The sequence below is a fragment of the Vigna umbellata genome, chromosome 3, assembly GCF_029865625.1.
Source record: "Vigna umbellata cultivar VRB3 chromosome 3, Vumbellata_1.0, whole genome shotgun sequence".
NCBI lineage: Eukaryota > Viridiplantae > Streptophyta > Magnoliopsida > Fabales > Fabaceae > Vigna > Vigna umbellata.
Window position 1 is genome coordinate 2920373 of NC_142167.1, and position 60948 is coordinate 2981320.

Genomic DNA, 60948 nt, shown 5'->3' on the forward strand with positions numbered 1-60948 from the left:
TCTTTCTTCCTACATCATGATTAGCTTCATGTACTCCTACATGTTCAAGATCCACACTTTCTTTCCTAACTTTTTCCCGAATAAAATGAAAATAGACATTAATATACTTACTCCTTTCGTGGTTAATCAAGTGTTTTGCTAATGTGTGTTGTTGTGTATTGTCTAATGTTCTTGTAATTATTATGTCTACCTTTTGTCTAGTGCTTTTACGTTGTATCGTCTAATGCTCTTATTTTAGTTGTGTAATGTTTTTTTTTTGTTCTTATCTAATGTATTCATTTTTCAGCTTTCATTTACATGATTTCATTTGCACAACCCTCTTTTACTTTTCATTGCGTTAACTTTGAACTTTTATTGTTTTCTATTTTTGTACTTAAAATCTTCAATTCTTCATTTTAGCTCATTTAGTTTTCTTAGTGGAAGTACTTGCAAATATACTATAATGCTAAGTTGATGATTGGACCGGTACGAGTCTAATATCACAAGTATGGTTCAATTGAGAGAATAAACTAACAATTTATTTAGTATTTATTTTGGTACATTCAATGATCCCACATCGTCTAAGGGTTGAGGCTAAGGGTAATTTAAATACACTTTTCACGTTTGACCCTTCGAGACACTTTGTAAGGAAAGTCATGAAAGAGTTCCAAGCTTCAAGATGGTCAATACCTTAAACACGGGGATTGACCTTAATGAATTTATTTCAATAGACTTGAGGTCATAACATTAGCGTCATCTTTGGGGATGGAAACTGATGAAAACCATCCTGAGAGCTTGATCGAGATCCATCTAGAGAGCTACAACTTAAGCTAGGACTATGAGAATAAAAGAAGAAGAAGGACTTTAAGGATTTTTACTCTTGTGGAAGATGGTGTTTTCAAGCTTGTTCTTGCTTTCTCTTAGGCATTGTAAATATGTACATAAGTCTTTGTTTTGGGCCTTGTATTTTGGCCAAGACATCTTGTCATTTCTAGACTTGTTGTCACGTCAAAGACTTTTGAAGTTCAACTGCAACTAGTTCCGAGGTCCAAAAGATAAATGCTTATAATCAATGGAAAGTTATTTGAGTATAGTTTCTAAAAAGAAGAATAATATCATTTGGAGCTCTATGGAAAAAGTTATGGGTAAAAAACTCAAATAAGATCAGAGTTGACAAGATTATGTTTGGGCTTGTTTCTTGAGTTGGGCTTGCATGGGACGTGATTCAACATGTTTTTGGCTTGCTTAAAGCCTTACGGTACTTGGAGAAAGGCTCCCTTGCCTGTGATTGGCCGAAAAAGAGGCAAGTTGTGATTGGATGAAAAGGAGACAAAAGACTCTCATCCATCCCCCTTTGGCCAAAGAAGCTTTTAGGCTATTTTCAAATGCATGTACTCTAGCTCTCTCCTTCAACTATAAAAGGAGAAGCACCCTTCTTGTATTTTCTTAGAACTTGAATGATATTAGTAAAACTTTGTCAAAATTGCAAGACTCACTTTTCTTAGTTCTCAACTGGAGTTGTTTCTTTTCTAGACTTCTTCTTCCTTTTTCTTTAAGGTTGGTCCAACCTTCTTCTAGGATGCATATCACACCACCACCATCAAGCCACTGAACCTTCAATCTTCATGTTTTCACGCCTTCATCTACTTCATCAAGGAGTTTTCATCAACATTGTTGAAGGAGCTTCCATATGAAACTCCCTTAGTCCTTGACTAGGAACTTGTTCTAGTACTCTAATAGTCTTACATCACTTAAGAGTTTAGACCAGGTGGTAGTGACAATGTGACGTGACAATGACATTATCAGTGTTATGTGTGATTGTTAACACCTGTCATTGTCTTAATTTCCATTTAATTACTATATTTATTATTTTGATTTAATTGAATCCCATTTTTTTTAAATGGAGTAGTTTTGTCTTTTTACAACTTAAACCAAATTTAATTTTTATATAAATATTATACTAATATTTTTATTAAGTATTTTTGAAATTATTTTTAAACCAACACTAACATAAATTATTAAATGTTATATTGATATTTATTATTTATAAATTTATATAATATTTTTTAAATATAAATTCAAATAAAAAAATATTAAAGTATGATTAATAATATATATGTAGAAATAAATTTAAAAATTTAAAGCAAAATTTAAATAAAATTCAATAATGTAAAACATAAATTTAAATAAACTTAATTTAGTTAAAAATACTTTTAAAGTTAAAAATAAATTTGAAAATATTTTATAAAAATAATAGTATAACATTTATATAAAAATTAAATTCGTTCCAATTTGAAAAGTATGAAATTGTTTTATTTTGAAATGAATTGAAATTAAGATAATAAAACCTGAAAGTATCATGTAATACAATATTTACTTGACATATGAATATTAAAAAATAAATAAAAAAAATAAAAAATAAAAAACAAAAAACCACAAATGATATGTGATATATCTCTAAGGATATCTTTAACATTATTGGTATTATAAAAAGCCAAATTACATCAATTATTTAAAAATTAAGATCTAATGGAGAATAATAATAATAATTAGAAAACACTTTTAAATCCTCAAATAAAAACGGGGGAGAAAAATGTATTCAAACCAAAATTTTATTTCTTTATCAAACTATTCTCGAACTCTGCGGTATCATATATGATAAATTGCTTTGTTAAAAATTAACATATTGGTTTTCTTATTAGATAAACGTTACATCGGATAAAATTTTTATATCCCAAAGTTTGTAAAAGGATGAAGTCCACCAATTAAGTGGAAATTAAATTTCTCTCCTCAGTTTGGTATTAAAAATAAAACAAAATCCACTCATAATAATTCTAGAGTTTTATATTTGACATTGCTTTTACTTATTCTATTTAATAAGTATATTAAATAATACGGTTTAATAGATTATTTTTAAGTATTTTTTATTATAGATAAGTTCAATTTATATTTATTTAAATTACATTTATTTATAATAATTAAATTTTAATAATTTGATATATTAATTATCATTTATTATTATGTAATTTTTATTACATTTTCTAATTAAATATTATTTTAATAAAAACATAAGTCTATTATATATATTAGTTATAATTAGTATTTTTAAAAAATACATATTTCATAAACCATCATTGTAAGGACTTGGATTTGAGTCAGCAAAAAGGGGATGACAAGTGGCAAAAGATGAGAGGTTGAGTACTTTAAAATAAAATTACATTAGTTTTGAAACATTGATTTTTAACTCATTTCTCTTGTCTGAGAAACCATTCCTCTTCCTGCAAGCTCTCTCCTCCTCCTATATCTTCTCCCTTTCCATTCTTCACACTGAACCATTGAATTCTCGATTAGGTGCTGCCCCAACGATCACAAAGTAGCGGGTGTTGCTCTTAGTCGATCAATTTTCTCTAATCTGAACCGGTAAGAAAACCCCCTTTCTCATGTGCCCTAGGGTTGTAAGCATGTGATTGAACTTGTTGCATGCAACCCATTTCGTTTTCTTCCATAATCTAGCTTCTATGTGGTGCTAAGATTCGTTTTCTATCATCAATTGATGATTTATAGGTGATTCTAACATTTTGAAAGTGCAAGCAAGTGGTCTAGGGTTCCTACTTGAGCTTGGTTGTCTACACTTAAGGTAAGGGGAGCTAGTTCTTCTTTTTCGATTTAGTTGGATGACGTGAATGCATGATGATTTTCAAATTGGTATGTTGTTGGAAGCATAATTTTGATTTTGCTAACTTGAAATGCATGTATGGAAGTGTGAGTGTTATGTGAATTTGGTGATTGATGGATATGAACTGTTTGGGATGATTTTGAGTGATGAATTATGTATGTTGGAACTGCTTTGGTGTGGAAAATTTGTTGTGGTGTTGATTGGAAGGAAAATAAAGTGTCTTAGGGTCACTTTTTGGTCATTTTAGAGGAAGTGAGGTAGTGATTTTGAGCAAATGAGGTTGGTCATGTTTTTGGACTGTGGGGACAGTTTCACCCACTGTATTGTGACTTGTTTGAGTCACTAAATTGGTCAAGATAGGTGCAAAGTGATAAGATTAGGTTTTGGGTTGAGCAAATGAGGTTGGTCATGTTTTTGGACTGTGGGGACAGTTTCACCCACTGTATTGTGACTTGTTTGAGTCACTAAATTGGTCAAGATAGGTGCAAAGTGATAAGATTAGGTTTTGGGTCCCTAAGTTGTTGAAGTTAGTGTTTTGGGGCTGAGAGTGAACTTTAATCACTTAAAAATGGTAGTGGAAATGTTTAGAATCATTTGGATAAGTTTAATTAAGCCTAAAACGAGAATTAAGAGTCTAAGAAGTTGAGAAAAGTGGTTAAAAATGGTCAAGGGAGATTCTGATACAGTCTGCAGGATTCTGAGAATTCTGCAGAATTAAATTCTGCAGAATGCGCAAACTGAGCGTTCGTCCATGTCGGAGTTGAACGCTCGGTCATGCCATGTGCTGAGTAGCGTTCGGTCATAATCATGCTTTGGTTTAGGCAATTAGCGTTCGTCCTTGTCTGGAGAGCGTTCGGTTTTAGGGGATGATATTAATGGCGTTCGGTCATTGGTTTAAGTAACGATCGCTCAAGTTATGGTTTAGGAACGATCGTTCAGGTGTTGGTTAGTAGCGTTCGTTCATTCGCTGGTTTAGTAGCGTTCGGTCAGTTGAAGGTTTAGTAGCGTTCGGTCAGTTGAAGGTTTAGTTAGCGTTCGGTCTGGATCATGTGTTAAGTGATAATAGCGTTCGGTCTTATACTCTCAGGTAGCAAGTGTTAGCGTTCGGTCATGATGAGGCTTGGTATTGAAGCGTTCGTCCTAGTTATATTAGCGTTCGTTCTCGATGAGGTTCGTCCTTGGGACTGGTCATGGGTAGCGTTCGGTCATGATGAGGCTTGATATTGAGGCGTTCGTCCAAATAGGGTTCGTCCAAGTGCTTTTGACGTTCGTCCAAGTAGTTCGTCCAATGGGTTAGGACGTTCGTCCAAACAGTGTCCGCCCAAGGGCTTTTGGCGCTCGTCCAATTAGTGTTCGTCCAGAGATGATATTTTCTGTTATGTTTTCTCTTATTCCAGTAAGTGATGCTATTTAAATATTTCGGTTACAATTTATGAATGCATCTTCATGTGATTCAGATTGGTTGAAAGTGTATGGTTATAAGTGGCTTATGATGTACATTGTTGATCCAAAAGGAATATTATGAGATTTAAAATGGTCGGATTGAATCGGAAATTTAGATCCCTCGGTGGGATCAGTTATTGTATTGAATGAATGTAAGAGGCTTCCATATGGGGGGTTATCCCTAACACTCCAACGGTCTTTCATTCTCACTTAGAGAGGATTGACGCGTGTGCTGGGAGTAGTGGGAGGTCCTAGGGTAGACGCTATCACTGGAGGTCTATTCCGCGGTAACGGATTAGCCTTGTGTATGGTCGGGTGGAACCCCTCGGCAATGGCTTTGCAAAGCAGTAGAGGCCATCACAAGTGCACAACCCGCCCCAGCTCTACATATATTCTATGTCCGGACGTGTCTAGAGTCTTAACATGATAGGATGCTTGTCTTGATGAGTTTTATGAAATAAATGCTTATGTTTATGATGACTTATGTGTATGGATATTCTGGTAAATGCTAGATTGGTTGAAAATGAATTGTATGATTGTTTGAGACCTAGCTCACCCTTGCATTTGTATGTGTTGCATGTGTTTGCTTTCCCCCTTGCGATGATCATCCAATCCTTTGGATGTGAGCAGTAGGTGATGATGTACCTTTGGAGCAAGCTTTGGAAGTTGAGGAAGACCCAGCACCTAGTGCTTAGGATTTCTACCAGCTCTTATGTTATATAGCTTTTCATTTTGAAAGACTTCTAGACTTCATTTTATCATGATCCGTCATTTCGGGAAACTTTTTAGGTCTCTTTAAAATTTCATTAGTCTTGTATTTTGGAGAATTATGAACTTGTACTTAAGTTTTAAAGTTTTCCAGCCAGACTTGGATAATTGTACTCCTTAATTCCACCTATTGTGTACCCTTAACTGCTTTCTATTATTATAATCGATGCATTCTACGTATATACATTGCTATATATTTTGGGATGTCACAATCATCCTCGTTTTATTCTAAAAATTAAAGTTCTCTTATAGACTTATTTTTTAAAAGAAATAAATACATTATCAATACAATTTTTGTTAAAAATCCGAAATAAACTAAAAATAAAACTAATTCATAATTTATAAGTAGAGACAAATCTTATTTTACAAGTGAATTTTATGAAATTGAATTACTCTAACCACTTATTTATAAATTCAAATTCAAAATTCGAGTATCAACATTACTTTCTTAAAACATAACAGTATTTTATTTGTATGACACTAATTTTAGTGTGACGTGACACTAGTTTTCATACATCTTAATTTTTAATCTGAAAAAACAGGGTTCCGCTCGTGCCTAGTTGTTAATTAATCATTAAATAGAAACGTTGTTAATAAGTCACTACTACTACAACAGAGAAATCCACACTGTTCTTGGATGATTCTTTGTCAGACACGTGACAATTTGGTTTAGAGATTTCGTCCATTCATTCATACACAAATTACCCAAAACCAATTAAATTAATATTAAGAAGGAAAATTTAAGTTTAGTTTAATTTTACAAAAATCAATTTATAAAATAAGATTTACATTTATTTATGTATTCTAAATTAACTTTTTAGTTGATATAAGACTTTTAACCATTGATTAATTTAGTCCATGGTATTAAATTATGATTATTATTATTACAATTATTTGAATTGTTGTGAGTTTTGAAATGAAAGTGTGGAGGAGGTAACGTTGGAAGAAAACAAGAGGAAAATGTTAAAAAAGTGGGAAAGGTTTTGAATTGTGGAGAAAGTGACAAAAAGACAAGAGCTGTTGTGTAAGTTAGATTTCCGAGAGGGCAAAACTCACAACATTAGACATTAATTATTGGAAACATTTTCCCCAAAATAACCCTTTGTTTTGTACTCTTCCTCCTTCCCCCAGCCAGTTTGAAAGTTGCACACTCATAAATACACACCACCCAGTGTCACGTTTCATAACAGCTTTAATTCAAACTTTCAAACCCCATTTTTCCTCTCTTCTTCTGCCTTTCTACGGCTTTTCTGCTTCTGGGGTATGTCTTTTTCACTTCATTACATCTTCTCACTTTTTTCTTTTCAAATATATATGCATATCCAAATCACTTCATCAACTTTTTCTGTTTAGTCTTTGTTGAGAGGCTTTTCTCTCTTCCCGTTTCTGGTGGAAGTTCACTCTCTCATCCTGAGATGCTTTCAGATCCTTCAACAGTGTTAGCTGATTCAAACCGTTGTTCTTCTCTAATTCCAAATATTTTCATCATCAAAGGTGAGCTTTTTCACTCTGCTAGAATCTAGAAACAGTATTGCACATTTGTGTCATGTTTATACACACACATTTCCTCAATGCTTTTTTTAAAAATAAAAATACAAATGAAAATCTATAGTGAAATTTGTTCTTTTTCACTCTTTTGCCTTCAACAAACATCAGCAATTTTCGCCTCAGCAACTGCACAGTTGTGGTGTGTAATTTTTGTTCACTTTTTTTCCCTCAAAGGTTTTAATTTTCTATAGTTTTCTAGTGTTTTCTTCCCTACCAAACACTTAAATGAACGCACATTCGGAGAATCTTCACCATGCTGTCAAGATCTTATCCCTTGAACTGTTCCTCTGCACTGTGCAGTGGTTATTGACCCTTGTCTTTTGAATGTTTTTCTTTATAGCATTAGTCTTTTATCGGTCAAATCACTTCATTGGTATATCCTTTAAAGAAAGCTTTTATGATGACTAATAAATAATACTTTTAAATCTTTAGTTATTACTACATGGTGCCTTTTAAACTCGAATAAATACAGTAATTTATTATACTTAATAAATGTTACTTTAAATATTTAATTAGTACATGCTTCCTATTAAACTTCAAAACGGAAACAATAATTTAATAATCATTGATACTAGGTGGAAAAAAAGCATCATAAGTATTTTTCAGATCTTTATGTCTGCTGGTGGGGTAATTTTTTTTCACATACGATATTTTACTATATTGAGTAACATTATTGAAGTTTATATTGCATTTTGCAGTATTGTGTTTGTGCACCATTAACTGTTTTTCAAGTTGGATTCACTTTTCTACCATTTTCTTTATTAAATTTTGTATGACATTAGCTAAATTTGGTATATTCGGTAGTCTCACATTTCAAGCACAAGTAAGTGCGTGATAATTAAATCCGTGTGATTTGTCTTATGTTATGTTTGATAGCATGAATTTCTTTTTCTCTGTAAACCCATTTGCCGAGCATGGCGGTAGAGAATTTGTGTTGTGTTGGAGGGATTTGAGAAGAAAAGTAAAGAAAATGTGATTTGTATTAAGGACATTGAAGATCGTCTTGCTCTTTGGAGGAACCAAAACTTCCAAACAAATTGCTTTTATCTATGTATTATTCCCTTGGATGTGTTGTTACTTTCTTCGTCTGAATATGTGCCATGGACATTATATGTTTGTGAAAAGGGCATATTCTACTATACTCATTATAATGTTATCTATTTGTTCTTATGCAAGATTTATAAGTTTAACAAAAAGGTTACTTTATGCTGTCTTTTGTAACTTTTGCTAAATTTGTGAAAAGGAACAACTGATAAAAATTGATGCTATGTGAATTTCTTTAATACATTAATTTTTTTAAAAAATAAGCTCTTGCTTAGAACTCAACATTTAAGAAGTACAAATGTTTTAATGAAATATTGGCGTTATACATCCATTGTGAAAGAATAGTTGGTCATAAGAATTCACAGTCTTCACTTGCATTGGTTCCAAAAGAAGTTGTAGTTGGCATATTATATTTTAAGGCTAAAGGTAAATGAACTTTCACTTGTGATACAAGTTCAGTACTAGATTACAAGGATTTGAATCTCTCTCTTCATATGCATCTGTATCCACCATGGGGTAGTGGTGCCATTCCTTTTTATAATGTGGGGTCTTGATGGGTTCGGTTTCCTAAAAGGGAGAGACAGTTTCAGAGAGAAAGGATATTCTACCATCTGATTATAATTTTCATTATTGTGAAGTGTCCTTTGAAGCAAAAATAATGAAAAAAATAGTTAAACAGAAGATTTTTATCAAATAACCGTGGGCTCCAACATTTCTTGCTTTTCTTTTTTCTGGTTTTGTGATGGTCAGTCCCCACAGTTTTCAGAATGACACAAGATCTTGATACTGATTTTCCTTCAATAATTGTTTTACCTACGCTATCTACTTGCCCTTTCACCAACACTTTTTTCAATAAGTTACATGGACTGTGTAACTTCTCAACTATTAATTTCTTTCTTAACAAGGTTGTTTTTGAATTACAGTTATCCATCTTTCTTTTTGATGATGAAATAACCTTTGATGCTGCTGCTATTAGGCTCTCATCATTGCTAAGCTCCTGATTCAAAAAGAGACCCATGAACAACAAACCACTTTAGACTGCATCTCAGAAGCCAAGGTAAAAAGCATTGATATGACTGCTATTTGAGTTGCACCTCTTTCAACTCCATTATACAACCACTTGAATGTGTGGTGGGCCTGGTGCAATTATTGGGAAAGTGAAATAGTTACTTCTTTGTTAGGAGTATCAGGTTGCTTATATACATGGGGTCACATAAATTCTTTTTTGCCTTTCTTGGGGTGGTGGTTTTGTATTTGTCTCCGAATTTTAAACTGTGGACCATTCTCTGTATTAGGTTGCATTTACTCCCTTTGTGTTAAACATGCAACATTTACACATGCAGTATTTACAGCACTTGCTCGCTTTTAAACAAAGCAAAAGGCACTGAATAAAGTAGGCTCTGACCCTGCATGCATTCCTGCTCTCGGGGTGGTATTCAAGGCATACTTTTTTAGCATGTCATTGTTTGAACACAGGACCAGTGTGCAATGAGGGGGCTGCCATTAGTCTTTTTTTTTTTTTTTTTTTTTCTCTTTTTAAATCTCCTCATGATATTTCCGTAAGGGTCATCTACCGTCCTAGTTTCTAGTGGAAGATAAATTTTGGTATCTTAGGTTTAAATCAACTGCCTTTTAGTTTAATTGTCACGGTTGTAGTGAGTTGGCTCCTTTATGATAACGTGGGTCAAGGCCATAAATGTGCATGGCCCTTGTGATTTTCTTTGTCTTTGTATTTCTCTTACCTAATTATGGTTTGGAGGAGGATAAAAGCCTAACTGCTATTAAACTTGAAAGTGCTCCATTTACTTTTAGTGCTTTAAACTTTCAGCTTAAGTGAAATCTCAACGAATGTTTTCTCATTGGCATTTCTCTGCTGTTTAATATTTTACTAAAAAGGTTCCATGCTCCTACTCCTTTACCCCTTTCTTTAATTATAAAAGGTGCATTGTTTTATATTGTAGCAGTTTATTTATCTACATGGGCAGGTTCTGCCCACTTTCTTTGCAAATATAATTATGTATACTTCATCTTTGTGGTGTTTCTGGAGTGGATGTAGTTCTCTGGATCATTTGAACTTGCATTTCTGGTTAGCAGGAGAGACTTTTTGAGCAAAGAAAACTTTCATTGTTCCATCATTTGCCGTCTTCAAGCATATCAAATGCCAAGATCAAGGTGTGATAATCTAATGCAGTAGTAAAATAGTCCACTGCTTCCATATACTAGTTTCTCTACATTCACATTTTCCGATTGCTATAAACTTAATTTTATGTATTCTTTCTCTTTTTCTTGTTCATCAACCAAACAATGCACCTCACTCTTTGTGCTTCTTATAGTGGTGCGTTTGACAAAGTCATATGTGGTTTTTCTAAGGTTTCAATTTTATTGATCTATCTATACATTATAACAACTCACCATCTTCTCTTAAGAATAAAATCTTTATGATTAATGGAAATATATCATCTGAAGGATGAAATTACTTCTGAGCCTTCACTTATCAGCTAAAGTCAAATTGGTCAATAAATTTTTTTGAGCCCCCGATTGATTCTTGCCACACTGATATTCAGAAATTTGCCCATGCCATTCATGTTAGATACAATTATTCTTTATTACCTGACCTCACAACCGAAGTTTTTAAGTAGAAACTTTATAGACAATGTCTGACATGATCAATGTATGGATGAAGGCTAAAATTCATTGTGAAGATTGTTGAAACATGTGACTTGTTTTATATAGAATGTTGTCATTTGATTATGTTACTAATGTGCTGCATAATGAGACAGGCCAGAAAATTACATACCAATTCTTTAGTTAAATTGTAGTTTCTTTCTCTATATAGTTTTTTTTTATGAAGTTTTGTTTCCTACCAGGGGATCTGATTTGCCTCAAAGGCAGTCTCCACGAGGTCCTCATCAACATCGGACATCAAATTCTGATTCCGATCCATTGCATCAACGGCTGATTGCTGACCGAAGTCCGAAGTTAGGAGACCGGCGCTCACCAAGAGGTACTCAATCTGAGGCACTAAATCAAAAGAAGCTAGGAACTCGCATCGCAGATTTGGAATCTCAGCTTGGTCAGGCACAAGAAGAGTTAAAAGTTTTGAAGGATCAGCTAGTTTCTGCTGAAGCTGCAAAGAAAGAAGCTCAAGATGAGCTAGTGAAGAAAGCTGTGCAATCAGTAGTTCCTGTGGTTGAGAAGTTCCAAGAGAAGTGCACTTCCAAGAATGATCAAGAGTCCAACAGAACTGAAACCATACCCCAAGATATTGTACTGGGTGACAACCAACACGAGACTGATGTGTTTGAAGTTCCAATTGAGAAGTTGACAATTAAATTCGACAAACATGCAGATCAATCAGAAAAGGAAGATCTACCGTTTGAAGACTCAAATGCACCAGCAATATCAATGCCGGAAAAGCCTTCTGTGGACAAACATGAACTGTCACTGAAGATTGATGAAATTGCATTGTTGAAATCCAGTTTGGAAGAGAAAGGCAAGGAGTTAGAGTCCATTACTAGTGAGAAAGAAAATCTGAAGAACAAACTGGATGAAGCAGTTTCAAAAGTGTCAACTGCTCAATCCAAGGAAGAAGGAATGTCCTTGCTGTTGGACCGACTGAGAGAAGAGTTGGAAACAAGTAAAGCCAATACAGAGAAGTTGAATGGGAAGTTAAAATCTGTGGAAGCAGAAAAAGAAGGATTAGAAGCAGAGATGAAGAAGCTAAGGGTGCAAACTGAGCAATGGAGAAAAGCAGCAGATGCTGCAGCTGCAGTGCTTGCTGGGGGTGTTGATATTACTGCTAGAATTCCTGAAAGGTGTGGTTCAATGGATAAGCACTTTGGTGGAACGTTTGAGACACCTGCTGGTAGGTACAATGGCTATGTGGGGTCTCCTGGTATGGCTGATGACTTGGATGATGGTTTTGGAGGTGGAAAGAGGAAGGGTTCTGGGATTAGAATGTTTGGTGATTTATGGAAAAAGAAGAGTCAAAAGTAATTTCTGGTTTATATTCAGTGAGTGAATTTACTAGTACTTTTTAACTAAGTTCATGTTTTGATGGTAGCAGAAACTGCAAATACAGTTGCTTACTGCTTTGCACCTTCTGCCATCCGTAGTCATTTCTGGTATTATTAGGCCATTAGTTATGTAGTGTTACCGTTGCATCATCTGTGCAAGGTAGTAGCGATGTGAACTTATGAACATTTTTTAACGCATGTTTCACTTCTCCTAAGCTTTGATGAAGGCATTTTTACTTCAAATGCTTGTTTTTACGCATCTTATCCAGCCTACACTACTTTGGAGTAATGTGTACAATGAGATGCCCCATTTCTTATCATTTATAATATCGTTTGCAGTAAGCAAAATAAGAACTCAATTTTTTGGAAGCAAAGCTGCTTATGAACAGATGAAAATAATATCCACTAAGGTAAGTGCAGTAAAACCTGGATGCGCTTTAATTCAAGATGAATGAATCACATCAATAACAAATCTACAAAATACATTTGAGGAAATAGATTTCATATATAAAAATTAGTTGTGGTTATGCTCAATTCTGAAGGAAAAGTGGTTCTAGTATTTGATACAAAGGACATTTCTCCATGGTTTGAAATGAAACTAACCCCTTTATTAACTTTGAGAAGTTATGATTGCTGACACATGATGATCACCTTATTTACTAATAGTTATTACCCAAAATGTCTACGGACTAGTGACATTTTTCATGGGATTTTGAGGAAAGGAAAATATATTTATTTCGTATCGTAATTGATTAAAATAAAATAAAATAAAATATTCAATTATTAAAGTAATGTTTAAATTGAATCTGTATATTCATTACGAACCATAACATACATTAAAATAGATCTAATTGAAGCTGTGTTGTTAATATTTTAAAATTTTAAAATAAGTAACGTAGATGGACAAATGGGAGAGGTTTTGTATTTGGAATGTAAAATGTTAAATAGTCTTTAAACAATATTAAATATGTTTTGAATAAATTGATATTAATGGTACGGATAAAAATAAAAGGTTTTGGATTTGTAAAACATGGTTACTTATATAATTTTGTGAGTTAAACATGTTTGTAGTGCGGAAACTTGGATCTAAAATTAGAATAGTATATGTCCTAAACTTTGATACTTTATGGTCTCTTAATTTTAAAAATGAATAAATTTAACATAATTTCTTTTTTACATAATGTTCCAAAATATTATTTTAGTTATGTGTCAAATGGTATAAATAGTTCAAACACCGGCTTGAAACATCGGTTAATATGTCAAAAAAATGTAAGGTAGAAGATCAAAATAATTATATTTATTCATTTTTAAAGTTTGGGAACCAAACTATTCAAAGTTTGGGATTCAAATTCCAATTTTGCATCAAACTTTAAAGACTAGAAGGATATGTAACCCTAATTTTGCACCATATAATTAAGGCTTAAATGCTTACTTGGTGCTATGTTAAATGATTTTTTTTTTCAATTTAGTACCCGGTTTTAAAAGTGCATAGATTGAGTCTCAAAGTTGTAAAATTGTATAAATGAAGTCTTATCCGTTAAGTTGGCAGCAACGACCTCAACTCCATGCTGACGTGGCGAATGAATCAGTACTTTTTCTCTTCTTTCCTCTGCTGTGTCCAGCTTTTTCTATGTCTTCCATATTAATGGTTTCCAATTTCATTCTTTTCTTTTTTTCTAACAGTCAATTAGCCTTACCGACACAACAATGCCTAAATTCTACAAATGAGGGGTGGATCTTCATTCTTTTTTTTTTCACCATAAGTTATTCTTTCACTGATTATTCTTCTAAAAGAGAATTGCCCATAATCCCTACATTTGTTTAACCAAATCATCCATTCCCTCCATCATCTTCCCTTGCAATTGCCGTTCAAGGAGACTCACTACATATTGTAATAATCAATTCTTTCAATCAAGAATTCTTCTTCATTCAATTTTTTGCTTTTGTTCTGCTAACCTCCACCAAATCCCCAAGTCAAACCTTCATCATTTACAGCCACCTCCACAGGAAAAACACTAAATAAGAAATCAATTTCTCAAGCAAAAAAAAAAGACATACAAATTTGAAATCATAAAACCTAGTTTCCCAAATCAAATCAAGATTAAATCACACTTGAGGATCTACTCCTTTTTTGATCTTCATGGACTCAACACTTATGGTCACGAACGCGTCACCGCTATAACATCACCACTGCCCGTTTACAAGTTGTTGTCGTGGCAACACCTGTGAGAGCATGATTCAAAGAACTTGTGCGCGCTAAAGGAGGAGTGTAGGGACGATGGCGCTCCCGGCATGGATGACGTTGTGACCTTGGTTGAAGGGTTGGATAAGCCCCTTGCGTTGCCAGATGAAGAACGTTGCCTCCCATATGCGGAATCAGAGGGAGAAGCCCTTTTGGGTTTCTGATCAGAACAAAGAAAAACCCTTAAACTTTTGGAAACGAGAGAAAGAAAAAGTTGGACACAACAGTGGAGAGAAGAGAAAAAGTACTCATTCACTCGCCAGCACGGAGTTAACCGTATTGTTGTCAACTTAACGGATAAGACTTCATTCATACAATTTTTACAACTTTTAAAACTTGTTAAACTAAAAAAAATCACTTAATATACGGACCAAATAAACATTTAAGCCTATAATTAAAGACTAAGACACAAGAATCAAGACAAAAGTTTAGTATGACAGATATCTTTTGAGAAACTTTTAAATAAAAGATGATTCGAAGAAAAAATAAAAAGAATAGTCTAAGAAGAGAACATCATACAAAGAGAAAAAAGGCATAAGAGCATATCGTTGAGAGAAAAGCATAAAAGAGCTCAAGAACTCAAAAGAGAATATTTTAGAAGAAAAAAAGTTATTGAAAGACCCACATCAACTAGAGATAAAATTAATTTATAATATATAAGTGGATGTAAATCTTATTTTACAAACCGAATGAGATTGAGTTAGACTTAAAATCCAACTCTTAACTTAAACTCATGATAGCGTGAAAGAATGAGAATTTCAGGGGATTATGATTTTTACAACCCAATGAATATCAATACATGAAACTAGCTAAGCATTGCTATTTATTTTAACCTGTACAAAAACCGAACATTACAGCTACTGTCTCGTAATAAAAGTAACTAAGAGTTGTTGTACACATGCCACGTGGTTTCTTTTTGACAAATTTAACCAGTGCTATTATTAAGATTCTGTTGGATAAATTTCTCCACGTAGTAAAAAAGATCGAGTGTCTGTTAAAGTTAAAATTATTTTATTTCATGAATTAGAAATAACATTTTAAAAAAACTGTCATAAACAGACGTCTATATCAATTATGCATAAACCTTTTTTCTTTTTTTTTTCTCTTATAAGTCTATATAAAAAATTGTCCTAATAAATTCGTAATATAGACACTGACTAGACATAAAATAAGTTGAAGTAGAAAGATGGCTTATTCAGAAGAGATTGAAGTTTGGACATAGAATAAAGGCTTGAAACTTGGGGAGATAGGTTGCAACTTTGGTTTCAAACAAGGAATTTATTCAGAACACTTTGATAACCAATCCAATAAAAAAAATTCTTCTGAAATTATCCCAATTTTATATTTTGCTGAAAAGGGGAAGTAACACATAAAAGTCCAACTCAAGCCATCCGTTCATCAGAATATATAGGTAATTGTCAGTGTGATAGAATGTGAGCTAGCAGTTAACTGGCAAAGTATGCACACGTTAATTCAAAAGTGACATACTTTAGTTCAGAATTTCAGGCATTTTCAGAAAGTAAATGGCCCTTCAAGACCATAAATGATTGCCCATAGTCACATCATTGACAATTTTCAGAGCTGCTAAGCATAAACACACACCACAGTGGTCATAAACAACACATTCCGGAGTGATTAAACTTATAAGTCAGTTCTTTTTCAGCTTATGAAAAATAATGTTTGTTTCACTGAGGCTCCTCAGTACTAGTTGAGGCTTCAGAGCGCCTTCTCTTTGCCTCATTGTCACCAAGCTGCAGTGAAACACACAAATCTTCATCACAGTTATTCCTCAATGAAGATAAATTCTCTGCTGAAATTCTGTCATGTATGCTGTTCTTGTGCAACGGAGACCGACCGAAGAAGCTCGGGATGAACTGGTGTTCGATACTGGGACCAACCTTGATTCCATCTTCTATATTAAATTCAGTCTCCATGATTGATGGCTTCATGTCTTGGCTGCTTGGTGCAACTCCTAGAGGAATAGACTGAATTTGAAGACCAAGAGGCTCATATTTGTCCTCACCTTTCTCTTTTGGAAGCATGCCATCAGGAGGTGAAGAATCACCAACAGTAGAGCCTATTACTGTGGTTGACACAGTTCTTTGTTCTTGTACTGCCACTACAAGAAATAACAGCAGAAAACAATCCTAATCAATATAAAAAGCAATCTTTTCAGACCCGTCTCCATATTATTCCTACATGAATTGTGTCCATATTTTAACACCATCTTCATTGTAAATAAGCAGTGCCACAGTAATATAGTATCCGGTCTTAAGAAAATGATTTGTCTAGTTGGTTTTAGACATGCAAAGAAACTAACCCTATTAAGGCCATCAATATACCTTCAAGCACCACTGAAATTACCGTCAATACCACCAGATGTTTTTGTGGGCTTCTTTTAAGCTCAATTAATATAAAAGTACCTTTGGTATTCATAATCTATGATATGCTGATACTTTAATTTGTGTCATATAAATGTATCCGACATATATTTGTATCTGATATTTTAGGATAATCTACTAATATTTGTTAAGAACCCAGAATTGAAAAGAGAAAAAAGAGTAATATTCTTTATGGTATAATAGATTGTATAGACTGAAAAGAACACAAAAATAGGAGAGTCCTCTCTCCTCCAAGGGTTTCCCCTTGGTGCTAAAGCTCAATCTACAAAATTAACCAAAAGTGCTCTGCATTTCAGGACCCCCCAACTATATAAAGGAAGTCTCTCTCACCCCACCAACCTAACTAACAACTTCTTTCATGCACACATTATATCCTATCAATATCCCATATTTTAGAATACTTTATCCATATCTGATACTTATCAATGAAACATCTAATTTATAAAGCACTAAAACTTTTATGATAATAATGATTTATAATATTTGATTTCGACAATACATGTGATTTTAGTTTGGATTCCCACAATTGCAATCATATATTTATCATGTTTTTAAGAATTTGTATACATTTTTCAACATGTATATATTATGTATCATATCTTATTGTTTCCAAAATAAACATATAGGGTGTATGAGATATGCATCATATCTTGTACTTGTATTGTATCCATGCATCATACGTGGGAATAAACCACCCTAAGGTAAATTTAATCCCATATTTGAAAATGATAAATTTAAAAGAGAAAAAAAATAGAGGAACCCTAAACTATTAGGAAAGGAGTGAAAAACCTCGAAGTCCTTCTTCAGTGGTTATCAAATCAAGTTCAAGTAGATTGAGAAGTCGCCCTAGATCCACCCCACTAGTCCAATTCTCAGGAGGTTGCCCAACTTTTAACTTAAGGCGGCCCCTGTTAGCAGTTCCTCCCCATATTATCCCAATTGGCTGTGGTTTCTCACCATTGTCACCTTTTAACATGATGAGGCTTCCACTATCTCCTTCAAGGTCAAAAGTTTGTTGGTTCTCACCGACAACAAGAAGATCCGTAAGAAAGCATATGCCTTTCTCATCATTGTACTCTAGGGCATAAGCCAAAACAACTCCTGCAGTCAAGCCGGAGCTTCTTCCAACCTTCACAACTTGTTTTCCAATAAGGCTATTGATTGGAGCCTGTAGGTCAATTATTTTCACATCACCAATATCTCCAACGCCCCTCACTGAAGTAGTAACAGTGAGCATATCAAAGTCATCAGCAAAAGGAATGAATGCACCATCAGCTCTCACAAAAGTCTCTGCAAGAAAAACACATCAAGATGAGTGACGGACTGTGGAGCGTAAAAATGTAAGTAACCCAATTAAATCAATCAGAATCCTAAAACTGCGTTACCTGGATTTATTCCAGCAAATATGCCATACCAAAGCTCATCCGTTATAAATGAAGTTGCTCTCTCTACTGCACCAAGATAAACCCCAGGCCCCAAAGTTGGTGGAAGAGGATGAAACATCTTTTGATTTGGATAGTCTAGATCAACTGCTACATGACGGTTTGTGAGAAAACCAACTTGTCGACTGCCTGTTTGGCTTTTCACGATGGCACCCAAAGTTCCATATGTCTCTTGGTTTGCCACCTGAACTAAGAAAGTAAGTGCTTAGAGGCCAATATATTGATCAAAAGAAGCATACAGAAATTTGCTACTAGAGATGCTTCCATGAACTGCACTAATTTCTGAACAAATCAAAAGAACTGTTATTGCATAACAAGAGAGCTATTTTATGATAATTATGGATGACTTAGAATGCTGACATTCAGCTCCCTTAAGATACAATGCATGCATTGGATGCAATACAATTATTCTAAAAATATATAGGATATGATACATCTAATATACATATTAAAAAATGTATAAAATTTCAATTATATAATTGCAATTCTGCAAATCCAAATTAAAACATACTTATACTAAAGTAAATTATAAATCATTGTCATCACAAATTAATTCCTATGATGTACTACTAGTCTTATTGTCATCATAAATTATATAAGAATAGTACTACCACCAATCTCATTTCTTTCTTGAAGCCATTCATATACAGAACAATTTCCAATTTTGGTTCATAAAGGGGTGGTCTTTGGATATATCTACACTATATATAAACATATTTCCTATTGTTGTACTGGATTTATATAAATGCTTAAAGCCTTGAATTTCACATACAAATATCACTAAAGAATTGGTATTTCATAGGTTGGGATTATGTGGTATGGATATGTCATACAAATTAAATTGAAAATCAAGGGGATTGAGGATCATACTAATTTCACTCTTAAAATATCTCAAATGATTGCTTTCATAGACCAACAAAATGTCAAGGTCTGTATTTCTGGTTTTCCAAAATTTATTGCTAATTCAGGCCATAGAACTGGCCATAGAAAGTCCAATAATGAGATTAATAAAGGACAGGTCCAATTAAAACATGATTAAAGTCAGTCTTCAGAAAACTTAATATGTTTTGTTGAATTTGCAAGATTAAACTGCAAAGCTAGACTCCCGCAGAAAAGACTCTGACCACGACAAACCTCCAAAGCAAATGAATAAGTTCTTTGATAAAATTAAAGGATAGTAGTTACACACTGTGGTTTCTAAATGAAAATGCTAAAAGTGCTCCTTTAATCATCACATATATGCAATAGTAATTGACTCAGCTAATCTTTTGAAAACTAGAATGGTCCTTCCACAGGAAAAAAATAACTAAGAAATCCCAGAAACACCTGAGATCCTGAACCGATGTATGGATCACCCCCACGCAACTTATCTACAATCTCTGTGTACAGCTGTTCTTTTGGAACTGGCTCAGGTGCACCGAAATAAGAAAACTCCACCACATCCACATCACACCATACTCCACCAGGGCCCTGGTTCAGAAATTAAAAATTGATTTTAACAGCATCAGTAGGCACTAGAGAACAACTTAACAGCTATTCATGATACATTTATAAATATTTCAAACTCCAAATTTGAATCAGGGAGGTTCAATTGAAAATCTTTGAGAACCTCAAGAGCAGTAGGTAGGCACTGGATTGGACTTAGCCATTGCTTGTGAACTTTCCTGGAAACAAACACTAGAATGGCAGGAATGTCTGTTAATACACCTTGTCGTATGCGAAAACCAATTGCTGTTCCAAGGCTGTAACAACGCAGTATCTTGCTGTGAAATGCCCTGATTGTCATAAGTTCAAGTAATGTGGTGGCCTGATGCCCCTTTGGCAGCCGACCAGGGGTTTCAGGTAGCACCCCCTTTTGTAGGTTTAAAAAGTAGTTTGCTCTTTCTTCAGCAGCATCATTCAAGCGGCTTGGCCATGAGAAGTAAGCAGCACTGCTCTCACAATGCTGTCCAGCTGAAGCAAAGGGTTGAAGCGTCGGTGGGCTAAGGGAAGGCAGATTGGAATGACTGCAACAGTTTCTTTCAAGATCCAAAGCAGATTCTTCTGAGGGAGTTGAACCAGAGCAACGGCTTCTCATGTTTAGCCTGGTGCGCTCCATCTTTCGATTAACCTGAAGTGATGTTTTATTTAAACAAAAGGGCGTGAATAGAACGCAAAAAATAAAAAAAAGAAAAAAAATCCAAAAAGAAGAAAAATATAACACTATATATATAATGTCTATGTTCAATAATGTGGACGAAACTAATATTGCATTGAATAAAACTTAACCACACCACATAATCAGAAAAACATGCAAGAGTGATAGACACTACCATGAATAACATCAACAAAAAGCTTGATATTCTCAACTCAATATAAGAAAACAAAATCATTTATCAATGAACAAGCCACAAAATTAAAACATTTAAAACCTGACAGAAGAATGAGAAAATAAAAAGTATTAATCTCACATTCGGGAACACGCAAAATTCATGGATGACAAAATGGGACACGGAACAAAATCTGCCACCCACATCCCTTCCAACTCTCAGATTCGAGCAAATGGAAATTTTAAATTCAGCAACACCATGATGACCAACAGCAACAACAACAACAATTATACAAAAATAAAGTTTCAACCAACGAAACAGAGCAAAAGAAAATGTTTCAGGTCCAAGACACTTCATCCATAAAAAAGAAAAAAGCTCGAGTTTGTATTCCTCCAACAGACAAATCAAGGTCCTAGGACCACAAAAGGCATGTCCTTGTTCTATCCCCAGCTCAGTCTCTAAAAGTCTCAACAAGGGCACTCTTCAGTTCAACAATAAAACCCATAAAGCAAAGATTTTTCAGATTTCCACACAACCCCAGTTACCCCAAAAAAGAGGGGAGAGAGAAGGAGAGAGATACCAGTTCAGGAGCAGAGTGGAAACTGGAAGAGCCTCATTGAGACGGCTAGTTCACCCAAAAGGGTAGATGGAATGAGAATCTGCAGAAAAAGTTGCAGAATTGTGAGGGTGTTTGAACGGTGCAAAGTGATGATTGCAGTTCAATCCCATGAAGCTGCATAGGAATGGGGTAAAAGTAAAGTAAGCTCAGTGTCTCTGTATAGTGTGTATAGTATCGTTGATGTGTGCGCGCGTGTCTTATTTTATTTTCTGTGACGTTTTAAAAAAATAATGATGGATGTTGAATTATTTCTCCCTTTATATTCTTTTATTAATAACTGAATTTTAGAGATTTATTTATTTTCGATGTAAAACTAATATGAAAAAATTTGAAAGGAGGACTAAATTAATCATTTACTTATTCAAGCGTGTTTCAAATAAGATTATATCTACAAAATTGTTGTTGCATTGTCTTTGTTTCTGATGACGGAAATTGACCGAGTACAGAGATAAAAATAATCAAATATTAATGCAAAAAAAAAAACATTAAAAATAATACAAATTTCTTTTGAAATTTTTTTCTGCAGTATCGCGAGAAAAAAAATCCTAAAACTCAACGTATTTTAATTCAACCATGTAAACATAGGAGTAAAATAATCAAAAAATTAATATTAAAATATTAAAGAAATAAATAAAATCAAATTAATATATTTAAATTTTGATAATTTATTTTAATAGAATTTAACTAGAGTTTACATTTTTAAAATTTTGTTAACTAAATTACTTTCAAAATTTTATTTTATAAATTATGTTCCTACTAATTAGATGGCAAAAGTATCCATTTCCGTAGTTATTTGCGGATAAAATTTGTAAGAATTGAGAAAAATTTAATAATTAGGAAATAAAGTGGTTTTAAGATTGAGTATTATTGTTTGGTAATTTTGTGTTTGATGTTTAGGTATTTCTTAGAATTATAATTTGCTTTATTAATTATTTAATGTTATTATTACTTAATTGTAATACATGATTGGTATGTTGTTAATTTGGTGATTTGTGTGTGTGTGTGTGTGATATTACTAAAGTACTGTGTTGACCTATTGATAGAAAGGTGATTTATAATTAAATGAGTGTGGATTCAATTCTAGGAAGAGAGAGAGTTCATAAAACCTTTTTTTTTGTTTATTATTTTGCCTAGAGGGAAAATAATCTTTACACTTTATTAATTGGTGTATAAATTAAATAACGGGGTGTAGGAAGTAAAAACATGCAATTTAAATTAAATAAAATAAAAGAGATAAGTGCTCAACGTGGGAGAGAAAAAAAATAGAGATTTGGATTTAAAAATATGTTATTTTAAGTGAGGGAATATTAGAAAATAAGATTTGGGTGATTTATAAATACTAATATATAGGAAAAAGGGAGCATTTGTTAAAAAACTCTAGAAACCTGCATCAAATGAAAAAGAGAGAGTTAGGGAGAGAGAAACGTTTTCTAGAAGGGAGGCAAAGGAGCTGCAGAAAACATTAATGTAAGGAGAGGTTTGTGGTGTTTTTGGAGTATAGATAAAATCCTAGAATTGGCCAAGGTATGAGGAAACTCTTTGTTTGTTGTATGATATATGTTCTTGATTATTAAACTTTGTTTTGATGCATGTGTACATGATTATGGTTATTATCATTTGCTATTATGGTTGTGTAAGAGTTTGTGTATGCATGGGGATAGAGTTTATGTTAATATTTGTGATGAGTTTTACTTATAAATGTATGTATGATTTTTGTTGGATTATTCCATAATAGGGTTTGATACTAAGGGAAAACAAAGTTATGATATTTGGGGGTTTTACCATACAAATATATGTTATAAAAGGGTATGATAATCATATGTAGAATATTGGGTTTGTTAGGATGACTCAAGTGATGTAATGTATGTATTAGAGTTTGTTTATAAGAGTATGTGAAGCTTAAATGCATGCATGATGTATTGGGTATGTTTTCTATAACGCCCCAAATTTAGGGTGTCACGAGTTGTTACAAAAACCAATAAATTTGAAACTTTTATCATAGCGCACAAACGTACTTTTCAAACATCTCATTAATTAAACATGCATAATTTATTAAAAACATAATAGTTCCAAAATCCTTATCCAACTATATTATTCAAAAATAATGAAAATAACGAGTGAAATAAAGAACTCAAATTACATTTTCTCAAAAGCTCAAACACAATAACTTTCAAAGAAAATCTCAAGTTTGCCCTGTCATCTCTCGAATCTATCATGTCTCAACAACATTTGCAATATCATCTGCTCACGTATAACATATTATATGATCATCGTCGATAATATCATTCACAACACAAACACGAAGATGTATAGGGTAAGCTACCGATAAACAATCATAAAACAAAATACTTACATACTGATTATATTAACCATAATCAAACACCCAATACATAAAAGTATTAACCATATAATTCCTAATCCTATAACACAAAACAATTCAATCATCTTAAATTACTTGATCCTTGATCCTCGATCCTCAATGTTATCACGAATATCATAAACATAGACTAACCATCTATCCTCTCAACATCCCTTGTGCTAACTACATCACATGATACCATTACTATCATCATAACATTCCTCTATAGCATTATCGTCATTATGATCATCAACACATATACCACCATGAGCCTCCACAAAACCATAACATCTTAGTGGAAAGATTCAATCTTACTCTTGTACCCCACCTCACCCACCTGTAGCCTCCCCTACAGGCCACCTATAGCCTCCCCTACAAGCCATCTGTAATCTCCCTTACAAATCATCTGTAGCCTCCCCTACAGATGTGCTCGAGTAGTCCCGCAATCCAACTAAGAAACATATATTACTGCCAAGGACAAAGAAACACCATCACCCCCACACAAGGAAGGTTCAATACCCGAACAACCCTTCCTTTGCACAAAGGCATAAGGAAGCACCTATCTCACATAAACTCAAGATTTCCGAGGTATAACAAGTAGACTTATTCCTTCACTCTTATGCTCATCAACCAAACACTCAGGTATGTCCCTACATACATTCATGCTCCAATCTCAAACACACATCAAGACTAACCCTAAGTGTAACATCCCAAATTTTGAGATGTCACAGGTTATTACAAAACCGATGAAAGTTGTCTTCCACACCAAAGTTGTCTTCCTTTTAACCAAATATTAACTTTGTTTCTAGAAGCTAGCTTTTGTTATTTATAGAGACGCCATTAATTCATATTTTCCTTACTTAGAGACCCCTCATACTCTATTTAAGGGACTCTATTTCACTTGGTAATGGGATTGAATGATTTCAGTTATATACTACTTTTTCAACGACCTTGTGTGAGGAGCTCTCCTGAGAGTAAAACTTAACCTTATCTTGAGCTAAGTCTCAAGTGACAACATTTCACCACTTATCTTAAGGGTTAGTTTGCTAGGAACCCCCTTCAAGTGACGTACTATCACCTCTTCCTTTTTTCCCTTTTTATTTCCATCCTTTCTCTATTTACTAATTTCAACTAAGTTAATGTGTTTTAAAGACTACCATCTTTTGTTATTTTATTTAATTGAATTATCCTTTCTTCTAGAACTTCAATATTCACATCTAAATAACTTTATTATGAACATAGCTTTATTATGAACATCACACCATATTTATAAAATATAACAAATATAACAAGAACTTTGTTCAATTTGTTGGCTTAGGTATGTACACCAATAATTAATACGCTAAGTTTGTTTAAAAATGAACTTTGGAAAAAATAACACCTGAAAACAATAAAAAAAAAACTATATAGGCGTTTCAATTGTTAGAAAGTATAAAATAATAGAACTTTAGGAATATTAATCGCTTCAATTCTCCGTTGCATAGAGTAAAGACGGCAATGGTATAGAGCGGATGCCGGTATCGGTTTGGCTATCTCATTTATATCATCAAAGCAAAAATCCATTCTCATCACCAAGGTTATGAAACTTTTGATGTATCCCTACTCCTATCGAGAAACTAATATACCATACTTGTTTACATATCTATCTCCTTCCTATTTCAAATATTAATTAAATATTTTATTATAAAAAAAAATCACAATAAAAAGACATAAGATTAAGTATGCAATGTTAAAATTATATACATATTTTTCTCTATTATCAAATATAAAAAAATAATTATAATTATATAAGTATCAAATAAAAATCAATTACAAAGAATAGAATATTATCAAAAGTGTACATTATAAATAAGTTATAAAATTAAAGACCAAAAGAAAAATTAATAATTTTTTTAGATTATCTAATAAATTAAAAATGTCTTAATTTAAAAGAAGAACAGATGAAGACAACTACAGATATTAGGACAATGCAGAAATTTCTCATCATAGTTACGACATATTAGAATATTACTGGCACACGGATATATTCATTTAGCATTCTTATAGAAGCTTAGTAGAGTTTGGTATTGGTTCCAATCCAGTGATCAATGAAGCCTTGGTATGCAACTATTAGTTTGTTTATAGTAACTAGACACAGTGTTCTGTATCATCATCTATTCACGATGTTAGATTCAATCCATTTACCTTTCCATCATAAAAGGCACAAGGCAAATGTTCTTGCACAACATACAATTATCATGGCCAGTAAATATGACAATATTATGGCTCTGGAATTGATGTCTACTCAGTGACATGCTAATTACACAAGTACTTGGCTGCCATATATCTCTCACGGACAATAACAATATAAGAAAAGATAAATGGACTGAAAAAGCGTAAAATTACATACCTCAGAAAAAGAGAAAATAAACACATGATAGGAGAAAAAGAAGAGAAACAGATAAACGAGATAAGCAGTTAATTACATGTGACAGGTATCAGCTGGGTAAATATCATGTCTCAAATTTAATAAAATTCACTCAATTCTCCTCCAGAGTACAGAGAACAGCTTCCTAGAGAAGTTACACAGCTTCAACGTAGAGTTTAACAAGAATTATATCCGCCTTTGATTTTTACCTATGCATGCGTAACGAAAAAAAAAAGGGAATGAGAAGACGGGAGAGAAAGCTTCTTTGGGAAACCTCGTTTTAAATCCAAAATGCTACCAAATCCACCCACATTCCTACCAATTTACGTGATGCACTAACCTCCAATTTATACCTGATGCACTAACCTCAGTGAAGAATAGTTTGTAACTCAATAAATTCATTCATAAGACCATTTATACAAAGTTCTGCAGATATTTAAGAGTCGAGCCTACAGGCATAACTTCTGTTTAAGTAAGATCTCAATGAATAGAACCACAAAGATTTCATGAAAGAAATTTAATTCCCTTACATCTTCAGTAAATGTTTAAAATGTGTCATATATTACTGTAAGAATGAAAGTACATCTATCAAAGACTAAAACTATTTACAGAAACCAATGAGGGGGACAGGGAGAAAACATTGAAGACAAGTAAAAAAAATGCCATTGAACAGCAACCTTTCACCAACTAGAATCATTCGTTTTCCTTTGACATTTATATCTATAAATTTGTGTTGGAAGAGAGATCACTACCTGATCCTTGAACAAATTGCACACAACGAGTGAACTTTCCTCAAATTCTCAACATTGGACTCGGCTTGCCAATTTACCCAAGGCAAGCGTAACCCATTTAAAAGAGATTAAACCAGTACCTCAACCAATCAAAGACTAATCCCAAGAAGCACTCTGCTCACTGGACATGGCTCGAGCTTCAGCCAAAGAGACAGCCATAGCAAGCATCATCTGTTCCTCAAAACTCTCAGGAATAATAGGTTCCGTGGCACTTTGAAGGCTTCCATCAATGTCATCAGACTGTGGCAAAGAAGATAGTTCACCACGATCATCTGCTACAATAGAGTTTGTATAGCTAGTTGCTTGTTCAGTCATCTGTGCCCCTGTGTCCCATTCACTATGACTCCTAGTCATCGCTGCATTACCATCTGGTGGCTCCTCATTGAGGTCGTCAACAGGTGGATACCTAGTCATATCCTGACCAAGTCTGTTATAAAACCTTCTAGAACTTTGCGGTGTGTTGAATGATGATACGTTTTCATTGGTGAAGCTCAGAGATGATTCTCCAGCCATTTGCTGGCGCTCAGCAAGAGCTGCAATGGCACAGGCAAGGCCTCCAGATGGAGACGAGGATGATTCGGTTACGGCCGAAACATAATGACCATCAGCTGCGTAGTGTCCAGAAGTAGCATCAGCAAAAGATAAATTTCTCTGCCTGCCATTCTCCTGCAGTTTTAATACATGTAGAGTCGATCACAATCATCAAACAAACTGGACAACACAAACCATTGAGCAGTGTTATTATAGAATTACGTTCCCTGAACCTTATATGGCACTGTGGCAGTATATCCATCATCGAATTTCATAATGTGCATATAGTTAAAGTTTCAATGTGTACTTTAAATGGTGGATATGCTACCAAGTATAGACTACACACTGAACCCAAGTCTATATAAACATTACTTGAAAAACAAGCAAAGATCTGGATTCCAGAATATGGTTGCATTACCAATAAATCTCAGTTAACCACAATCATGTAATAGAAGAAAATCTTTGTTTGAACTTTCGAATTCTATAGTAAGCTGAAAGGATGCTAACTTGCATTCAAACTAATAGATAAAAACTGAGCTTTTTTAGCATGAGTAAAAGATAGCAAACACAAACCAGCAAAAATGAGTCTCATATGGTCATTTTCTTTCATTACAAAATAATTTTACAGATGGAAAAAATAAAGAATGAGGTACACTCCATTGGAAGAATTTACTTATCTTCATCTCTATTGCAGATATTAAGAGAAAAGTAAACTGAAACTGAACAATTCCATGATTGAAAATAAAATGATATGCAATTAAATGATTTAAAAACTAGTGAACCATTATACTGCAGATAAGCGGTTATATTCCATTGCAATAACATTAAATGATTAATAGCTAAGCTAACAGGTAGCATATAATGAAAACTTTTTACCTGAATGGAAAGCCAAATTGCTTCCATGACCATAATGTCCTCAAGGTCAACATCAAATTCATCGTCTCTGCAGTTTTCAGCATTTTGGAAAAAATTAAGGTAAGTCGAAGAAGTAGTTTTCCATAATATATAAAAGAACTCATGCCTTTATTTCTATGAACAGACAAGTATTTAATAAATAAGGTCGGACTAATTGATACAGATCCACACCACAAAAACAAGCAACAAAAGAGAATAGGGAAATGAAATATAAGATAGATCTGAGATTTATTGGAAAAAGAAAATACAGCAAGATAACAAATCTTACTGCCCAGAGCAAAGCTCCTCTAGAGTAACCAACAAGGTTCACTATTCAGAAAAGCAGCAAAAGAACCCACCCCCTTCTACCCACACCTCATACCAATAACAGAAAAACATTCCTCCTCCTCCCTCCCTCCCTCCCTCCCTCCCTCTCTCTTTCCCACTTCACCAGGAAAGCTCTGATACCAATTTTAGGCACCCAGACTTTATTATTTCCTCAAAGAACTCCAAAATAGGTTTCTCTTGAACCTATCAATACCCCCTCCATGAAGTTTCACCTTGTCCTCAAGCTGAAAAGCAGAAAACTCCTTATTGATGGCAGTAGCAGCTTCCCAATTGTTTTCGATGGGTGAGAGGTGTTTTCAACTGTACTAACTACCTTCTTTCTTCCTTATTTTGTAAACTGTCTCAAACCTATCAACACCCCCTCCATGAAGATGCACCTTATCCTCAAGGTAAAAGTCTAGAAATTCTTTATGAACACAAGTAGTAGATTCCCTTAACTCCTGATTTTCCTCTTCCGAAATAAGTAGCATATGAAGCTGTTTATTTTTGCAAGTATGATAAATAAGTAGCATATGGAGCTGTTTTTTTTTTTGCAAGTATAATTAGGCCCAAACTTCTCAGCACACCTCAAGCATAAGCCTTTTTTCATCTTATCTTGCAACAATGATAGGTATTTAGACCTATAACGAAATAAGCTTTAGAAACGGCAGATCTTAATTCCAACAATACAGTAGGTTTCCTCCAATGTGGAGAAACCAAAAACACACCTTCTGGTTATTCAAGAGAACCAAACTCTTCACTCCTATTCTTTTCAGAATTTACAAAATCAATGAAAAAACTGTCAAAAACCACCTCCTAAACATACTTTTATAATAGTCAGACACAACAAAACCTACACACAGACAGTTATAATTGTCTCTCCCATTTATTGTTTCTGATCTATTTATGAGCGGGAACTCATGACTTTGGTGCAGGCTGTTCGGAAATGAAAACATTATCTCATAGGTAGTCATTTTATGATCCTCACAGACCAAAGAAGTCTGAAGTTTCTCACATATTTGAGATTGTTGACCGAAGAACAGTTCAAATGGGACTTCAAACTAATTGGTTTTGGTTGAGATTCGTTTCCACCCTGGTAAGGACAATACAGCGGCTGATGCTCTCTCTCGCAGGTCTTATTTCATGCCTATTCTGATTCTACAACCCACCCAATGGGACTCATGGGAGGAGGAATCTCATAAGGATGACAGTATGGTTTCTTCGATACAAGATTTGATGATCAATCCTAGTTCTCATGCGGGTTATGAACTTCACAAGGGATTGGTTTTACCTACGTGGTCTTCCAGCTTACCTACCATTTTTAAAGACATGCATGAGTCCCCAACAGGTGGTCACAGTGGCTATTTGCACTTTTAAGTATATTGCTGGGGTTATTTATTGGAAAGGAATGAAGAGGGATATTACGTAGTGGGTACACAAACGTGAGATTTGTCAGAAAAATAACACAGAAACCTATGCCCTTGCTATTACAAGCACAGCTATCATCTGAGCTACCACAATTGAAGAGATGAACTACATACTACTCATGTACTGACCCATTAAACCATGACCCACCATTCTCCATAAAACAGTCAACAAACACCCAAAAAGATGAACTACACCATGTAAGATCAAAACTACCCACAACCACAACTTGCGGGAAACCCCAACCTGCAACCCCAAAGGTCTAAACCCAAACCCATGTCTCTGTTTACATCTTGCACCATATAAAGAAAACCCATACTACCCATAACAGCCCCAATGCATTCCCACGAACAAATAAAAGAATCAAAGGCCTCACTGCAACAACCTATGCTCACTGCGTAGAACTATTATTATTGAATCTGGGCATGAGTACAGTATGAGAGCAGCCAAGGGACAACAATTGTTAGGTTCCTAGGTAGAGGAAACCAGGAAAACCCACTGCAACCACCTATACTCACTGAATAGATCTTGTATTATTGATTCTAGGTGTTGAAGTATAATGTCTTTATTTTATTATTAATATTAATGTTAGGGTTTTGTTAGGGGCTTCCCGCCCTTTTATCTTTCAGAACTACTGTCTTCTATAAATACAGTAGTAACTTGTATTAGACTTTCTTAATCAAAACATAAGACTATTATTTTTCTCTCAACTTCAAGTTGGTATTAGAGCCCATGGTTCAGGCTTGGTGACCGGGCTCAGTCGAGTACGTCCCTCCATGATCAGGTGAAGCCTTGGCAGATGGCCAGTGGCAGATAGCCTGGAAGTGAATCATGAGAGATGGAGAACAAGAGATGCTCAATGTTTGACCATGGATTGTGAAAGAGAAGTGATGACCATGGTCTACTCGAGGATAAGAAAAAGACTTCCGCTGTAGGACAGTCCTTTGTTTGAGGGGAGGATGTTGGGTACAAACAAAGTCCCAAATCAGGTAAAATAAGAGAAGGACATGGGTTTATAAACACATAAGATATCTCCATTGGTAAGAGGCCTTTTGGAGTGGTACCAAAAACAAATCCGTGAGGGCTTGGCCCAAAGCGGACAATATCTTACCAGTGTGGAGATCTATGTGTGTGTGTTGTCCCTCTATCATTTCCGCCGTTCGCTCCGCCGTCGCCGCCCAACGTCGCTTTCTCTGGCGAAGTCAAGGGTTAGGTGCACCTTGAGAAGCGCAACCCAACCCTGATGATCCTGTCCTCCGAAGCCTCCGCACCAGACGCCACGCGCCTCTTCTTTTCGGCCCGTTCGCCGCCGCCGCCCAACGTCGTTTTCTCCAGCGAAGTCAAGGGTTAGGTGCGCCTTGAGAAGCGCAACCCAACCCTGGTGGTCCCGTCCTTCAAAGCCTTCGCACCAGCCGCCACGCGCTGCTTCTTTCCGGCCAATCTCGACCGCGGGTTCTGCACGCGCTGCCTTCCCGGTGTCGGAGTTACATCGCGTCACTGCAGATCGTCTTGTCGGGGCTTCTTGAGTGTGTTTTGGTTCCTGTTTCTCTGTTTCGTTGGCTTGGGCTCATACCTAGGGTTTTCTCCCTCGTGTTTTTGAAACCCTAAGTCCCATTTCTTCTCACACTTTTAAAATGGCTTCTTCTACTGGAAGTAATTCCTCTTTATCTGCTACCCCTATCATTACATCTGCAAAACTGAATTGGAAAAATTATTTATCATGGTCCTCTGCTGTAGAATTGTGGTTTCTTGGTCAAGGACACCATAATCACCTTGAACAAGATATTTCTATGGTCCTAGATGAAGAAAAATCCTAATGGCAGAAATTAGACTTTCAATTATGTGTTGTTTTGTGGCAATTGGTTGAGCAAGAGGTTCTAGATAACATGCTCCTCTTTTTGGAAAAGGGCCCAAGATATTTTTGCTAATGATGTACAATGTCTTTTCGATGCAACCCAAAGAGAAACTTCTCTCAAACAAGTCAACCATGATATGGTTTCCCATGTAGCAAAAGCTCGGGCTACGGTAGAAGAGTTAAAGAACTTCTTTGTAGCTGATTCATTAGAAAATCTCAACAAAAAGCTTGACAAGTTTTACATGGTCCTAATTTTGAAAAGTTTACACTCTGCTTTTGATCATGTACGTGATCAAGTTTTACCTGGTATCAAATCATGTCGATGGATGGCTTAGTTACTCGACTCCTTCGGGTACCTACATTGGTAAAAGATGAGAATTTAAGTGATGCTATTGAAACATCAGCAATGGTGACACTGCGAGGAAGAGGAGGAGGTAGGAGCAATCGAGAAGGACGTGGTGGTCGAAGTGGACGTCCTCAATGATCATATTGTAAGAGAATGGGTCATACCCAAGATAAATGTTATTCCTTGCATGGCTTTCCAGACAAAGCTACTCATGTGTCTAAATCTGATAATTCAGAATCTAGAATTTCTAATGAAGAGTACCAAGAGTTTTTGAGGTACAGGTCTGAAAAATCTTCTAATCTTGGCCAATCCTCCTCAATGCCAAATGTTTAAACTGCCTGCATCTCTTAATCTGTGGAAGGTCATAGTCCATGGATTCTTGACTCAGGTGCCTCAGATCATATCTCCGGTAACATCCCTTCATTTTCTTCCATGTCCTCTCCGAAAACTCCTCATTTCATTATTGTTGCCAATGGATCCAAAGTTGCATCTCAGGGGATTGGCAAAGTTTCCTTATCTCCTTCACTAAAATTGAATTATGTTTTGTTTATTCCTCATTGTGCTTACAATTTAATCTCTTTGAGTCGATTGACTCGTTCCTTAAATTGTTATGTAACCTTTTCTGCTAATTCCTTTGTAATACAGGAACATGGTACGGGTCATCTAATTGGAGAAGGACATGAGTCACGAGGATTTTATTTCTTAAAACCTCTCCTCAGTTTCCTGTTTTAACTTCATCCCCAAAACTTTTGCATGATCGATTGGGCCACCAAGCTTATCTAAGTTGAAGATGATGGTTCCAAGTCTCAAACACATTCAAGTCTTAGATTGTGAGTCTTGCCAGTTAGGAAAACATGTTAGATCTTCCTATCCTAAAAAGTCTGAGACGCGATGTAATTTTTGCTTTTCAACTATTCACTCTGATATTTGGGGACCAAGTCGTGTTACTTATTTTGGTTTTAATTATTTCGTAACCTTCATTGATGAATTTTCTTGATGTACTTGGGTTTATTTAATGAAAGAGAGATCTGAACTTTTGGCAATATTTGTGTCTTTTTTTAATGAAATTAAGAACTAATTTGGGAAGACAATTAAAATCCTCAGAAGTAATAATGCTAAGGAATACTTTTCTGCAGTATTTTCTTCATTCTTATCTTCCCAAGGAATTTTACACTAGTCAACATGTCCCCACACTCCGCAACAAAATGGCATTGCAGAGAGAAAGAATAGACATCTCATTGAAACTGCACGCTCCCTGATGTTGAATACTAATGTTCTTGTTCATCATTGGGGTGATGTAGTCCTTACTGCCTGTTTTCTAATCAATAGGATGCCTTCTTCCGCTCTTGAGAATAAAGTCCCTCACTCTGTTATTTTTCCCAATGACCCTCTTTTCCATGTCTCTCCTCGTATATTTGGGTGTTCTTGTTTTGTTCATAATGCTTCTCCAGGTCTTGATAAACTCTCTGCAAAAGCTATTAAGTGTGTCTTTTTGGGATACTCTCGCCTTCAGAAAGGGTATAAATGTTATTCTCCCTCAACCAAGAGGTATTATATGTTTGCTGATGTCATATTCTTTGAAGATACACCTTTTTTCTTGTCCTCCATGGAGGACCGTTCATTTGTTCAACAAATGTTTCCTCTACCATCATGTGATCCCTTGGTTACTCCTACTTCTTTACCTCAAACTCAAAATGCAAATGACATTGTTCCTCCACCTCTTCTGACATATCAACGTCGGACACAATCTCAAACTCAGAACACTGAAGATCCTCGAGACTCAGATCCTCCTTCATCAGATTCCCAAACCATGGATACTTCATCCTCTTCACCCTCTCTTGACTCAGATAATAATTGGCCTATTGTCCTTCGAAAAGGTATTCGCTCTACTCGTAATCCTTATCCTGTTTATAATATTTTGAGTTATCATCGTTTGTCTCCTCCATATTTCTCCTTTGTTTCTTCCTTATCTTCCATTAAGGTTCCTAATAATGTTCATGAGGCACTTGGTCATCCTGGATGGCAACAAGCCATGATTGATGAAATGCAGGCACTTGAACACAATGGCACTTGGGACCTTGTTCCTCTTCCTCCTGGTAAGAAGCCTGTTGGTTGTAGATGGGTCTATGCTATTAAGGTTGGTCCTACTGGTGCAATCGATCGTCTCAAAGCTTGTCTAGTAGCTAAGGGATATACTCAAGTCTATGGCCTCGACTATTGTGATACATTTTCTCCTGTGGCTAAAACCAGTATTGTTCGTATTTTGCTTGCTATGGCTGTCATTCGTCATTGACCCCTTTACCAGTTGGACATTAAAAATGTCTTTCTTCATGGTGATCTAGAAGAAGAGATATACATGGAGCAACCTCCTGGGTTTGTTGCTCAGGGGGAGTTTGGGTTAGTTTGTAAATTACATCGTTCCCTCTATGGCTTGAAGCAATCACCTCGAGTGGTTTGGTAAATTTAGTCGGGTTATGCAGAATTTTGGATTGAAACGATGTGAGGCGAATCATTCAGTATTTTATAGTCACTCTTCTCCTGATAAATGTGTTTATCTTATGGTCTATGTTGATGATATTGTCATTACAGGAAATGACGTCACTATAATTGCTCAATTAAAGAATCATTTGTTCAACCACTTTCAAACCAAAGATCTGGGTCGGCTAAAATATTTCCTTGGTATTGAAGTGGCACAATCAAAGGAAGGTGTCATCATTTCACAAAGAAAATATGCTCTTGATATTTTGGAGGAAACAGGCCTGACAAATTGCAAGCCCATTGATAGTCCTATGGACTCAAATCAAAAGTTAATGAAAGACCAAGGTGAACTTTTCTCAAACCCAGAGAGATATAGAAGGCTTGTTGGAAAACTCATCTATCTTACAATAACAAGACCTGATCTTTCTTATCCAGTGGGAGTTGTGAGTCAATTTATGCAAAATCCACATGTTGATCATTGAAATGCAGTGATTCGCATTCTCAGATATGTAAAAGGGAACCCATGACAGGGATTGTTGTATGAGGACAAGGGAAGCACTCGAGTTGAGGGATATTGTGATGCAGATTGGGCTGGTTGTCCAATTGACAGAAGATCTATCACAGGATATTGTGTTTTACTTGGAGGGAACCTTGTATCTTGGAAAAGTAAGAAATTGTTGCTCGATCTAGTGTTGAAGCTGAGTATTGATCTATGGCTCTAACTACATGTGAACTTGTGTGGATTAGACAACTCCTTCAAGAGTTGAAATTTTGTGAAAATGACCAGATGAAGTTGTACTATGACAATCAAGCCACCCTTCACATTGCTTCCAATCCAGTGTTTCATGAAAGAACAAAACACATAGAGATTGATTGTCATTTTATTAGAGAGAAGTTATTGTCAAAGGATCTTGTTACTGAGTTTGTCAACTCTAATGAACAACTCGCAGACATTCTGACCAAATTTCTAAGGGGGCCTAGAATTCAATTTATATGTTCCAAGCTTGGTGCATATGATCTATATGCTCCAGCTTGAGGGGGAGTGTTGAAGTATAATGTCTTTATTTTATTATTAATATTTATGTTAGGGTTTTGTTAGGGGCTTCCCGCCCTTTTATCTTTCAGAACTACTGTCTTCTATAAATACAGTAGTAAGTTGTATCAGACTTTCTTAATCAAAATATGAGACTATTCATTTTCTCTCAACTTCAAGTCTAGGCAACAAGTACAGCATGAATGCAGCCAAGGGACAATGTTTCCTTCACACAAGATGCCAATGATCCTACCAACACTTCTCCAAACTTTCCAAAACGTCCCTGCATACAAAGACCCCCCTATATATAAAAAGTCTCACTCCACCTAACAATCCAACTAACTACTACTATATATTTTCCTCCTAACATACACATTACATATCCTCTCATTACACGCCGCTGCAAAAACAACCTTGTCCTCAAGGTTAAAGTCTAGAACCTGATCCTTAATTGTTGCAACAACTTTCCACGAGGCTACCTCAAGGCTTCCTTTCTGCCCTTGGATTAACCCTTGCTGCAAGACTTGATCTCCCATTAGCCAATTCATCAAACTTGGGGAAGATTCATCAGCTTTGGTGGCCTTCTTCCCATCATCTTCTTCAGTTTGGTAATATGAGCTATCAAAAAACCTCCCCACATAAAGTGGCGGATATTACAGAACAGCAGCCACTGCACTTGTCTGTGATACTTTAACTTTTCTGGATACTGTAAAGGATTCTGCTTCCATACTTTCCTCCTTTTGCCCCTGATTGGAGTAGTGAAAGGAGGAGACAAGTACTTACTTTTCTTCCTTTCTCTAGACAAACTACCCTTCCTGTTTCGTTCTTCACTCTTCCCTTCATCAAAAATTTGTTTCTTCTCCTTTGACTACAGCCATGAGCCAATGCTACCACTGTTTTCCTTGGCAGAATGTTCAACACCTGACACCTTTTCTCTTCTTTGCACCATTTAAGCCAATTGCTTCCACCTCCCTACTTGCTGTATGAACATCTTTGTCCTTCCCCATAATTTCAGCAATGCTTTTCTGCTTCCTTACATGGTTCGATATTCTCCCAGAAAGCCCTAGAGAATGACCCAGCTCATCAAATGGTCCTTAGGTCGGGGTTTCCATAGTACTTTTACTGTTCTCTACAGCAACGGTTTCATCCATTAGACCATTTCCCATTCCAGGCACCAGCTAAGTATCCATAAATTCAGGTAATTTATGCCCTTTTGACAAATAATACGCAGAAAGTCAAGCCTTTAAGATCTCCAGCTCCATAATAATACTATCACTATCAATAACTCGTGCAATTCAATTCACATGAGAAAGTAATTCTGCTGGTTTAAATTGACTATATAAAAGTCTATCTATGCCAACTTCTAGCACAACTCCTTTCTTGATTCTAGGATTTTTCCCCAATATGAGAGTAGATTCTGAGCCTGTTCACTTGTCAACGACTAAAAGACTCAGCTTCATAAACAGAAGCCTTCCAACCTCACTTGCTGCTTCTTGTACACCATTGGAAAAATCAATGCAACTACTCTGTTTAACCCTCTCATCAATGTTGTCCCCAAAACGCTTTAACTGTGATGGATGACACCAAGCAAAGGTTCCATGCCCAAAGTAGGTAACCAGAGGTCTATTCTTTTGTTCCTGTTTCAATGCGTCATCATATGCACCAGATGGGTCATAAATTCGGCCAGGCCAACAAGGTTTACTCTTGGCTAGTCCCCAACCAAAATCACCAACAACAAAACCATACCGTTCATCTCTCAAGTCCTCCACGTCTACCACCATGTTCTCACTTGTTTCTGCCATTGGATCCCCTATAGTCACAATGTTCTCAGAACAATCTTTGTCTTTTTCTACCTCTTCACTACCTCCCCCTGTCTTTTGCTTCCTCAACACCAACCACTTTTGAACCATCCACACTCAAAACAACCACATCTTCTACTTTATTCTCGGAAACTGTAGTCACCATGTTCTCACCACTTCTTTCCTCTGTCTTCACCCTCCTTCACTGTTTTAACATACGCACCAAGACCCACCACACTCTCCCCACTAAAATCAGAAGCTTTTGCAACTTCACTCTGAGAAGCAAGAGTCACAACATTCTCATCACAGTCTTCACCTGATGTATTTTCACAACCAACCTTTGTAAAATTATCCACCCATAGAGCAGCAGCTTTTGCACCTTTCTCAGAAGCAACATCAACCATGTCACTGCACTTATTATCAGCCCGTAACCCACCATAAGAATACCTATGCAGGTGATTGGATCCAGTCTCTGGTTCAACATAGACACCCTAACAACCCAACAACTCCTACCAGATAACACCACACTTGTATTTGTGTTCTTGCTCTCCAAACCCATAGCCAAATACTCAGCCATGTCCATATTGGGGGTGTTGGTGATATCTTATTTTTCTTGCATAGGGCCTGCCACTTTGTCAAGAAATTCTCCCCCAACTGATTTTCTGATATTGGATTTACCAGAGACACCAGTATCTTGAATTCTTGGATGACTTTTTCCCCACTCCAGTCCTTGTCACTAATGCCAAACTCTCTAATAACATGTTTTTCCTGTTTCCTTCAACTATCCTTAATTGAGTTGTTGCAAGATCTTCCCAAGAAAGGTTCTTGGATTTTTGTTGCCAGGTCTTGAACCCCTGGACTGCATTTTCTTCCATGCTATTGATGGTTAGGTGTACTTCTGTTGTTCCTGTGATGTTCTGACTTCAAAAAAATTTGTTGCCCTCGTTGTGTGTGACCTTAGGTGCCATTCCCTTCAAATATGGACAACTCCCCTATTTTTATCCAGCACTTCTGGATTTCCTCCCATTCTTCTTCAGTTTCATTCCTTTTTCCTATTCTATCTCCATTAAACTCACGTTGTAGGACTATGTACTCTTTCTAATTCCACAGACTAGAAAGAGAGAAACTTAAAGCCAAGTCTTCATAAATGTCTACCCGTGTGAGTAATGTGTCAAATCTTTCAAGATAATCCATCAAGGCTCCTTCTTGCTTTAATCTTGCCAAATCTACAACCGGATCATCAAAAGCACCGGAATCAAATTTTGTTTCCTGTATCTTTAATGATTTGCTGCCAAGATTTCCCTTTGTTCTTAATATTCTACATGTAAAGGCTTTGCCATCCGTGGACAATAACGGTAAATGGCATCATTGATTTTCAGGGGTTCCCTCTAACTCAAAAAATTGTTCTACCTTAGGTTTCTATTCGTGAATCGTTTTTCCATGTTAAATCATGAACCAATCTTATTATGAATACTAAGATAGATAATATGTATAACCTAAAAGATAAAATAAACAAAATCCTTAAACAATCACTAATTTTTATTAAAAAATAAATAAATATAACAAAAATTGTATATTAATTTTAAAAAACTGAAAATGAATCCTTAAATTAAAACTAAGTTTATATTAAAAAATATAAGAATAAATATATACTAATTTAAATAATATTGAGAATTTTTTATAAAAGAACTAAAATAAAAAGAAAATATTAAACAACTAATTTTATATAAAAAGAATAAAAAATATAATAACATTTATATATTAATTTAAACAATAACTATTATTTTGAGATAATATTATTGTTTTATAAAAAAACAAAATAAAAAATAACATTAAAAAAGACTGTCACTACAAAACTCTCCAAAAACCTATTGACGACTTCCATATTCTCCAAGTTCATGGGTTCATATTCTACCATGTTGATTTTCTCTCCCTTCTTTATTCATCTACTCCCAGGTTCATCTTCTCTCATCTTCTCCTATCCTCTTTACACTGTTTGTCTTTTTTATTGGTACTATTCTCTAATTTTCATATCCTTTGTTATTCATCTTTTCCGCTAAACTTTCATCTTCGCTGAGATTATTGGCCTATGTGTTTCTTCCTGATTTTTTCTTTTATTGTTCCTTCATCACAACTTGTATGTACAAGAAACTGAATCATGAATCACAGATTCAAATCCGATTCACCAAATCATGTTACGATTCCGGCTACAAAACGATTCATCAAACCATGTTATGGCAGGGAAAGAAGTTTGTATCAAATCGTGATTCAAATCATTCAATTCTTATGATTCTAACTACACTGCTTACAATAGCAAAATACTAAATTGTAGACAGTAGCAATACAAAATGTTATATTAGTTCATATATGAATTCAACTTACATATGGACTTATGCCCTTCACACAACTAAATTTAGACAAGTTATTTGTTAGAATATTTACCCTATTTATCATGATTATATTATGTCTAGGATTACCCTATTTATCATGATTATATTGTGTTTAGGATTATTCTATTTATCATGATTATATTGTGTCTAGGTTACCCTATTTATCATGATTATATTGTGTCTAGGTTACCCTATCAATTTATTTTTATAAATAGAAGATTATGAGGGATCAATCAAGCCCTCAAGAATTATTTCTTTTCAATCTCAAGTTTATTATTATAGTGAGTCCAGAATCTCCATACAAACAATAGGTATGTTTCTCATAACCTTAGTGGTCTAAAGCACCAACCGACTATAGGCACAGGATCAGATACTACTGGCTCAATTCAAATAACACTGAGAAGATTATTTTTCTCATTCTTAATGGAGTTAAAATTGGATTAGCATAGTATAATCCAACTGGTACAATATTCATTGGAAAATATAACATGCAAAGGGCTTGCAGTAAGTTTGAAGCAATGTTAATTAAAGATTTAACACAACAACCCATTTTCTTCCTATTGTTTAATTAAAGAGTTAATACCCTAAGTCCGTAAGAAAAACATTGGATGATACAAATGCTATGACATGAATAATAGAAATTTAGGAAATTGAGGGGTAGAGCAAAGAAGGATGGCATACCTATTGGTCCTAGTGGTTGCATTTGGTCTAACCATTGATGTGGCACTTGAGTCTTGAGAAGAAACAATTTCATCATGTTCAACAGAAATTGAAGATGCAGACACTACAAGATTGAAATAAGAATAACTTTTACAACTAGAATTACTCACACTCACATATATACAGATGAAATCCAAAACTGTATTGATAGATTACCTGCATTTGAACTGTATTCAACATCTGCAACTGCCACATTTACATTTGAGGAGCTCATTTCTAGTCTTTTGTGCATTTTTTCCTCTTCATCCTGAAGTTCCTGCTGCCGGATTCTAATTTTTGCCTCAATAACACGCTGCTCTTCCTGAATAATTGAGAATGCACATGAACTTGATTCGTGATGAAAACATTTCTGAATGCACTCCTAAAATCAATAACCATGTAAGCTAACAACTTACAATCTGTTCCAATCCCTTCTCTTCTTTTGATTTCACACCACGATACTCCACAGCATAATTTGCTGTTTTACAGAAGGGACATCTTGTGTTGTTAAGACAAACAACTATTTAATTTTAAAGCAGCAAGATGATAGTTGTTAGAACAACAGTTATGAGTTACATCTTCATATTGAAAGCAAACATCTAGTAATGCAGGATACTGTGTAGGTCGAGTGGAATTTGGAACTTTCATCTGTAGAAAGCACTCTGAAAAAAGGAAAACAATTAGGTTGCATACAAATGCTATAGACAAAATATATACCCAATGAAGAAAAACCAAACAATTACCTGTACAAATGCTCTTTGTGCAACATCTTGATCGGTTTAGACTTGGATAATACTAAATTAGGGAAAAAAATACAATGGAATGGGGATATTAGAAAGTCATACGTGAAGTTCGCAACGTTAAATAGACTTTAAGGAAACAAGGATAAAAATCAGTCCAGAAAATAACTCCATCAGTTTGTTTCAATTTGAAATAAAAAAAAGGTGGTCCAGAGGTCATATTTTGCAGTCCTACGTAGGTGTGCACAGTTGAATTGACTCATTTGACCATTTAAAAAACGTAAATTAACAGCAGAGTGAAATGTAGAAAAAAAATATGAAGGAATGATATAGAAACCAGACCAGAAAGCAGATAGGGCACTCTTCACGGTCATAGGCACTTTCTTCATCTCCAGGATAGCAAGGTGCTAGCTTAGATTCAAGTATTAGCTTCCTCAGCTTCTTATGATCCACGTCTTTATGATTATACAACCCTTGCGGTCTAGTATACTTCTCATCTACCACTTGTCTCCTCCTCCCAAGTTTATTACCCATGAACAAAAGTCAATCCTTTTTGTCTGCCGACTATGTTCCAAACTCTCGAAAAAAATAAACCACACAACAACGACAACAACGAATGCAACAAACCTTCCTGCTGTATAAAAACCACTCACTCAGCCACATAAAGAAATCATCCGCACTCAAATCCAGATTGAATTAACGACAGACTCAACCAACAACAGCAATTATACAGCCTAATCCACCATCTACAACACAATCACAGACAAAAAAAATGTCATTCTTCTCGATTCAGTTGCAGATACACATCACGAAACCCCTGCAGCAGTTAATAAAGAAAGCATACACATAAGAAAAATCACCCAAACAGAAAAAAAAAAAAACTCAACCATTTACAATAGAACAATTGAAACTCTCAACCATTTCGAAATTCCACACAATCCATCGGCAAAACACGTAGCATAATGCATCCGCACACCCAACCCAATCGAAACACGAAAATCCCCCAATTCAAAAACAATGCTCACAGTTCAGCACACCAAAAACGAGAATTGGAAACTCGCAACCAATCAAAAGCCGCAGGGCAGTGAACTCGTGGTTCGAAACCAATTCAAATTGACAGTCAGCGAGAGAAAGAACCCTAATTGGAAGTGTGCAGAACTCCATTGGGGAAGGCAGGCGCGTTGGAAAACAAGGAAACAGCAAGAAATAAATGGAAAAGAGGAAAGAGAAGGGAGAGAATACCAATTGGTCGGAAACCTAAAGTTGCAGAAGTGAAGCAGCACTTTTCTTCAGCATGAAGAAGAAGAAGAAGATGAAGTTGATGAAAGGGTTTGGGGACAGTAAGAGAGAAGAAAGGGAAGAAAAAGAGAAGAGAAGAGCGAAATTGGAATCGGAAAAAGAAGCTTAAATGGTTGCAGAAAAGAAAACAGGAGAAAGAGAAGAGAAAAGAGGGGAGGGAAGGAAGGTGTAGTAAAGGAGCAAAGAATAATCTGCTTCAGTTCCTTCCTATGCCAATGCCATTCACCTGCTTTCACGCGCTCTGCTCTTCGCGTCTTTCTTACCCGCTCTATCCTTTTTCTTGTAAAAAATATTAATAAAGATATGTTGGGTCATTGAAGAATGGATTTAAAAAATATCAATGGAACATAAGTCGTGAGAGAATAAATTTTGACTATTACTTCAAAGGGACAAGGAACACCGATAAATTCAATGGTCTTTACATAGATTAAAAGATATATTGCTATGAAAAATGTGAAAAAAAAAATAAGAATCCATTTCTATATAATTGTAGATTACCAATGAAAACATACAAAAACGGTTATTGTAAATATTTTATTGAGTTAAATATTTAATATTTATAATATGTATACATAATTGATAATTTTTTATAAAGGATTTGTATAGAGAGGAAGAAAAATATTTAGCTTAATAATGGACAAAAATTTTAAATAGTAAAATAGAAACGAGAGAATGAATAGAAGAAAGGAAATGGAAAATAATAAATTAAAATTTTACCACAAATTAATTATCATGTTATATTAATTATTGTTATTATTATTATAAATATATGTTCAGAGATAAATTCATTAATGCATGATAATGGAAAAGTTTATAAACAGATATAATAATTTCATTTTTTATTTTATAACTCTAAGCAATTTTTCTATATTCTTTTTCTAGTCTCTTTCTGACTAATATTAGTCTATGTTACATTCCAAAATTTAAGATGAGAAATAAGTAAAAGAATATTATATGATTAAGATAAATACAATTTTAATATCATCATAATATAGTGTGAAATATTTAAATATTTCATTACATTATTGTCACAATCAGTAAAATCCACGCACGTATTGTCTTAGTGGAGTTCATGTGTCAAAAAGAGGGTTCGACACTTAGATGGTGGAGGGCAGGTGTTGGCAGATGAGCGAACGTCCATTTTTGACGTGGGAAGAAAAACTTTGATTTTCAGGAAAACTCACGCCACTCTCTGCATGCAACCTCTCTTCCAAACTCTGAAACTTCATTTTCTCCTCCTTCTCTCTAAAAGCTTTTCCTTCTCTCTACAAAACACTCATTTTCTCTTCTCCGATCATCACTCAGGCACCGCTAGAACACTCTCGGTGTCAAGAGCTTCCAGTTGAACTGATCAGTTTTTGGTTCTGAAACTGGTAAGTCATTTTCTCTTTAGGACGTTCATTCTTCTTACACGTGCGAACCCAGATTCTTGGTTGCATGAATTGGTCACTTTGTTTTGAGTATTTCTGTTTTTCTTGTTTGGTTTAGTTTGTAAGGGGTGATCGTCGAACTCTAAAGATTTCAGTAGTGAGGAGATATATTTCTGCATTGTTGAACGTTCGCTCACATTAGAGGTAAGGGAAGATATGATTTAATTTGTATGTTGTTTGAATTGCATGTATGTTCATTGAGTTGATGAATTAATATGAAGTATTATTGTTGATATGTTTGGACTATATGAAGTATGATTATTTATTATGGTATGGGTGTTTGATTTTATGAAAATAGATATTGAGAAATGAATTGAGATAAATGATTTCTAAGTATGAAATTTCCCTAAGATATTGTGTGTTCGTTACTGAATGGTCTTTGACCGTTCGGTTTTTATAGGGGACTCGTTTAGAACGGGATTCTTTCATTTGAAAAGAATTTATGTTGAGGACGAGCGTCTTCGTCTAGTACAATTTGTGTACAGGCGTTCCACCAAGGATATCCTTTCCTTGGTATTTTAAAATAAAACTAAGTATATCTGTGTAGTAGTACGTTCGTTCTTGAACATTAGTCCAATGATATCCTATATTCACCAAACGTTCGTATTATTCTGTGCTAGGTCTTTCACCAAGCGCTCGTATTATTTAAGGGTAGGTCTTTCGCCAAGCGATCGTGTTATTTAATGCTAAGTCTTTCACTAAGCGCTCGTACGATTTAGAGCTAGGTCTTTCACCAAGCGTTCGTACTATTTAGTGTTGGGTCTTATACCAAGCGCTCATTATCTTTTTTATAAACTACCTTGATGAAAATAGCGTTCGTCTAAATTCAATATTATACTCCCTCTACCGTGTTTGGTCTTTGACTGACATTCGGTTTTTCTTGATGTTAAACGCAAATAATCTAAGTATTTATCAGTGTTCGGTTTCTTCATAAAATTCTTTTAAGTACTATAAATTGAATATCTTGTATTGTCTGTATTTATTGTTTTCAGCCTAGAGTCTTAGTACTCGTTCTAGGCTAAGGGGTTTAGTCTAAACGCTCATGGGTCAGTTCATCAAATTGACTCACTTTGTAAATAACGTTCGATCCTTCTTAAATCTTGATAAATATTAGTGAACTTGTTCTTTTCCCAATCCCAATCGTAATTCTCTCTCGGTTTTGATATGTTAGGGAATTGGAAACCTCTCAGCCCCAGTCCAAGTGTTCGGTTTTGTTAAGGGTTAAAGTTGTACGTTCGGTATTTAGTATCTTCAGAGACGTTTATTCAAATTGATCTCATTAAGGTCTTATTAATGAAAGATGATGAAATATGATGTGTACGAAATGAATTGGATTTTGAACGAGCGTTCCGGGGAGGAATGATTCATGAATGGATATTGAAATTTGGTAAAGTATGAATGTAGGCATGCTAGGCTGGCGGTTCATCCTGATGTTCCGTGATTACTCGTCCTCACGTAGAGGAGGGTAAGTCATGTGTGGGAACGACAGGAGGTCCTAGTCGTTATGGTTAATTTGGACAGATATGACTAACCTCGGGTGGCAGCTGTTGAGGGTATCCCAGTTACTACATCACCTGAGTGACGAACGTCGTAGCTACACAAAATTCATACAGTCCGGACAGTCAGTCTAGTATTAGGCTTTGTATGAACGAGTGATGAATTATCTTGTCTAGTTTTGATTGTGTGAAATATATGTTTATACATGAATTAAATTACATAAGTTTACCCTATGTCTTTCTGTCTTGTCTATTTTGTACGTTCAGTTGTCTTCTGTTGCAATGATCATCCATGTGGATGTGAGCAGAAAGAGACGAGCTGCTGGAAGAGGCGCTGGAAGAAGAAAACTTAGTAGAGGTAGAAGTTAAGACCGAACAGTAGAACCGTTCGGTCAGTAGTTTAGTTGGATAGTAAGGTGTTGGTTTTTGTAAACCGTTTGGTCAGAATTACTTACCTTGTACAGTTTTAGTTTTCTTGTTCTTTCTGTAAGGTCGTTCGGCCATAAACATACTTTTCTTTTAATGTAAGACTAATCTGTAATATTATTTAATGTGATTATTTTCTTTTATAGTTTTAGACGATATTTTTGGGATGTTACAATCATCGTGAAATAAATTAAAAACAATATTAATATAACTCAAAATAACATACTAATACTCCTTAACGTAATTTATTTAAAAGAATTAAATCTTGAAAATTCTAAAAATAATTTTCCACTAGTCTTTCGATTTAAACAACATTCACATCGTTAGTAACATCTTCTATAACATCATCTGCTCTCATATAAATATAATTACCGTAGGTAAAAATCATCACCACAAATGCAAGAATGAGCTAACAACATTACATAAAAAACACATATAATAATATAATTATCATCACATAGTTATCTAATAATGTATAAGCTCCTGACATAAATCCATTTCAGAACACAAAACACATTGTCAATTCAAACTCTTATTTAGATAAACCATGTTAATTCAACCCCATTGCCTAGGTCATGGACTGCAACTTTTTTCCAGCATTCTTTGGATTTACTTTTATTCTTATAGGTGCTCCATGAAGTATTACTTTATAACACTCATGCGTGGATTGAGTCTTTCCTCCACTTGGAGCTCCATCTTCCTCAATGCCTCCTAAGTCATTGACTCACTGCTTCTTTGTGTAGGATCAAAGTAGTCCCGAAGATCAATCACACCCCCAACACCACACACACGTCCTAGGTGCTCTAGCTTTCCAATGGTCTTGTGAGAATGTCGTTCGTACCTTAGCCAGCAAAGGAACCCTGAGTTTGTTGCTCGACCAACACATCCTACATATGATAATGAAGTTTGTTACATAAAACACTAAATATTAAATAGATTGCTTATCTGTTTAGAATTTATACTTACAATTATGTGATCTCAAGACAATTGATTGTGATGTCATGTTCTCATTAGACTTAGTCCATGCAGTCTTCCAATCTCGTTCCTAGCAGGTGTAGGTGCTAGGTCAAGAGACTCAAGTCCTAAAGTCTCTACTTGACTCTTTCTCATCTTTCTCTCAAATAATGCATAACCACCTCGTGATAGTACGTGTAATGCATCATTAAGTCTTTGTGTTTCTTGGACTGCTAACCTTTTACCCTGTCAAACCATGTATATTCATAAGTGTAAATCATTATTAAATGCCTTATCTGACTATAGCAAAATTTTAAGAAACAAACATGCCACACTTTAGACTCTCTAGATGCACGAAACTGCATCCATTCCTCCTCAGTTATTATGTACTTCGCACAAGGATATTCATATATTCATGTTGTCGGTCTCCAAACACACATAGACGTGTCAGCCTTGTCTTGAAGTCCCTCCATCTAATTGCTACGTGAATTAACACTTTCTTTCTAATTTGCCTAGTGTTTGGAATATCAAAATTTTGCCGTTCAAAACAAAAAACATGTTAATGAGATAATAAAATCATATTAAACAATATATTAATTTTTTTTTTTAAGTAAACATACCAAAATGTCCTGCCATAGGAGGTTCTTGTTCATCTCTGGGACATCATCCCAAGATGCAATGACAATAGAGACATGGGTTTTTGCCAACATCCCCAAATAACTCCTAAACTTCTCTACATGTGGCCCTAAAGGCAGACCCAATTGAGGATCAATCTCAACGGATATCCTCTCCATGGCAACGCGTTGAGATGTCACATCGAGCAATCGAGTCATAGATCGACCACATCTGCTTTAAATGTTGAGGTTTTTTAAAATACATTTTCACACTATGATAAAGTTTTGAAATTTACCGATTATTGAATAACCCATGACACCCTGAAAATTGTGGCATTACAATAATTATCGCCACAAAAGGATGTCACCTATCATATTCACAAATGCAGATTTCCAAGGAGTAGACCCATATTAGAATAACCCTATTGTCATAACCTTGGAGGCGGAGAACTTTACCATAAAAAAGGTCTTAGTTGATAGGGTATTTCATTAGATATACTTTATTGAAAGACCTACCAAAAGTTAGAGCGTCTAGAAGAAGAAGCAATGACACCTTATGATGAACCTATATATGGCTTCTCTAGAGAAAGGGCGTCTATGAGAGGTTACAACGACCTTCACACGTCTTTTGGTGAAGAAAACCTAACTAAGACCATACCAATTTGATACTTGGTCATAGACACCATCACATCACACAATGTATTGTTGGGTCACCCATCACTAAATTTGTTGGTCATCATGGTGATATTAAACTCCCTAACAATGGCCAAGAGCTTACAAGAAGATTTGGAGTCTCCTATGGAAGGTGAGCCCAAGCTCTTATCATCATGGACCATTAATGAATACTTAGTAGATAACATTTATTTTGGGCCTTGTATTATAGGCCCAATAATATAAGGTTTTCTTTTGGGTCCTTGTATAATGGGCTACATAGTCTAGGTTTTCTTTTCGGCCTAAGGTCGTAGTTTAAGGTTTTGGGCCTAGAGGGTTTTGGATCTAGGGTAAAAGCCATAACTTGGAGCACAAACCTTCTAGAAGCTTGTGGACCCTTGGCTAGAGTCGTCTTCAAGTTCCTCTCTTTTTATGAGACACATGCTCTTGCCATGTGGCATGCTTTTAATGGAAAGGATTAGTGGCCACGTGTCCTCCTTGTAATGGAGAAGATTTTTTCCTCGGTATCTAAGTTTGTAGAATTAGGTCTCTACTTCTCCATTTTGTGAGACACCTTTAGGGTTACTGTTGAAATGAGCTTTTAGGTCACACTAAAAGTGAACAATACTTAGTTCCCCACTAATGTAGGCTAGTGGTAACCAAGGTTTAATCCTATGACTAAGTGCATGTTAAGTATTAGAAATGTAAAGTTGATCCTATGGAATTAAAATTGAAAACAAGGTTAAGGTGGGCAAGAAAAGAAAACTGAAGTTTTAAAAGAAACGAAAGCTAATTACAAATGCATGTCTATCTAACTCCAGCTAGATGATGCATGAATGATGTAAAGAAAGGAAGAGAAATGTCTAGAATAGATTCAGATGTGGGAAATGCTTTGGAGATGCATTAATGAATGAATGAATGAATTTCCTTAATCAGAAAGAGATTTGGAATTGGAATGTACTCATGATTTCTTGAATGTTCAATTGTAAGTAATATATGACACCTAACCTAAAATGATGCATTAAAGCAAATACAAGAACCTAGATTGATGAACATCATTACTTATGCGAATCAACAGCAGAACCTAATATCAGAACCCTATTTAGTCAATGCAAAGAACAAGTAATATCAAGAAACCGCAATTGGGTAATCAACTAAATGCATGAAAAGAAAAAAACAAAAAAGAGTGATATGTAAAGCAAGAAATTGAAATAACAGATACAAATGCAAAAGGAAGCATGCAATGTAAAGCAATTAATCCTAGAGACTACTGGAATTGATGCCTATCAATGGTTAATGTACAGAAAGCAGTTCCAGAACCTAACTGGCTATTTAGATGTTAATGAGTATGCATAGAAATGGAATTAAAATGTTGATGCACTTAAGGAATGGACACAATACAGAAATGGAACAGTATGCAAGGTATGATGCAAAATCTTTAGTGAAGAAAGGTGCAGAATCAAAACGAATTGGGTTTTTAGAATATGATAGACATGATAATAAGAGGAATCAAGCAGAAAACCAGAAAAAAATATTCAGAACCTGGAAAGATGCTAAATGCAAGGTGTTATTCTAACCTAATGACTACAAATGAAAAATGGAAAATGCAAGGGACAATGAACCTAGCAATGCTAAAGGATGCAACGGAAATTTGTCCTAACAACTCTAAATAATGCAGCAATGTGAAATATGCCTACCAAAACGTGATACCATGCACAAGTGAATGTAATGTGCTTAAGGACCAGTAACGAATGCAGATGCACAGTTGGAATGTTAGGTTTCTGAGTAAGAGACCTAACTATTCTCGCAGCACCCACTCACACCAACACCAATAAACAAGAGAAAATAAAGGAAAGGTGTCTAATATCTGTAATTGTATGTATTCACTATAACTGTAAAACGAAAACAACAACAACTCGGGAGCCTAATCCCCCTCAACAAGGTCCAAGACAAAATGTAAGAAATGGCTAGCTGCCTCAACAAAAATCAAGAATGTTTATTTATACTTTCTCTCTCCCCCTAACAAACTTTCCCGCTCTTTTCATTCCTCCTACCGTTCGGTAATACCGTTCAGTCCTTCACACCTTCCTCCCATCGTTCGATATTAGTGTAGATACCGTTCGGTCCTTCACACCTTCCTCCCACCGTTTGATATTTGTGTAGATACTGTTCGGTCCTTCACTCCTTCCTTCCACCTTTCGGTATTAGTGTAGATATTGTTCAATCCTTCACACCTTCCTCCCTTACCGTTCGGTTCCTTTACCGTTCGATACTCTTCTTTTTCCTCCTTTCATAAACTTTCCACTTCCTAACATGGAATTTGTGAATGTAATGCCAGAAGAGAAAGATGGCTGCAAAACAAAATTAAAACCTAACTTATTTGACTAATGAATCTAGAAAGAAACCCATAAGAAGAGATCCTAATACTAACTTGCTAAACTAAAAAAGAATCGTTCAACTTACAGCATCTAAGAAAGGCTATGAAAATAACAGCAACTAGAATCATGTGACATATTAGCAAGTGTAAAGAAAAATAGTTTCTGAATAAAAATCTCTTCATACTTGGTGCATTGAACAAGAGTGTGTCTCAAGAAGACATCTTGGTGATTAAATCCCACTTTGGGGTATTTGGATTCCATAATGAAACCACTAAAGTGCACAACTCAACATTCAATTTGCAGAAACAAGAAAGACTATCACAGCAGAAACAAATAAGGCAAAGAAACATGTAAAGAACTTTGGCAAAGAGAAATTCAGCAATAAATGTGCAATGGGTTGAGGCAAGAGTCTCAATCACTCTTCAAAAAGATCTTTTGCAATTGTAAAGCCCACTTTGGGGTCTTTCATTTCATATTTCAAAAACTAAAAATGGCAATTCTCGCTCCAGCCACCAACCAGTGCATATCTAAATTAAAATTGTGCCTTCAACTATATTTAACATCAGAACCTATTTCAAGAGCGAGTGGAAATAACTACCTATGCTTTACTCACTATTATCATATTATACAATCAAAACCAGCAAATTACAAAACTAGAGAATCAATCCTAAGGTATGGGAAACCATCCAACTCAGAAAAGAAAACAAAATGGAAAGAATCAAAGCAGGAAACACAAAAGAAAGGTACAAGAATTAAAAGTAAAAGCAGAATGTAATGCCAAAATGCAGAAACAATAAGAACAAGTGTTGGAAAATGAAAATCTTGCAATAAAGAGGAAGATTTAAGCAGAAATGTAAAAAATTGGACAAGGGAATCAAAAGAACTCGTAATTTTATTAGTATGAACAAACGAATTACAAAAAGGTACCGAAATCACCAAAGGAGGGCTCACGACTTGTCACTGCTTGTGAGTAGCCTTCAACAATCTCCAACGAAGAAGAAAACGAAAATCACTCCAAGAACTAGACTAACAGTAACTAAAACTAAAACTAACTAAGACTAATCAACTAATCACCCTCAAACTGAAAAAAACCGAGAGTGTTTGAAAAACTAACCGAGAAGAACCAAGACAAAAACTAAAACTAACCGAGAGAAAAACTCTTTACACTGTCGTTTTATAGAAAAACTAAAGGAAGAGGGAAAAAAGGGAAGATCGAACCCAATAAGCACTTCGCGCACACCCTTCTCGAGCCACACCTCTTTTAATCACGGACCCTAAGTTCTTCTCGCACCTTTTGATCAACTCCAAGCTTTTGAAACAACCTCTGGTCCAGTCCATCGCGAGCTCTCCTAGCATATTCGCGAACCCTCTTCGCACTCCTCTATGAACCCTAGCTCGAAGGGTTTTCGATTTGGGGAAAAATCCCCTTTGCTCGAGCCTTTCTCTAAACCTTAGCTTCTAGCAGCTTTGCATCCCAAAACGGTACGTTGCACTAAAGCTGCAGGTCCCAAAACGCAATGTTTCGTATTGGGGCAGATTCCAGCTCTTATTTTGACCAATCCAGCCCCTTTGACCAGGGCTTTTATGTAAGGTTTAATACCCAATTTTGTCTTCAGTTTGGTTTGGAAATCTCAATTTAGTCCCTCATTTTAAAAGTGTTTGAAATGAGTCTTCCCTTTTAAAATTTCGAGTCAAATTAGTCCCTTCCGTTAAATATAAGCAGACGAAGTTAATGGAATGATGATCTGGCAGTAATTAGTGATTAGGTGTCAAAACACAACTGTCTGCGTGCTTACGTGGTATTAAACCTTAAATTTATATATGAAATGGCGAAAACACCCTCACACATCCACCTTCACCTCACTCGCTACTCACTCACACTCATTCTCACTCTCTTACTCTTCTTCTTCGTCTCGTCTTCGTCACCTTCGTTTCAATCACACCTTTTTCAAAATCACATTCTAGGGTTAGGGTTTCCGCATTATGATGTGAAACGATAGCACGCCTCGTCCACCATCTCCTCTGAAACCCTCCCCTTCGCCACGATCTCCGCTCCTCCTACCATGGGAAACTGCTGCAGATCCCGGCCGCCGTGACCCGCGAGGATGTCAAATCGAGCTTCTCCAACGCAGACCACCATGGCAAGCTCGGTTCCGGGGCTGAGGCTGTCAAACAGAAGGCGCCGATCACGGTCCTCGCTGGCGTGCCCAAGGAGAACATCGAGGACTGCTACCTCGTGGACCGCGAGCTCGGCGTGACTTACCTCTGCATCGACCGTGACACGCGCGAGCTGCTCGCTTGCAAAAGCATCTCCAAGCGGAAGCTCAGGACGACTGTCGACGTCGAGGATGTCCGCCGCGAGGTTGCCATCATGCGCCACCTTCCCGAGAGTCCCAGAATCGTGCCACTCCGCGAAGCCTGTGAGGACGACAATGTCGTTCACCTAGTTATGGAGCTCTGCGAGGGGGGTGAGCTCTTCGACCGGATTGTTGCCCGCAGCCAATTTCTGAATAAAATCCTTTCTTCCCCAATTAAAAAATCATTTCTGAATAAAATCCTTTCTGCGATTTTGTGGTTTGTTTCTGGATCTTCCTACGAGAAGACGAACTCACGAGACGAAGGTGATGAGGCGCGAGGTGGTGGCGGCATTGGGGCACTTATGCGTCACGGCTTGCACTTCTTCGTTATTCTTCATCCTCATTTCTCCTAAACCCCAAATTCAGAAGCCCTCCAAAATCCCCTTATTACCCTTCCGTCTTCTCCTGAATTCCCACCACAAAATCCAACAAAGACGACAACCACAAAACCCCAAACCACAACCGCTTCGACTTACTCAAACTCTCGGTAACCCTTACCGTCATCTCTGCCTTCCCTGCAGCGAAATCGTCCAGCTCAAAAGAAGGATGGGATGGGAAGCTGAAGCACATAATCAAACCTATTTCTGCGAGATTGAGACAGTGGTTCTGGTTGTTTTGAATTATTCGAGAGTTTTGAGGACCAATTAAAAAAAATCTAAATTTTTAATAAAACCCTATCTTCAGAACACGTCAGGACGCACACAAGCAAATTATGACACGTAACCAGTAACTGATGCCAGATCATCACCCTATTAACGCCGTTTGGTTATATTTAACGGAAGGGACTAATTTGACTCGAAATTTTAAAAGAGAAGACTCATTTCAAACACTTTTAAAATGAGGGACTAAATTGAGATTTCCGAACCAAACTGAGGACAAAATTGGATATTAAACCTTTATGTAATAAGAGAGAAAGAAAGAACATCAAACAGTAGCTAGGAAAAAAGAAGACTAAGCAAAAAGAGATGTTTATTTTGAATTCAAAAAGAAATTTTATTTAAAGACATTTTAAGCATCTAAAACCACACAATTAACAACATCTTTACAAAATTTAAAACAAAAATTCAAAACTATCCTGATTTTAAAATTAGAAACTAAAATCAATTAAAAAGGACTTCTAAAAGATAGAAAAGGAGGGAAAAATAGAGAGTTATTAGATAGACAAGTCTCCTTCATAAAAAATCACTTTTGCATTTGAATAAAGTTAACATACTACTTAACTTACTACTTAACTTAGGTTACCAAGGTTAGAACACCCCTTCTAGGTTTCCTTTAGTCACTCCTCCTTAAGAGTTGACCTAACCTCTCTTAAGAGCACCCAAAACATTATCATATCATCTTCCTCTTGCTTCAGTCATATAGCTTGGAGGAGGAGTGATGAACTACCCATTAGCCATGGCCAAACACATTCAATAAAAGGTGGAGTCATTTATAGAAGATGGGCCCAAGCTCTTATCATTATGGGTTATTAGTGATTTTTTAGTATATTTAATTTATTTAAGGCCTTGTATAATGGACCAAGTAGTCTAGGGTTTCTTTTGGGCCTTATATTTAGGCCTTGGGTTATAGTACATGGCTTTAGGCTTAAAAGAGATGGCCTTACGGAAACACATAGATCTAGGGTAGAAACCTAGCTTGGAAAGCAAACCTTCTAGAAGCTTGTGGGCCCTTGGCTAGAGTAGTCTCATCCTCTTTCGTAAGACACATGCTCTTACCATGTGTTATGCTATCAATAAAGAAGATTTTCCATAGGTAGAGGCCATCTGTCATTCTAGGAATGGAGAGGATTTTCCTATGTCAATGGTCACATGTCCTCTTCGTAATGAAGCAGATTTTTTCCTTAGTCTCCAAGCTAGCCAAGTTGAGGATTTTAGGGTTTTGCTTCTACAATTTGGAGAAACCTTAAGCCTATAAGTAGAGGTGTCTCCCCCATGTAAATTAACATTTAAATTGAATATTGTTATGTTGTCAAATTTGTGTCATACTGCATAACTTAGGTCACCAAGGTTAGAGTACCCCATCTAGGTTTTCTCTAGCTATCCTTCCTCAAGAGTTGGTATAATCTCTCTTGAAAGCACCCAAACATCACAATAGTCTTTTTCCTTGCTTGAGTCATATAGCTTAGAGAAGGAGAAACCATATCACTACATCAAACTCACCATATGTGAATAGTATTTACACCACCATCAAGCTTTCGCCATCACTAACCTATTTAGAAGTCTCCACCTTGCTTGAATCGCACATCGAGCACTATGCTTAGCAACAAACTGAAACTATAGGGCAAAACATCTTTCTCATCCCACTGCTTCACAAAGGGAAGAGGGTATGACACTCGCACCCATCTCTTCCACTACTTCGCACAAACGAAGAGAGCCTTTTTCCACTACTTCTCTCGAGCTAAAGAGAAACCCTTTGCACTCACTGAGTATCAAAAACCCTCATCAGTGACCACTTTATACTCTTGTACATTGCCAAGAGTAACACTCAAGGTATCTCATTATTCTAACATCAACCACCACAACCCAGTATATATTTCACTAAAAACCTTGCCCATATCAACTCCTACTACCATTACCCATACATAACATTGCCCATAGGCAACTCCTACTACCATTACCCATACATAACAGTCCAAACCGAAGTTACCAACTAATTTCATAATTTTGAAAGGCCAAAAATAGTGTACAATAACGTCAAATTACACATATCGTTGGTCCATGTGTATAAGACAACATAAGTGTTAATCAGACCAAAACAGGACAATACAACAACAACAATTATTCAAACCATTAAGTCTTGAATACGAGACAAGAACATAATTGTTAATCCAACCAAGGACATGGCAGTACAGTAGTGTAAATTAATCAACACTTCTCGACATGTTCAGTGCAACAAGGAAATAAATTAATACAGATAGAATGTGAAGTACAGGGAAACATTATAAGGGAGGTTCAATAATGTTTCAAATACTTTTCGCAAAACAACGGTTAATAAATTTTGGGAGTGTTAGATAAACTACAATAGTAATTAGAAGCTTGTGTTTTCAAGTAAGCGTTTAGAAAAACGTTTTAAACAGAAAAGACAATAACACAAGTATTTTTATACCGGTTCACTCAATGTGAGCTACATTAAGTTCTCTCTTAAAACATCTTAAAGAGTTCCATTAATCTTATCTAAGATTACAAATGAGTATAAATCACTCTTGGTGTACAAGTATTATCAACCACTTCAGGTTTCCTTACTCAACTTGACTAGTCTGAGTTTAACCACTTATGATATTAATTCTAGACAACTATTTAGAACGTTTAACTTGACTGATTTAAACAAGACAAGTGTTTTAATTTACTTTTAAATATCCAAACACAATCAAATTTTAATTTTAAATACATAATCAAATAACTTTTAGAAAAAAAGATAAATTTAATATAACGAAATCTGATAAGTGGAAAGACTTTTTCTTTTGTAACAAACTTAGACGTTATTATTGTTATTTGTATTTGGATACAATCCAATTGTCTTATTTTTTTCAACATCTACGGACATTCGCCATTCTACATCTTAATTTGGGCTGAGGGACCATTTTACAGCCTGGTTGTTTGGCATCACTTTCAGGGTGTTGAAAATTTGTTTCTACACACCAAGTTTGGAAAACTTTTATCATCAAAAGTTAATGACACAGCAATTTAAATTTAAAAAGGTTTTAATATTTTTCTCTTTTTTGTATAAATGGTATTTTAGTACGAATATTGCAAATATTTTTTTTTCTTCGTGCTTGCGCTCAATCACTTACTCTTGCTATTTTTTAATCTGAGTATGAAACTTGCATTGCTTCTTGCGAACGTACTTTTTCATTTTACGCATTTAACAACTTAATTCTTCAAGCAAAGGTCAGAGTTAAACGTAATTTGCCCTTATAAGCGGTTTTCTTTTTTCTTATTCATTTCATTTGTTTCGTGTATGAATAGACATTATTGAGAAATTATAAAATTGGGGAAAATGATGAAATTATGGTCATAATTGTCAAAGACAGTCAGCAATATTAGGAATCCATTGTGGCACTCACCAACCATGAAAGGTCGACTATGGGAATTGTGGAAGAGAATGTGGATGCCATGCGGTTCTTGATGTAGGAGTATTGCTCTGTTGTTGTTTTGGACAACGATGCCATTTTTCTTGCAGATTGCTCTCAAGTTGTTTTGCTTTAGGTGCCAAATGAGAGGTAGAAGAAAGTGAAGATGAAGAGGTTTTGCAGAGTCGGTAAAAATGTGAAAGAGAGATAGAACTTGAAGAAGAGAGTTTGAGTTGCGAGAAGAACGGTTTGGTCATAGGCTATTTATACCCAAAAGCTTAGGGGGCATTGAAAAAGAAACACAGACATGATTCATTGGAGACATCATGTGATCTTAGTAGATAATCATGTCCATTGAGCAGGTCTATAGAATAATATATTTAATTATGTAAAAATCTGTTAAAAATTATTAGTTTTTTAAATATTATTTTCATCTTAAAATCTTTAAGCTCGGTGTAATTGTATCCATCTAAATGTAGTTTAAATTGATTTTTAATATACGTGGAAGAACTTTAAACTTTATTTACTATGGGATTAGAATTTCTAGTTTCTTAATAGCTTTTTCCCATTCTGAATTACCAACCTTTCTTTTAACGGGGTATGACCATCACAATATAGTAATTGAGTCATCATCCACTTAATCATTATTTACATAAATAGATTTTCTTCCACTGTAATATGCATGACAACTTTATCATATTCAAGGCATGTCGATGAGATTTCTTTCACGAGAACAAATATACTAAAGAAATATATATTAGCAAGACTCATTTAAGTATTATTGGATTAAATAATATTATTAGAGATATTTATTGATTTAATTATTATATATTAATAGAATATATTGTCAAATCAAAGTAGTTTAATTATATAATATAATGATATCACAAACACCCTTCTATGTCATATATCACTATGATACATGGTTAATTTGGTTATATAATATATTATTGTTATTATCATGTTGATTTATTATAAATATAGTAAGTTTTTATTATTTTTTATTTTATAAGATTTTATAGAGTTCATAAATTCTATAAACACATATAATATTTTTATACTCATTATTATATTTACATAGATCTTAAACTCTCTTTTATAGGTAGACTTTTCTCTTTATTCTAATTATTAAGAGCATTCAAGTCATTTGGATCCTATCGAAAGGTTTACGCTTCAAATTTCTTGAGGAATATTTGGTGTCCACCGTGAGGACCCCATAAACTCTTCCCAAGCCTCTTTGATATTTTTATACTCTATTATTATTTCTATACAAAATCATATATTACATACAAATTTATACAATTTATATATTTTTTTTATCTATAAATCCCTGCAAACTAAGGTAGGAGTATAAATTCCTACCAACCACCGTAGAAGTATAGGTCCCTACCAACCAAGGTTGGAGTATAAATTCATACTAACCGAGGTAGAAGAACCTAGAGCCCTTTATTAGAGGATCACATACCTGTTGTTAATATGATTATCCATATCATTCTTAAAAATAAATTCAGGTATGCTTCCATATTTTATTTTATCATGAATTGGGGTATGGGTTCGTAAAGGATAAAATATAAATTTTCAATTTATTTGATAGTATTGTCTATAAATCAGCTCATAAGAAGAATCTTTCCAATACCTTTTATCGCTAATATGCTAAGACTAATTCTCTAAAATAATTAAATTTACTTCTTTTTTATGCTTAACCATGAATCATTTATAGAATGGTATCCATCACTCTTCTTTATGACCTTAGGTTTGAGGAATTCTAACTAGACAGACTATACATCAATATTTTATTATGAAATAATTCGTTTGTTCAAAATTTATGAATAAGTGCTACAATAAGTGCACTTATTTGCTACAATTATGAAATAGTGTCAAAACAATTTTTTTTCTTTTGCTTTGATAACACTTGCCTCAATAAGTGCTACAAATTCCAATAATGGTCACACTAAGAAGAATTGAGTCCAAGAGCACTATGGTCCAAAGGTTGAAGGTGAAATAGTTTTGCAACTACAAGAGTTACATATAGTTGTTACTCTTTGGCTTTTCACTACATCGGGAATGGATATACCTAAACATTTCCCACACACTAAAGGTCAGGTAAAAATTTTAATGGTGCAATCGATTATTTTACTAAATGGATAGAGGCAAAACCTTTATCAACTATCACTGCCCAACAAGTGCAAATGTTCTTATGAGAGAATGTTGTATGCAGACATAACTTACCCCACTATATTGTCATCCTTAATGGTTAATAATTCATTAACAAAGCCTTCAAATAATTTATGGAGTTCGATAGACATTGATAAATCAACGATCAAACTAAAGTAACAAACAAAGTTAAATTGAACTAGTTGAAGAAAATATGTGGCAAAGTCATAGTCCTTTGGGCTGATGAGATTCCAATTATATTATGGGATACTAGTGCACTCCCTAATCATTGAAAAAAGAAACACCTTTTCGACTCACATATGGAGCAAATGCCATGACCTTCATTGAGTTCAAAAAATTCTTATGCAAAAGATGAAGATTTGATGAAGCTAACAATTACAAAATAATCTTGAGTATAATGACCACAAAATCCTCGATGCTTGTGAACATTGATAAGTCAATAAAAAATCAATCTTATACACAAGATGCAAGAAGAAAATCAAGTGAAAGAGGATGAGGTACGATTATTATTCTCAGACAAAGTGTTAGTGTCATTGCTAAGAAGGTGAAATCTTTTTTAGGATTTATATTAGGAAATTTGTAAAAAAAGGTCTAAGGAAAAATATGGCTAGGAAAGACATGGTTCTTAAATTTTTTTCATATGTAAACATTCAAGAATATTCTCTCCAGAAAACTTTTATACACCATGCAAACTTGTAGAGAAACCAAGCATAAACTCATAAGCTACCTATGATACGATCCCAAAATGAAGTCCTAAACCAAAAACTTGACAAAATGATAAAAAATATAAATCATAACAATAATAAAAAGAATAAACCAATAATTATATTCTAACCTCAGAATCCATTAACAAATTATAACAAAATCAACCCTAAAGGCTCAACACTCCATGGACTGTAGAAATTAACATAAAAATAGACTAAGAGATGGTGAAATGCAACACCCCATTTTAGGATGTCATGGTAAGTATAAGTGTTGAATACTTTAAAACTTTAACCTCTGATACCATTGCGGAAAACAAAATTCAATAAAACTTTATTAAATTATCATGCAAATTTCAACAGTATGAGTAAAACCTTGTAATAAGTAAAATAAAAAAAAAACAATTACATTAAGTCAAATAGTTTGTCAAAAACAAGTTTGAAAGTTTACTAGTTCTCCCAATCATTCTAACACCTCAATTTTAGATGTCACGAATAGGTTATAAAACTTTCTAACTTGCGAAAGGTAAAAATTTAAACCCTTTTTAAATTAAAGTAAAAAATAATCTTATTTATTTAATCTAAATTAAATTAACTCATAGTTAAAAGCTAGCCATTTTAAATAAAGTTACAAAACTATTTACATTACTGAATATACAAAGTCGTTCAATAAACCTGAAAGTTTCCCAAGCACTTGTTATTCCTTGCTGCTTTACTCATCAACTGGTACATTTGTAGAATCAACTGCTCTCGTATAATAACACGAGTTATAAGAACTTCACACAAACACAAACAAACAAGTGTGAGCTAACATAATAAACATCAAAACAACAATA

At 35.1% G+C, this 60948-nt stretch overlaps 3 protein-coding genes, 1 long non-coding RNA gene and 1 pseudogene across 10 annotated transcripts; 1 reads left to right on the top strand and 4 right to left on the bottom strand.

Moving 5' to 3' along the window:
• Positions 1 to 6971: 6971 nt before the first annotated feature.
• On the top strand, positions 6972 to 12736 carry ICR1 (interactor of constitutive active rops 1). Of its 5 annotated transcripts, none has more exons than XM_088110654.1 (5): positions 6972 to 7127; positions 7220 to 7360; positions 9382 to 9515; positions 10515 to 10630; positions 11326 to 12736. In XM_088110654.1, exons 4-5 carry the CDS (start codon positions 10617 to 10619, stop codon positions 12452 to 12454), a joined length of 1143 nt encoding a protein of 380 aa, XP_087966780.1. In that variant the 5' UTR covers positions 6972 to 7127; positions 7220 to 7360; positions 9382 to 9515; positions 10515 to 10616; the 3' UTR covers positions 12455 to 12736. The 5 variants fall into 5 exon arrangements, with proteins under 5 accessions (XP_087966780.1, XP_047163246.1, XP_087966781.1 ...); XM_047307290.2 differs by having other exon boundaries at positions 10553 to 10630; XM_088110655.1 differs by having other exon boundaries at positions 9435 to 9515.
• A 3343-nt stretch (positions 12737 to 16079) lies between these two features.
• On the bottom strand, positions 16080 to 21662 carry LOC124832938 (protein NARROW LEAF 1-like). Its single transcript, XM_047307280.2, has 6 exons — positions 21450 to 21662; positions 20170 to 20670; positions 19887 to 20030; positions 18504 to 18744; positions 17908 to 18408; positions 16080 to 16835 (listed from the first exon to the last, which is right to left on the bottom strand). The coding sequence occupies exons 2-6, from the start codon at positions 20656 to 20658 to the stop codon at positions 16402 to 16404; spliced, it is 1809 nt and encodes a 602-aa protein (XP_047163236.1). The 5' UTR covers positions 20659 to 20670; positions 21450 to 21662; the 3' UTR covers positions 16080 to 16401.
• A 5076-nt stretch (positions 21663 to 26738) lies between these two features.
• On the bottom strand, positions 26739 to 43099 carry LOC124832939 (RING/U-box superfamily protein). 3 transcript variants are annotated; one of them, XM_088108412.1, is made up of 9 exons: positions 42805 to 43099; positions 41905 to 42196; positions 41566 to 41617; positions 41439 to 41484; positions 41239 to 41320; positions 41000 to 41144; positions 40805 to 40907; positions 28453 to 28519; positions 26739 to 27711 (listed from the first exon to the last, which is right to left on the bottom strand). In XM_088108412.1, the coding sequence occupies exons 2-9, from the start codon at positions 42094 to 42096 to the stop codon at positions 27142 to 27144; spliced, it is 1257 nt and encodes a 418-aa protein (XP_087964538.1). In that variant the 5' UTR covers positions 42097 to 42196; positions 42805 to 43099; the 3' UTR covers positions 26739 to 27141. The 3 variants fall into 3 exon arrangements, with proteins under 3 accessions (XP_087964538.1, XP_087964537.1, XP_047163238.1); XM_088108411.1 differs by having other exon boundaries at positions 41905 to 42308; XM_047307282.2 differs by having other exon boundaries at positions 41905 to 42379.
• Positions 36273 to 39209, bottom strand: LOC148201404 (uncharacterized; annotated as a pseudogene).
• Positions 43100 to 46618: 3519 nt separating the features above from the next.
• On the bottom strand, positions 46619 to 52345 carry LOC148201405 (uncharacterized). The gene is made up of 3 exons (XR_015785147.1): positions 47503 to 52345; positions 47180 to 47413; positions 46619 to 47100 (listed from the first exon to the last, which is right to left on the bottom strand). It is a non-coding gene; the product is annotated as an uncharacterized LOC148201405 (long non-coding RNA).
• Between the last annotated feature and the right edge of the window lie 8603 nt (positions 52346 to 60948).

What these genes read in the sequence shown, in the direction of transcription:
- LOC124832938 (XM_047307280.2), bottom strand. Translation starts at nt 20,658, where the DNA reads ATGGAGCGCACCAGGCTAAACATGAGAAGCCGTTGCTCTGGTTCAACT. An exon ending in ACATCGGTTCAGGATCTCAG is followed by an intron (nt 18,745 to 19,886) that starts GTGTTTCTGGGA and finishes TTCTTAGTTCAG; the next exon opens with GTGGCAAACCAAGAGACATA. An exon ending in ATTTGCTGGAATAAATCCAG is followed by an intron (nt 18,409 to 18,503) that starts GTAACGCAGTTT and finishes TTTTTCTTGCAG; the next exon opens with AGACTTTTGTGAGAGCTGAT.
- LOC124832939 (XM_088108412.1), bottom strand. Translation starts at nt 42,096, where the DNA reads ATGGGTAATAAACTTGGGAGGAGGAGACAAGTGGTAGATGAGAAGTAT. An exon ending in AATTCCACTCGACCTACACA is followed by an intron (nt 41,321 to 41,438) that starts GTATCCTGCATT and finishes TAACAACACAAG; the next exon opens with ATGTCCCTTCTGTAAAACAG. An exon ending in GCAACCACTAGGACCAATAG is followed by an intron (nt 28,520 to 40,804) that starts GTATGCCATCCT and finishes TGAAAACTGCAG; the next exon opens with AGACGATGAATTTGATGTTG.